General features: G+C 32.6%; 3 protein-coding genes and 1 long non-coding RNA gene across 4 annotated transcripts; all 4 read right to left on the bottom strand.

Annotated features, from left to right (window-relative positions):
* Nucleotides 1-1,091: 1,091 nt before the first annotated feature.
* Nucleotides 1,092-2,678, bottom strand: LOC132743710 (uncharacterized). Its single transcript, XR_009627607.1, has 3 exons — nucleotides 2,433-2,678; nucleotides 2,150-2,238; nucleotides 1,092-1,786 (listed from the first exon to the last, which is right to left on the bottom strand). It is a non-coding gene; the product is annotated as an uncharacterized LOC132743710 (long non-coding RNA).
* A 1,641-nt stretch (nucleotides 2,679-4,319) lies between these two features.
* Nucleotides 4,320-9,997, bottom strand: LOC132743709 (neogenin-like; the record flags this gene model as incomplete). Its single annotated transcript, XM_060732263.1, is given in 4 exon segments — nucleotides 4,320-4,427; nucleotides 5,855-5,884; nucleotides 6,800-7,099; nucleotides 9,762-9,997. Coding segments are annotated over 4 exon segments (499 nt in total), but the record flags the coding sequence as incomplete, so codon positions are not given.
* A 10,926-nt stretch (nucleotides 9,998-20,923) lies between these two features.
* On the bottom strand, nucleotides 20,924-23,121 carry LOC132743707 (uncharacterized). Its single transcript, XM_060732261.1, has one exon. The coding sequence runs from the start codon at nucleotides 22,894-22,896 to the stop codon at nucleotides 21,184-21,186; it is 1,713 nt and encodes a 570-aa protein (XP_060588244.1). The 5' UTR covers nucleotides 22,897-23,121; the 3' UTR covers nucleotides 20,924-21,183.
* Nucleotides 23,122-27,961: 4,840 nt separating this feature from the next.
* On the bottom strand, nucleotides 27,962-39,573 carry LOC132743706 (serine/threonine-protein kinase DCLK1-like). Its single transcript, XM_060732260.1, has 12 exons — nucleotides 39,448-39,573; nucleotides 37,101-37,165; nucleotides 36,377-36,410; nucleotides 36,043-36,142; nucleotides 35,448-35,505; nucleotides 34,816-34,935; nucleotides 34,179-34,325; nucleotides 33,643-33,776; nucleotides 32,849-32,926; nucleotides 32,412-32,508; nucleotides 32,082-32,162; nucleotides 27,962-29,606 (listed from the first exon to the last, which is right to left on the bottom strand). Exons 3-12 carry the CDS (start codon nucleotides 36,396-36,398, stop codon nucleotides 29,379-29,381), a joined length of 1,065 nt encoding a protein of 354 aa, XP_060588243.1. The 5' UTR covers nucleotides 36,399-36,410; nucleotides 37,101-37,165; nucleotides 39,448-39,573; the 3' UTR covers nucleotides 27,962-29,378.
* Nucleotides 39,574-51,029: the final 11,456 nt, after the last annotated feature.

Raw genomic sequence — 51,029 nt, 5'->3', positions numbered from 1 at the left:
AAAAAGAATTTGTTAAACTCATGCAGTACTTAAAGTTGGTTAAGTGCAGTGCAATTGTGATCTCACTTACTTACTTCCGCTTACAATATCGCACCTTTTTTTTTAAATAAAATAAACATAAGTGTATGCAAAATTACAGATTTCTAAATCAAGGTCACTTTAAACCCAAAAATATGAACGTAATTAACTAAATGAAATAAAATAAATTACTGGAAGAAAAAAAAAAAAAATACCCGTACTTAGGTGGGTTTTTTTTACCCTAAGTGACCTAGATTATTACTAAAATTATTTTAACTCACTACAGTTGCACATAGTCCTAATTATAAGACCTATACGTAACTCTATTTCATATTTATCATTCATTTAATTCTGATATTTTACATTTTTTCATTTTCCATGTTACGTTAGGTCTTAACAGATCTTTGCAAAATCGTGTAGCAAAAAAAATTGACATTAGACATCGATTTAGATCTAATTGAATTTAAACAATTAAAAACAGCGTGTATTCACATTAATTTTGACCTATTTATGAACAAAACTAAAAAATAAATACCTTTTAACAAAATAATTGAACTGTCACATCCGAAAAGTCATGATTAAATCCTCTCATTTAAATTAAATTCCTTGTACAGCCAATATACAAATGGCCGCCATACAGTGCGCGAAATCTGATTGGCTAATTCAAATGCAAGCGTTTTTAAATGAGTCCAGAAGTTTCTAACGGAATATTTTTTCAACGAAATAATTGCCCATGCACCGTCAGTGTGTTCGAATATATTTTTCCGTTCAAAAAAATTGGAATCAATCTGTAAAACGCTTTACTTAACCAGTATGGCCGATGAGCGAAAATAGACTGATACGTATATTTTATTTTTAATTGATAAGTACATTGTTTGAAAGTTTTTGTTAATGATAGACCATGCATTTTGAAAAAAAACAGAAGATAAGCTTTTGAATAAAGCTTGAAAGGCAAGTCAACAGACATTTTTTTAAATTTTCAAAATGCTACGCGTTTTTGAGCAATAACTATTAGACGTCAGGCTTGACCAACATAAAACTATAACAAGCCTGTAACGTCTAATCTATTGGACTACAGTTGCACAGAGAGGACCACTGCTTATCTAACCACAGTCAATGTCTTTACACACTGTCACTTTACAAATAATCCTCTGTTGATGATCTTCTAACCAGATGTGTTCCAAGTCTCGAAAAGTGTCCTCTGTCAAAGGTTGATTAATCTTTCCTACACTAAAGACATGTCAAATTTGCATAGCACAAATATTTATCAATATTTATGAAAATTATTAATTAATCTTCTATAAAAAAATGTTTGCTGTGAAGTGTTGGATTACTTAAAACATTTTGTTTATAAAATATAGTCTTTACAGTACTTAAAATAATAATTTTTTGTTAGTTGTAGACTAAATTCAATTCACCGTTGCATTACAAAATAATACAACTCCTTTCAGTGTCCAAAATGAATCACTTAATACAAATATCACTTCTGTAACAGTTTATAAAAGTCAATGTTGTCAATCTTCGATCTGGATCTTGTCGCTAGTTAACTACATCACTGGGGGCTCCATTGTAATTTTGGGTATCTCTTCAGGGGTATCAATATATACAAAATCTTCTCTTCAGGTTCGATCATATGTAGTTTATTGACAAACCAAATCTTTACATTATTTACAACAGTTCATCTGACATATTCACAAAGTATACCGGTACATCTTGTAAACCAACCATCAGTCTACGTAATCATATAAGCATGTGAACAAGGTAGGCACTGAAATAGTAAATAGTAACAATCCTTACCAAATGATTGGAGATTCTTATAAGTCATATAAAGAGTTATCTCTCTTTTATATCATTCATAATAAATATACATTTTACCTGGAGTAGGTAAAATACCCAAACTAACTTGTGGTTCAAATCCACAGCTATTTATACATCTCCAATTATATCAAAAACATAGTTCATAGCTAAGTTCATAGTTCTTAATCATAGCAGTCCATTACCTCAATGATACAGTGGTCCCTGTGCTTACATTTATTTATAACAATGCAAAAGTTATTAGAATTCAATAATTCATCAAAGTACCTAATATATATAAAGCATTACTTTCATAGATAATAAAATATCAACTTACAGATCTGTAGGATCTTTAGCCCTTTTACACAAATAAGATATACGCCATCATCCACACAAATCCACACAAATGAATCTCACCGAGTGCTGCTGTGAAGAACAATGCATTAATTATTATATACATGCAAATTAGTTGAGATAAGTAAAAGATAGCATAATTAGGATTAAAAGTTGAAAGTAGTAGCCATCTTGGATTTATCTTCGAAATGAAACATGTACATTACTTAGCCAAAATAACAAAGAATAATTCTTTAATAAATTACTTCAGCCATTGCAATAGTTACCTTATACAAAGATGAACTGTTTCCAACCAAAAAGAAACATGTTAAAGTGTAAAAAAACATCACAACTTCTGAACAGAGAGACCTTCCTCTCTCAATGGCTACCAACCAACGCACTGAACGAAATGAAAACGAGATTCACGAGACACGTACAAATTCCCGCCAAAGTCAAGGGGAAAGCACTCTTACATAAACAATATGGACTAAAACACAGGAAAGCTGGGGAACATCTCAAAACACAGATTACCCTAAAAATACACCTTGTTACAATTATAAAGATGAAAAAAGCTAATGCAAAAAGAACTGTGAAAAACAGTGCTTCAGTATAAGTGATCATATGATCATTGATGTTAGCACTTTTAAGTGTTGAGAATTGAGTACTGCACAAGACTGTGCTAGGGGCGTGAGGGATGCTGCACTTATTCAGTATCCCTCATGTACAGACTCAATCAAACCGAATTTGCAATTCTCTTGTAATTTATTTTGTGATTATTGCTTCCGAGGGATCATTTTGTTTCCAGATGTTTATACTTCTCAACAGCAGGTGTCAAGTGCTGTGTGGCAGCTGTAAAAAGTCCCGTAATTTACTTCAGAGTTGTTATATCTTACTTGTCCATCGGGATCATTGATGCCAGCAGTATTAAGTGTTGAGAATTGAGTATCGCTCAAGCCGATGCTAGGGGCGTGAGGGATGTGACATAATTAATCAGATACATGTATACTGAACCATTAATCACTGTGAAATGTGATAGAAATAATCACTTATATTGAAGCATTCATCACTGTAAAATGTGACATAATTAATCACTTACATCATATGAATCACTTAAGATTAGGAAAAAATCGCTAATATTTAAAATTAATCACGCTGAATTATGACGTGTAACTGCCAATAAATGACTGATAAATGTGACATAATCAATCACTTATATTGAAGCATTAATCACAAACAAATGTGACACAATTAATCGCTTATACTGAAATATTAATCACTGAAAATTGTGACATAATTAATCACTTATACTGAAGCATGAATCACTGAGAAATGTGACACAATTAATCTATTTTACTGAAGCATTAATCACTGATAAATGTGACATAATGAATCACTTATATTGAAACATTTATCACTGAGAAATGTGACAAAATTAATCACTTATACTGAAGCATTAATCGCTAAGAAATGTGACACAATTTTTTACTTATACTGAAGCATTAATCACTGAGAAATGTGACTCAATTACTTATATTGAAGGATCAATCACTGAGAACTGTGACAAAGACTATGTCGATCAAAACAGCAAGTAGTAAATCTGCTAAAATCGTTAGCAAAAGCTTTCCATGCTTATTCATCATGCATAGATATCCGGGTCATAAATCTAGGTCAAAGTTCAAAAAACCTATCTAGAAGCAGAAAAAAAATCCAAAGAAAAAAGAAAAGTCATAATTTAAGACTTCAATTAGCGAATAGTGTTACTACTTATGTCTTGAACTGCACAATTAATATGTAATAACTTACAAATATTCCAGACATATTTCAAATTATATTAGGTAAATCTCAAATTATATTTGTTACCTTGAGTTTAGCCTTTTGTTTAATAAGGCTATGTTTATTCATAGACTTCAATGATTTATCTTTTTCTCTCTTTGATTCATTAATAAAGCATTATCTAAACAAGTAACTGTCTCACAAACAGTATGCAACAAATTAAAAGCTAAACAGTTGTATCTACCATGATTTTATTCTCTAGAGTTACACTTGTTATGCACTTCACTTTAAATAAAAATGTTAACCCTGTCACCAAAAGCAAAATCATATATTTACAATTCCTGCGCTACTATAGTCTTAATGGAAAGCAGAAATATTGCCATAGTTACAGTTACACCTACCTAATATTTGTCCGTTGGACTTTAGAGGGGGCTGCCATGTCAGCGTCACAGACAGGGGGTCATTCTCGACGGGTATTGGTGTTAGATCTCTGGGAGCTGAGTCTGGGGCTGTAAAAATAAAATATACATATAAGTTTTCAATTTGTTTTTAAATTCCACAGTGATTTCCTAGTATTTATGAATGTTTATGAGTGAAATATAGTCTAACGTGCCAAGCGACCACGTGCATTAAGCCGTTTTTTGTCTTAAGCAACCACTTTAAAATCCCCTGTATCATTTTCTTCCTATACCTTTAACGTATAAAGCAAGTTTTACTCATTACACGACTTAATCAAACTATATTTTGGTCATATCACAGGGTTTTCATTTATATCCGAAGCAACAGATGTGCTTACTAAAACAACCATTTGGCTCGAGTTCGATTGGGATATTTTAATCTACAGGCTGAAATTAAAACCGATGTTAACAGCATTTTTAACTGATGATATGGATACATATAGATGATATCGTATACCAAATATCAAAGCTTTAAGCCTTGAACCTTCAGACATGTACATATAGTGAAAATTAATAACCCCTGGTGCGGGGCCAATCTTGACCCAAGGGCTATAATTTGAACAATGCCTTAAGCAAAATATCTATGCTCTAGGCCTTGTGGGTCTTTACAAAAAGATTTTTTAAATTTATTCTTATAATTCCTTTTGGTTGCCATGGTAACCAGGCTTCTGCATGGAATGAAATTCCTTAAACATCTTTGTAAGCCCTTTACCCAAGGATCAACCCTGCCAAGTTTGGTTTACATAGGACTAGTGGTTTTTCACAAGAAGGTTTTCACTATATAATCTACATATATAACACACAAACATACACACATACATGCGCACATACGCACACGCACACAAACACTTTATGCCACCGCATCGCAGATGCTGCGGTGGCATAAAAAGCACGACTTATTATGTTGAATTAAAGAGGTGAATGAATACACCAATGTTACCTGGCGCAGGTTTCACTTCTAACATTCAAAGGTCAACTTCATATGTCAGCTTTAGATAAACATTTGTTCTTCACAATAAAATGATATGTTTCTAGGTTTTTGTTGTTGTTCTTGTTTTTTTTTTATGTTACTCTCATTGAAATACATTTTAAAAAAAATGAAATTTATATTGATTTAAATGTTGTATTTTATAAAATAAATGAAAATCGTTTTAAAAAAATATATCAAGTCAAAAAGATGAATTCTTGTACTACGTTAAAATCCTTCGTTTTTTGAAAATATGAGGAAAAAATATACAATCCCTATTTAGAAGATAACATGACAACATTAATTTATATGAATATCACATTTTACTGCGGTGATAAAACAAATTGTTTACCTGAGAAAAGTAATGTGAACTGACTAGCTTTTTTCTTTAACAGAAGCACTAAGAATGTATATAATACATTTTTCATTATCATTTTGGTCGGCAAGCACTGTTGTGTTTGTCACTTACCGCTGAACCGTCTGATTTTGGATAAAAATGTAGCTTACTTACCGCGTGTTTTTGTGCCTGCATTATTACCTGCTAAAAATAAGTATCAAAAGTTCTCTTATTGCTTTCATAGATTCACATTGATATTTACAATTAAATACACCAATGATATTTACTTCTATAATAATGTCGTGTATCATAATATGAAAGGAAATAAAGATATCAAGCTTAAAGGGAAAAAGGCGTAATCTAATGTTGCTCAACCAATTTGCATTTGTTATGAATACTTATGGTTTGTATTTTATTTTACATGTATTTGCTGCAATAACAAACTAAACAAAAGTAAATTCATGTAATACGTTGAATGTTTTGTTTTTTGAGACTATGTGCATAAATATAATCAACGTAAATAGAAGAAAGCATTATACAATTTGCATTTTTTTGTTTTTACTGGAATTGTTATTAACTCACTTTAATACGACATTTCCAATCATTATCTCAAGCCTAGCTTTGAGTTTTTGAAAAAGGTAATATGGAGTAAAATATAGACTTAAGACGTATTTAGATACATAAAATTGTTTTCTAGTTTTCGTTTTTACAGAACCATTTAAGGGGCTCCACTGAGTTTCTTTTTGACAAGACGGGACTGGAAATTATTTTTTTTATTGATGTATGTCTACATCAGTAACTGTTGTGCATAACTTCAGATAATTCGCTTACTCGGTTTTGTTTTCAGAATTATAATTTCACTTGTGAAAAATGACCGAAAATAGAAAATGTTCAACGCTTTACACTCAAATCGGGCTAAACAAAATACGATTGTTAATATATATCTGCGTCTATTTCTATATATTTTGCATGTCTACCTGTTTAAGTGCCCTAGTTGGTCTATGTAAGAATTAAAGATTTTATGGTACTTGTTTTTCTTTGCTTTTGAAACTCAGTGGAGTTCATATGTCTATAGTTCTCATTAATATTTTGGTGGGCAAGCATTGTAATTCCACTTACCATTAGAGACATGAACTGTCATACTCGCAATATCTAAATCAGAACTCCGACAGATATAGACTCCTTGATCCCCAACTGTACTACGATGTATTGTTAATTCACTAACATATGAACGTTCTTTGGGGAACCAGCTTTCTACTATCTCCACTCGTGTTTTCCATTGCAGACTTGAAATAGTGATTCTTTCGCCTTTGAAAAACCAGTCAACAGTTTCTGGTGCTCTTTCTATACCATTTGCTTTACACACTAAATGTATGTCATCAGTCTGGTTTACATACTGAGAACCCGTTATTGTTACATCTCAAAAATAAAAGAGGAAGAATAAGATCATTATTCAAAATGGTAAGCTAAATATATCCATAACAACAATACATTTATAAAACTGACTTTCGTGATTTTTCATGTTTCAGTTCAATTTTTTTTTTGTCTATCAGAATTTCAGCTTATTAGAATTGAAATCCTAATATATATATTATATTATAATTGCATTATACGAGTTCATTTCAAATAAAAATGCATTGATGTGCCACAAATTATGAAATAACTTTTTAAATAATTCGATATTAAAAAACAAACTTATGGTGGCTGAACTGTGCCATTCGTGTTTTCGCCACGCGACCCCGCTAAGCGAAAAGTCGAGAATGAACAAGTTAAAATGGCGGGGGCGCGGGGCAAAGTTAAATAAAGAAAACGTCGCCCTGCGCGGTTGCGGAGCGAGGTTTAAGAAATAAAACGGCGGGGCGCGGAGCGAAAATACGCTAATAGCGCCCGCTCATCGTGTTTAAATCTCGCTCCGCGCCCCATGGGGTGAAGTTTCATTTATCAAACTTCATTCCGCGCCCTTGCTAATAATTGTGTTTTCGCTTTGCGCCCCGCCATTTTAACTCGTAAATTCTCGACTTTTCGCTTGTTGGGGTCGCAGATGAAAATTTATCTATTATCACGGCGACTTTTCAACTTATATAGTGGTGTTTGGGGGAGACATATGGTGGCATATTTCTGCCACCAGATAACCTGATAACTAACTAGTTAATTAAGACGTTAACTAGTTACGTAACTAGTTAACCTCTTAATTACCTAGTTAGTTATCAGGTTAACTAGTTACGTAACTAGTTTTTTTTTTCAATAAATAAAAGATCATAACGGGAAATAAATGCATGTTAGTGCCGACAACTGCCATCATTTTATCATTTTACCAGCTTAATAATCAGGTTATCTGGTGGCAGAAATATGCAACCAAAGAGACAGGCACCTGATAAGAATCAGTGTCAGGGGCCAAGTGATTTAAATCGGCGACCTTAACTGCTTGGACCTTGTCCCGATCGTTTATGATATTAGTGTATTAAGTTAAACACATGTAAGCAGCACATAAATCGCACTATGTTCCACCGAAAACTTTAAAACGTTGCTGCTATGAAGTTAAGTCGGTGAATATATGATTATTATTTGTTATCTTATTGAAGTGTTTGTACGGTGGCATAGAGGTGACATGGGAATGTTTTTATTCATCTTGTACATACGTAATCACGAGATGCTTTGTCGTGCGTGCGAGTTAGTATGTCATGCGCTAGAGTTACTTTGTCGTGCATACAAGATAACTTAGTCGGGTTAGCGTTAGCAACAATATAATACCTAATCATTTAATACTTGTAAGCACGACTTTTAACTCGTGCACATGACATAACTATATTTTATGAACGACATGCTCATTATAAGTATCTCATGTGCATGAATAAGTATCTTGTGCGAACAATTAGCTTTCGTGCGCATTAATTAGACATATAAAACCTTGAAAATGTCACCTCAGTGCCACAGTTATTTTAACAAGCACATTGCTAGATTTTCAGGGAATTCTTTCAAACAAATTCTAAACCTTGCAATACATCTGTAAATTGCAAGAATGTGTAACATACATAAATAAAATACATGCTGAGAAGATTACCTATGCAGACTTAGGCACAAACTGTTGTTATTCACCGTCGACTGAATTTAAATGATGATTTTTCAAAATTTTTATTTATTTGAGCCGCGTCACGATAAAACCAACGTTATGCGTTTGCGACCAGCATGGATCCAGACCAGCCTGCGCATCCGCGCAGTCTGATCAGGATCCACGCTGTTCGCTATCAGTTTCTCTATTTGTTATAGATTTTGTAAGCGAACAGCATGGATCCTGATCAGACTGCGCGGACGCGCAGGCTGGTCTGGATCCATGCTGGTCGCAAACGCATTATGTGGTTTTGCCGTTTTGTCGATCCACCTAGCCGGCTTTTCGGGATAACAAACCAGTGACGTCATATTTCTCCGCAAGTGTCGACTACCAATTCCTTGTGATTTCTAAATCAGCGGTGACAGCACGTACGGATTCTCTTTATCAAATAAATCATTGCGTTTTTATTATAAAAAATGCTATTAAACTCTTAAATTCATGGTCAATATCTGACAATAACATGCGTAAGACTTGTGTCAGATTAGCTACTGTAATGGTATCTCAACCAAACAGTTTGTTTGAAATCAAAATTAGCTACTTCTTATCATATTTTTTACTATTAATATCTGCACGGAATAAAGTTATATATGCATTTTACTATTGAATAACATTTGAGCCGCGTCATGACAAAACCAACATAATGGTTTGCGACCAGCATGGATCCAGACCAGCCTGCGCATCCGTATCAGTTTCTTTACTTGTTATAGGGTCTGTAAGCGAACAGCATGGATCCTGATCAGACTGCGCGGATGCGCAGGCTGGTCTGGATCCATGCTGGTCGCAAATGCACTATGTTGGTTTTGTCGTGACGCGGCTCATTTCATTTAAGAAACGGGGACATGCTATATTTAATTCATAATGAAACATGTACACTTCCATTTTATATAATATAAGGAAATATATTACATAATACGTATATACTCTGGACAGACAATGAGCAGTCAAATTTGTTAATTTTTACAAAATACTCACAACACGATCCTAAATCAATGAAACTGACCATGAATAAAATTACGTAGACTTTTACATCCATTTTATTTTTCTATGAATTGTATTTCTCTTCACTATAGCAGACAAAATCACATATGCGAGATTTTCAAGTTATCTGGTCTTATCAACTATTTTTCTCCACATTTATAAACGTTCATGAAAATGGCAGCAAAAATTCACGTGCTTGTGCTACAGTTAATGATTGTAATTTCATAGAAATTTACAATTAATGACACATATGTCATAGGAATCGTGTGAACCTCAGCAAATAATAATGAGCCGCGTCACGACAAAACAAACATAGTGCGTTTGTGACCAGCATGGATCCAGACCAGCCTGCGCATCCACGCAGTCTGATCAGGATCCATGCTGTTCGCTTACAAACCCTATTACAAGTAGATAAACTAATAGCGAACAGCATGGATCCTGATCAGGCTGTGAGGATGCGCAGGCTGGTCTGGATCCATGCTGGTCGCAAACGCACTATGTTGGTTTTGTCGTGACGCGGCTCATATCATTCGCGGCAATATTATCTGCTCCCTCATCTGCTGATACTGTAATCTTATATTAAATGGCTTTAAAAGATTCATGAAATGTTTATTATTCATGAAATGTTTATTTCATATGGCATGTTATTTACTAAAAATGTATTTGTCTCTATCACAAATGCAACCAACGGAAACACACACACAAGCACGCACGCACACACACATGCACGCAAGCACGCACTCGCGCGCACACACACACAAACACACACACACACAAATGTTCTTGTTGCCAATTTTTGTTTGTTTAGCTAATAGATTTTGCATTCAAAATACAAGGGTAACTTTAAAAACAACTCATATATTATTTGTTTTGTTTGTTTTTTTTTGTTGTTGTTTTTTTTTTCTTTTTCTTTTTGTTTTTTTTTTCCCGTAAATTATTCATTTTTCAATGAGGACACAGTTGTGATTTACCTTATCTCGCTATAGTCCAATTTTATCTTAGAAACAATCAGCAGAAACAACTAACTATAATGGTTATTTTACCTCAATTAATGAAATGGCCGGGGTATAATTAACTTTTAGATGATTTTCCAGTATGTTGTTAATGCATAACATATGTTGTTTAAAGATCAGAATAAAGCAAAGGGAGAACCGTGAGAACAAAATAAATTGATATACTACGAAAGACCGGTGGTGACATTTCACGTTCACGAATTCATATTTCAAGATTTTAATATTGCACTACTTTTAGAGTGAAATATTGAATTTTGAAATCGTGAATTTGTAAATCATAATTTCACGATTTCTCTAAAAAAAGAACCTGAATAAATGAAATAGTGAAATCATGAATTTACGAATTTACGATTTTATTTCTTTTTAAAGTGAAATAAAAAAATATTATTCATAAATTCACGATTTCTTTATTTCACGATTTCATTATTTCATTCATTCAGGTTTTTTAAGAGAAATCGTGAAATTATGAAATCGCGAATTCATGAAAAATAATGAAATATTAAAATCTTAAAATCATGAATTCGTGAACTTGAAATGTCACCACCAGTCTTTCGTACTTTCGTATGTACTGACAATGTTTTTTTCTGCAACTAAAATGACATACTGAAGGTCGGTTTTTACATGTTATAGATAATTTATTTAACATTTTGCCCCATGAGCATATTGCGAAAAATGGCCGTTTTCATTGAAAAGCCTCCTGTAACAAGTTCAAACTGCTATGAAACTATGAAAAATGCTTCAATACTGATGAAACTTTGCACAAATGTTTACTAAACCATAGCCCCTGTAACAGCATGCTCAATCGTAAATTTCCTGTTACCATGGCAACGGGGGGACGTCTCAAAATTGCCAAAACTCACTATTTTGCATTGTATTTTTTTCCATCAATCCTGATTTCAAAGTGCTGCAACTTCTCAATCAATTGAGTTAGAGTAAAAGGCTTTTAAGCGTCGGTTACTATTTACCCTAAGATTTACCTGAGGCTATTTTTAGCCGGTCACATGTCCAAAAAATTTTTGGCGATGAGGGGGACTATTGTCCCCTTCAAACCCTGCAAACAAAAGGGGGCATATGCCCCTTCTGGCAACCCACTGATGTAACATTTCAGTTGGGGCGGCGCCGAAAAAGTGGTCACTTTTTTAATAACGAAAACCAGTGGGGCCTTAATAGGGCATTGTTTTCACTGTTCGAGGCCTCAAAAAGGGGGGGGGCGAAAAGCCGTCAAAACACGTCTATATGAGGGAAAAGATTAAATTTGATTTGTGTAGGAAGCTTAAAACTTTCGTATTCGTTTCGAACACAATAGTACAAGGCAATGAATGTAAAGTTCTTGCGCAAAGAAACAACGACTTACCCATGACGGGGTTGGAACCCATGAGGCTAGCGGCCAATAGATTACTAATCCGGCGCGTTAACCACTCGGCCATGCCATGTTGGCAATTCTTGTTATCCTAAACGCTGCAATCTTTTTGTAAAGGTTTCATACATATACAAATTAAACAGACCTCTTCCTCAAATTATTAAGTTTTTTTGTGAAATACAGATTAGAACTCGGATCATGATTTTATTTTGAAATCAAATTCGCTCATTTTTTATAAGTTGAATTGTATGTGAAGCCTTGAAAAATCTTCAAGAAAATGTCTTATCTTTTCCAGTGGTCGACGATGGTCTTTAAATCCAATACCTTTTTAGTATAAATTTTCATTTAACATATTCTTATCACCAGTGGTCAATTGATTTTTAAAGGCTTCTAAACATCGCCGCTTATCTTGGTTGTCGACCTTTCTAAGAAACGAACAGTTGTCAATGTAAACAAATACCTGTCATTCAAAAGAAATATCTGATGTTCTTAGAGAGCATGATAATAAATCCTATTTATGACAAAGTGTAATTTTAAATTTTATTGCAGTTTAAGTTATTTATTTTTGTGAATAATATTAACGCAAGTATTTTTTGTGAACTTGCATGATGACCAAACTCTTGCCATAATGACCCTTGTAACACTGCACTTTGGGGTCCAACGCACTTTGGGCTCCGACTCCAAAGTGCGTTAAACTTCGCATCGCACTTTGGGCTCCAACGCACTTTGGAGTCAAAATCGAGAAATTGACCCAAAAGTGCGTTAATATGCTACATATCAACGAACTTGGGGTTCCAGAGGTTCTGCTAAAATACTAAGTACTGACTTATTTTCGTTCTGCGACATTGAAATAGTTAAGGTGGAGTTCAAGATGAAGGTCGATAATTTGTTTGTTGCTTAAGTGATAAAAGTTTCATTAATTATATCTAAAAATTGTGTTCATAAAACAAAGTACTCTAGTACATAAATTGTAAAATTAAAAGATGCTGCGAAAAATATCCCGTTCTGTCAGTCATTTACTTGATAAATTTTGATGCCATAATTATTGAGCCCCTTTTAAATATGATGGGGATGAAATAAAATGCAGTTAATGTTTTTTTTCCAAAGAACTATTAATTGGCGACGCCGGTGAGCGGCGTCGTCTATTATGGAACGCTTTTTATTTTTGCCTATGGAAGGAGCTGTTATTATTAGCAGTTAATTTCATGTTGTGTAAATTAGTTTTATTTTGATTCGTAAAAATCAAGTAAACAAATGTGTTGTTATATTTGTATTTAATAACTTTATGTAAAAAGCATGTGCATTGTGATATTATTTTCACGAAATTGCGGGTTAAGTTTAACAGCTTGTCCCTTAGTTTTAATGACAATACTAAAACCCGGATTTCGAATATCGTTGTGGTCTAGATTGAGGCCGTATCATTTATACATTTTCAAAATTTTCCTACAAGAAGAAAGTTCACCTGCAATTGAGTATAAGGATAGGTAATGAAACTGTTGTAAACGATTATCCTATTGATTTTATCCCTATTACATTTATCTGTTGCGCAGAATGGTTGTTTTTACAAAGTGTACCAGTATCCGGATGTTGAAAGCTATCCGATTTTCTGCAATTTACTGCTGACACATGGCCATCTATTTTTTTTATGAATACTTTACCATTAATTTGCATGGCTTGATAAAATTGAACCTGCAACATTTCATAATTTTTGCTGTTTATCGTGTTCTTTTGGGTTTCAGGTTTTCTTTATTTTAAGGGGAAGTAACTTATGTTTACTAAATTATTTGTTCTTTTCTGTCTATCTTAGGTATTACTTATAATACTATTTTTGTTGTATATAATTCACCAGTTGTAAGGTCATCAAAAGCATGTTAATGTTAATGTTAGGATTTCATATTTATTTAATATAAACTGGGAATTATTAATGTTATGTGCATGTACATGTATATCTTAGACAGTAGTATATTGATATGTGAGACTTATAATTTTTCTGCATTTAAAGAGATACAGTTATGTCATTATTATTAAAGGATGAGACTTTCATTTAAAGTTATAAATGATAAAACATGTATTGATTGAAAATGTCCTTAAACTTGGATCAAGCAATATAATTAATAAAGTCTCAAAAATCATATTCTGAATAGTTATTCTATTTTTTTCTAACATGTGCATAGTTTGAAAAGGACAGCTTCTGTCTTATCTATTTGTAATGAAGAGACACCGGTCTCAACCTCCAGGTCTCCTGAGTCAACGCGACAACAGACTGTACATAGAGTAGATTGTTACTTGCCCTTGAATAAATTTGTGCACTAAATTTATAGTGGGTGATTTGTGCCACATGAAAACCAACATAGTACAAAAAGTAACTGGGCGCCAGATGAAAACATGAAAATACAATCTACCACAAAGTGGTTTGTTTGTTGCATTTTCATGTTTTTGCCCGGTGCCCTTGATGCAAAATACAAATCAGCCTTCATAAAATTTTCTTATGTTGGTCACAGGTTAATGAGTTCTGGTCAAGCTCAAAGTTTTTCTCATCCTATGACTGCATATAAGCATGAGTTCAATTTCCTATGCTCTGTAACATAAGAAATTCACGAACACAAATCGATATAGTGGGGAAATATGTTGTGGTTTAGAACTGTTTCATTATTAAGAGAAAATGTGTAGCAGGACGGATAGCTCAGTTGGTCTTCTGAAAGTCATGGTTTGAGTCATGGTCAGGCAGTTTCAGTCAGGGTTTAGAAGTGGTTTTTCAATTGACACATGTTTGATTCATTTAACAGATTGCATTATTTGAAATGTACAAAGGCAGTATTGCATGATACTTTTAGATCTACAAAGGGCATTTGATACAGTTGAACACACTATCCTGCACATGAAGAAGTTGTTTTTCTTCTTCTTCATGAAACTTCAAGCATCTGCCATATATAATGACATTCTTACATGGTTTAAGTCTTATCTCTGATAGTAGCTGGTTGATGTGGCTGGTACTTATTCTACTACTGCTCTGAGTACCTATGCTGTCCCCCTGATGTTCATTTTAGGTCCTCTTTTATGTCTAATATATGTCAATTACATGTCTTCAACCCTAAGCAATAAGCTTTTATTATAATGCACAGGCACGAGTATCAGACCTTGGATGAAAAAATATGGCTAGATTGATAAAAAAAACCTGTGTTCATCTTAAAAGTGTCAACAACCAAAATAAAATGTAAATAATGACCCCTTTTAAAAATATACTTCAAGTTGAAAGTATATTTTTAAAGGGATCATTATTTACATTTTTGTTTTGGTTTTTATAAAACACAGTTTTTTTTATCAATCTGGTCATCTGGTCATATTTTTTCTTCCCAGGTCCGATACTCGTGCCAGTGATTATATGCTGATGACTCAGGAATCCTTGTGTCTCATAAATTAAATCTGAAGAAATTCTTTCTTATAAACATGAGTCTTATAAGATTGCTTAATTGACTATAAATTGCCTTTGCATCTTGGCAAGACAGAGTCTATTCTTTTTTGGTTTAAGTTTCAACTTAACCTGGCCCTAGCCTCCAGGTCACATGTAATGGTACTGCTATAAAGTACACATCTTTTGTTAAGTATTTAGGTGCAAATCTGGATCAAATTCTTTTGGCGTCGCCCTTTGATGCTTTGCATCAATGCTTTTCTTGTACTCTATTGCAATGTTCTGGCGAAATATCAAGTTTTTCAACCGGTGTCGCGTAATAATCACACGGGCGTAATATTACCACGGTTTATACATTTTTTTTTAAAACTTGCCTGTGACTTTGTTTACAAACAAAGCGCTTTGAAAATTGGTATAAATCTTCAGCATAATATTCAGGTAATATTGTGATAATACGCGACACCGGACTATCAATAGTGATTTTTACAAATACATTACAATTAAGATTATCAACAAACTTAAGTTTTTTTTGGAAAGCTCCGTCAGAGGCTTTCTTAATGGAAAATCTTATAGACTTCTTTAGAAAAGCAAACATGAATTTTATAATGTTAAAATAATGGTATCAGAGAAATGTAAGATGCTAATTACATGAATAAAGTAGCGATAAATGTGAAATACTTTGTCATAAAAGTAGTCAAAATGATGTAGTATTTGACTTCAATATAAAACACTAATTCACTATAACTTAACTCATCATTGCCAAAATGCAACAGATGAAAAAGATGGTTCAGGTAATTGGCCAATGTGCATTTTATGGATATTAAAGAACATCAAAATAAAAAAGTTTTTAAGAAAAACAAATAAAAGCATAATGGGCCCTTAAAACGTTATTTTTAAACCTCGGGGGATCGATACCCCACAATCCCCTCTGGACCCCCAGTGAGAATTTTACAATGTGTGACTATCTAAATAGTTTATGATATTTTTGTGTTCCCACTATAGAGGGGGGGGGGGGCATTTAGATTTACCCTTGTCCGTGCGTCCTTCCGTCCGTCCGTCCGTCTATTCTCTTTGTGCCGTACGAGCATGTGAAGCTGTGCACCTGGGTATTTCCGTGTGGATATTTATGGATTTTTCGAGTTATTGCCCTTGAATTAGTAAAAACTTTACAATTTCAACTTGTGTTGCACTTAACTAAAAAAGTATTTGTCCTAGGGTCATGAAACTTACAAGAATGTTGCTCAGCATGTGTCGTTGTGCACCTTGGTATTTTCGTGTGGATATATTTAGTATTTTTAGAGTTATTGTCGTTGAATTAGTAAAAATTTCCAATTTTCATCAAATAAAGAATTTTGTATCAATCATTCATCTCAAAATATATTTCTCTCAAATTTTCCATTTATTTTAAAAGAATGTACACCTTTCATTAACTCCATTGTTTTTTAGCTAATTGCATCATTTTCCCGTTTCTTATTTACACATTTTATAGAAATATGATAGTCCTAGCATAGACAAAGGTATAAATTCTGGGAAATCTTAGTAAGACATTTCAGTAAAAAAATGTGCCTGATAATATGTTGAAAAAGCTATTTATTTAGCTAAATGCTTGACTAGATGCGGCTTTAAGAAGTAGTCCGTACAGGCAGTACTAAACACGAAATGTGTCCATAGGACACGGGTGCCCCCACACTCCACTCAATCTTATGTCTCTAGGTCAAATTCTTTTTTGGCTACATGTGCCCAAGTTGAAAACTAAAAATCTTTTATTAAGTAAAGGGCAAATACTACAAATACTGAATAAATCCACAAGAAAACCCAAGGTGCATAAGTACAATTGAAAATTGCAAATTTTTAGTAAGTCAAGGACAATAACTCTAAAAATACTAAATAAATCCACACGAAAATATCCAGGTGCACACCTACACATGCTGAGCAACATTCTTGTAAGGTTTCATGACTCTAGGTCAAATACTTCTTAGTAACATGCGACACAAGTTGAAAATTGGAATTTTTTACTAATTCAACGACAATAACTCTAAAAATACTAAATATATCCACACGAAAATACCCAGGTGCACAACGACACATGCTGAGCAACATTCTTGCAAGGTTTCATGACTCTAGGTCAAATACTTCTTAGTAACATGCGACACAAGTTGAAAATTGGAAATTTTTACTAATTCAACGACAATAACTCTAAAAATACTAAAAATATCCACACGAAAATACCCAGGTGCACAACGACACATGCTGAGCAACATTCTTGTAAGGTTTCATGACTCTAGGACAAATACTTTTTAGTTAAGTGCAACACAAGTTGAAAATTGTAAAGTTTTACTAATTCAAGGGCAATAACTCGAAAAATCCATAAATATTCACACGGAAATACCCAGGTGCACAGCTTCACATGCTCGTACGGCACAAAGAGAATGGACGGACGGATGGACGGAAGGACGCACGGACAAGGGTAAATCTAAATGCCCCCACCTCTATAGTGGGAACACAAAAATATCATAAACTATTTAGATAGTCACACATTGTAAAATTCTCACTGGGGTCCAGAGGGGATTGTGGGGTATCGATCCCCCGAGGTTTAAAAATAACGTTTTAAGGGCCCATTTTGCTTTTATTTGTTTTTCTTAAAAGCTTCTTTTTATTTTGATGTTCTTTAATATCCATAAAATGCACATTGGCCAATTACCTGAACCATCTTTTTCATCTGTTGCATTTTGGCAATGATGAGTAAAGTTATAGTGAATTAGTGTTTTATATTGAAGTCAAATACTACATCATTTTGACTACTTTTATGACAAAGTATTTCACATTTATCGCTACTTTTTTCATGTTAAATTAGCATCTCTACTTTCCTTGAAAACCTTATTTTTAACATTTTTAAAATTCTGTTGCTTTTCTTTAAAAAAGTCTATAAATTTTCCCTTAAGGGAAAACCCCTGACGGAAACTTTCCCCAAAAAAAAATTAAATTTGTTTATAATCTTTAAATTTTAATGTATTTGTAAAAATTTACTAAATTTATAGCCGGTTGCGTATTATCACAAAATTACCTGAATATTATGCGGAAAAATTTATACCTAAGTAAATGAATTTAGAAAAATCCTACCCCAAAATGTGGTCATAAAGGCGGGTTATCAAGGAACCCTTTAAAGTGAACTTTCGTCCATCCCCTGAAAAGGGGGCCTGGTCCCCAAGTTTAATTAAAAACCCTGTGCCCCAAAAGAAACAATGGGGCCCGGGAACTAACTTAAAAAAAATGGAATCTTGAAAGGGGATCAGAGGTTATGAAGCCTGCATATCACAGATAAGACGTCAAAAGACAAATTTAAAATGCAGGCAACATATCCTAAGGGTGATTCAACATTATTCAAGTAGGAATATTGGAACCACTCAAACTTCAATTACTTATTCCTTATCATAAATTACATCTTATTAGGCAAAGTTCATATCTCTTGAAGCAATATTTTCAGATTTATCTCTTTTTGAACTTAGGATTTTCTTTAAGAAATATTTTAACTTCTTTACTTTTTAAGGTTTCTACTTCAAACTTTGAATATATATTTCTTATCATTACACACATGTTGTGTGACATAGTTAATAAGTCTAGCATGACTATTTCCAGAATTATTCCCCCTTGAACTTGGAATTTATTTTAACAAATGTTATTTTTTTACTTTAACTTAATACATAAAATATACGTTATTGATTTTCCCCATATTTTTGTCTTTCTTACTGCAGTCTAGCTTGGCTGTCTCCTGTGACAGCTCTTGTTTATAACCTTAGCATATTTGCATAGGCAGTGGCACCGTTGTTTGAATGACCTATTTATATTTGCATTGAGAGGCACTGTTGGAATGACATTTTATATTTGCATGTAGAATGGTTACGCTGGTTACCTGTGTATATTTGCATGGATAGAGGCACTGTTAGAATAACAAATGTTTATTTGCAAGGAGAGTGGCACCGTTATAATGACCTTAGCATCTTTGATATGCAGAGGCATCGTTGAAATTACCAATTTATATTTGCATGGAGAACGGCAACGTTGAAATGGCCTATGTTTATTTGCAGGGATAGTTACACCGTTGGAAATGACCTATGTATATTTGAATGGATAGTAGCACCTTTAGAATGACCTTAGCACCTTTGTTTAAGCAGTGGCAGCACCTTTTTATAACGTTAGCATATTTACATAGGCAGTGGCACCGTTGTTTGAATTACCTATTTATATTTGCATTAAGAGGCTCCGTTGGAATGACACTTTTATATTTGGATGTAGAATGGTTACGCTGAAATGACCTGTATATATTTGCAAGGAGAGAGGCACTGTTGGAATGACCTATGTTTATTTGCATGGATGGTGGCTGCGTTGGGATGTCCAAAGCATGTTTGCATGGGCATTGGCACCGTTTGAAATATATGAACATCTTTGGATTACACATTTGTAACAATGGAAAGGCCTAAGAATGTTTTGATGTACAGTTGCATCGTTTGAAAGATCATAGGATATTTGCATGGAGAGTGGCACCGTTGTAAAAATATTTGCATTTTTGCATTTAAAGTGGTTCCGTTGAAATCACCGAAGCATCTTTGTATGTCCAGTGGCACCGTTGGAAAGACATTAGTAGTGTTGTACCGTTGGAAAGATATAAGCATGTTTGGATAGACAGTAGCACCGTGCAAAAACATGAGCATCTTTGGGCTATTAGAAAGACAAAATTAAACACACGAAGGCTTCCTGATCATAAATAATTTTAAAAAAGAGCGGGCTTCAATAGCCAACACTAAAGCAATGCAGCTATGTCTTTCAAAATAATGTTTCAGAAATTATCGCATTCAGTGACCATATTTATTAAGTCAGAATAATGACATAGAGATTATTACGACAGTCAAGCTTCTTTTTCTAGCTAGAAGAATCGTTATGCTTCATGTATATTGTTTCCATTGTTATTATTATATTTATTATTATTATTATCATTATTATAATTATACTATAAATTTTGTGAAGAATGCAATAACAAAAATATTTTTAGATCAATAAGAACTTAGATTTACAGAGCTTCTATATTTTCTTTAATTAAAGGCCCATTATGCCCAAAAATGCTTTGATATTCATTTCTCTAAAGCTTTTTATTTTGGTGAATTTCTAGAAATTCCAAAAGCTTATTCATTTGGCCTATTACATGAACAAATATTTTTTTCCTTTTTTTAGTTTTTTTTTACAATTAGTAAAAGATGCAGTGATGAAGTCAAAATACTACTTCGGTGCTACTTTAATGACAAATAACTTCATATTAAGTGCGACTTCCTTCAGGTAACAAAGCAAACCTCTAAAACATAAAAAATAAAGAATCCAAATATCTTTGAATAAATATAATATATTGATAAAATGTTTGAACAAATATAAATCATTGCTCACATGTTTGAAGCATATATAATGTACATGTATAGTAAAATGGTCATCACAAATTTCTTTATCGATGAAATGTCTTTGAAACTGAAAAAAGAATCTTTGAATTATAAGATTCATATAAAATACAGATACATATACATGTACAATGTGAGAGTTTCTGACAATACATGATTAACCTTCATCTAAGTTCTGCCTACGATATAGATATCAATTGAAATCAAACAATTTGATATCATTATTTGACCTGTCATAAATAAACATCTTCGTCTGATCATCAGATATCGCCAGGCAAAATGGACATTTGACCCCTTCCACAACAATAGGAAGCACCTCTCTTGTATTTGGTTTTACCATGTTGAGTCTATCACTGATGCCTTGACAACAAACAATAACCGCTCCGTCATGTGTCATAACAAGTTGTCTTGGTGATTTTATATCATTGCTTGTTACTTTATTCTTTACTATCCCATCAACAGTAAACTCAACAAGAAGATGTCCAAGGGCATCAGACACAATGAAGCTTTTGTTGTCGTCGTAACATGAAGCTATATAATAAGGATATAAACAATGTCTCCTGATATCAAACTCTTTCATAATGTTCCCTTTCATGTCAAGTAGCTGAACGTATGCTGGACGGTCGAACGATACAACAAGAACTCCGTTACGGTAGTCGATTCCTCTACAGTTATGTCTGACCTTAATACTGTGACTTTTAGAAATACCATTTGATGTATTTATGAAAAGAAGTTCACCATTTGTTATAGTTACTGCGAATAATCTCGAATTGATTGCAGTAATGTCCCATGGTCGATCATCTGTTTTTAATATACAGCTTATCTTATTCTCTTCTACGTTTAAAAGTTTTAGACAATCATTATTGAAATCAACAAGTAAGAGTTCAACACATGAAATTAATGCCATTCCTGATATAAAGCTATTCCCTCTGTCGACTGCTGACATGATATGAAGACTCTTTAACAGCTTTGTTTCAACATATTTCAGACTCTTTTTGCTGTGTGTACGTAACTTCCGCTTTTTCTCATTAATAACACCAATGAGACATTTGTCTGTTACAAGTTTTTCTAACTCTTGAGACTTTACAAAGTTAAATATTTCGATCTCATATTTAGACGCTAGCTTCTCGGTTGAAATTTGACAGGCTTTAATCTTTTCATGAGCAAGTTTTGCAACTACAAACAATTGATTTATCTGTTCTGAATTGTTACTTATTTTGTCTTGATATCCTCTCATTTCAGTTTCCATAGACTCAAATTCTTTTTCCATTTGCCCAAGTTCAGACACTTTTTTCGATGCCAGTTGATCTATTTGCTTTAGCAGATCTGCCTCAGCATTATTCAAATATTTGTCAATCTCTTGTCGAAAAATGTGTATTTCTTTCACAATTTTTTCTCTCATTTCATCAGCAGTCTTTATTTCATTTACAATATCACCTTGGTAAGATGAAATTCTACGCAGAAAGGTGTCCGTCTTACTCTTGATTTGCACGAGTTCCTCGCAGGTATCATAGTTGTCGGATACATCACTTACGAGTTTAACAGAACAGGTTTTGTGGCTAAGAACCATACAATCTCCGCATCCTACAGAATTGTGGTCTTCACAATAAAACTTTATTATTTCAGTATGATGAACTGAACATAACTCCGAACATGGATCTTTTTGCTTTTCCCTTGATATTGGCATTTTATTCTTTGACTTGATCACGTGATTCTTACTGATAGCCAATTTACGATGAACCTTAAGACATGGAGAACAGATGAGCTCGTTACAAGTTTCACAGAATGCCTCCGCTTCTATTGTTTCACCGTCACACTCACAAGGCTGGCAAAGAACTGTAAGTTGCCTCCCTTGGTTAGATGTTGACTGTTTATCGTCCCATTCCTTACGACCTGATACCTCCATTTTGAATTTATGAAAATTAAAACCACAATGAAATCAATGGAAATCCTCTCACAGTTTTAAGTGATTGATATAAAATAATTATCGTCATGCTGCCAACGAAAACTATAACAATAGTAAGTTATATCCTTTAAAACGCGATAAATGTAATCAGTTTATCTACAAATAAACAGGAGCAACATTCGCTGCAGCGGCAGCGAGAATTTGTGGGTGTGGCTTATCAATGATGTTATAAACCTTGAGCTTAAAATAGCATGCAGTGTTAACCTGCAGAGAGAATGTAAACAAAAAGACAGGAGAGGTTTAATATAATCAAATAGGCAGACAGCAGTTCAAGCGTCAACAGCTGTACCAGAAGTCGGCGCAGAAACACAATTGACGCACGGTAAGTATTCATCTATTTTCAACATATCCCAACTATGTTCGAATAAATCAATGTTATAGATTCATAGTCAACATCCCAAAGGAGCATGCGAACAAATTTCTGGCCCTGTGCAAGCTTTACTTCACGTGAATTTTGACTGCAAATAACCACACTATCCGATGAGATATAGATAGCATTTTTATTTTAAATAACAAAAACTTATATCATGTCATGATAATAAATCCTTTTATCATACGATTCGAAAACGTCAACATTCCGTCATTATAAATATTCCAAGCCATACCTTCAAAAATACTTTTCTGTTTAAGTTATAGCTAGGGTATTTAAGTTTGTGTGTCATCAAAATTTTAGTAACGTCATCAGCCGTTCGCCTCTTTTTAATGGTAACATCGACAGCCATTCATGAGCAAGAATGAATAACGCTAAAAGCCGTTCATGGAAACAATTTTCAGCGCTTTTGTGCTACAGAAACCAAGAAAGAGTATAACATTTTTGTTCATTTAAAATATTAATTTATTCATGATACTTTTAAATAGACCTCATGCTTACGAAATACATTATTAGTTAGTAAGTTAGTTAGTAAGTTAGTTAGTTAGTAAGTAAGTTAGTTAGTTAGTTAATTGGTTGGTTAGTTAGTTAGTTAGTAAGTTAGTTAGTTAGTTAGTTAGTTAGTTAGTTAGTTAGTTAGTTAGTTAGTTAGTTAGTTAGTTAGTTAGTTAGTTAGTTAGTTAGTTAGTTAGTTAGTTAGTTAGTTAGTTAGTTAGTTAGTTAGTTAGTTCCTAAGTTCTCTTGACGGGCTATCATTTGTTGTATCTTAGCTGAGAGAGCTTTATCTCCATTTACCGCACTGTATTTCAATATAAAAAGGTAGCAAGATCTATAAATATGTTTCTGAAATGTTTAATAAGGCAAATTTAACGCTTAATTCGAATATTCAGTCTTATATAAATAAAGGCAGCCATCAAGTGCGTTGCTGGGTCGTGTGGGGGTTGCGTTCATTGATGATCTTGTTTGTCATATTTCATTATAAATAATGGCATATAGTGGACATGTCCCATGCAGTGAATGGCTGTGTAACCGAAAAAATAAAGTGCACGCTAATAAAGACACACACATACACGCATAGACAAAAACACATGCATACACACTCGTACGCAAACACGCACACACACACAGATCTTGGCAATTGTAACCTAATTGAAACCATGTTGTTGCCTACTTAATTGCTAAGATAGTGTTGGATAAATTCAGCTGAAATTGAAGACCACTGGTTCTATGTTTTAAGAAGCCAATGTCGTATAGTCGTGTAATGAGGCAAGAAAAGCTAACGGGTAGAACTCAAAGATGTCAAAATGTGCTATCTTATATCTCTCAATTATTGAGTACTGGTCATTGCTTTAGAATAGCTTCCAAGTTTTCTTAATAAATCGAATTGCTATATTTATTTGCTATCAATAGCCATAATGCACTACATACACAAAAATATTTATCGTTATCCTGCCTACATGTTTATGTGATCGGTTGAACATTTAGATTAACTTGTTTTAATGGACATTATAAATTATTCGTGTAAAATATCAAGCAGCTTATTTTGCATTCATTTATAACAGTAAAACGGTTTGTTTATTAGGCATTTGTGATTTTATAATACTGCACGTTTGTTACGTCATTTTTCATTTGATAATCGTGACGTTTATATAGTTTATATACACGGCTGCTGTCGATTCATGAGGAAATCTTATTTTTTTTCTCTAAAAATGATGCTTGCTGTATTATAAATTCGTTATAAAGATTGTTGACAGGTTATATGGCCGTATATAAACGGCTGTTTGCAATATAACCCTCGCCTAACGGCTCGGGTTATATTTACAAATAGCCGTTTATATAGGGCCATATAACCTGTCAACGATCTTTATAACTTATAATATAATGTTATTTGCACAAAATATAATCTTGTTTTAACTTTTAAAGATGATATAATGTTTTTTAAGACATTTTTTCAAGGGAATAGCTTATAGGTATTTATGTTATATATATTGACTTTTTAACGTGACATTTAGAATTATTGCAATTATTATATTATGCACTTGTCCTCATTTGACAGGTTCTCAATTGAAAGTGTGTAAACAGTCCTCAATTGAAAGTCGTTGTCCTCGCCTGTGACGCCCTCAATTGATGGTTAATTGACTTTTTCTTTCTTTCTTCTTTTGAAATATTGAAAACATAAAAAGTGTTTAATACAAGAGGCAGTTCATGTATTATGTTTAAAACGGCGAAGTTTTATTTTTGTTGGTAGCAGCCATCTTAAATGGTGTATTTATTCGGGGTCCAAAGGTACTATTGTTTCAGTTGGAGACGCGTGCGTCGGTATATACTTTAACATCATATTTGCTTTACGCATGTGGGGAATTAATTTTCCTGTCAACGAAAGAGATTTTCTGTATATAGACTGATGTTACTGACCTACCATATTTGGATACATTTTATCACTCTTTTGAATATTCGATTCCCGTGTAGTTTACCAGAATTTATATGGCGTACATAACTAATTTTTTGAAAACTTACAATATTTCAATGTATAGGTCGTCGTCACATTGAAATGACATTATTGTTATTTTAATCCGGATAAGTTTTAAATAATTCTTAATTCTTAAACCATGTTATTTAAAAAAAAAGTATTGCTTTTACCAAAACATATTTAAAAAAAAAACAACCGGACCTACGCGGTCCCGATCTTACAACACAAATTATAAACCCGCTGTTTACCAAATTACGCAAACTAATAAATTTAATGTGTACATCTTACGAAACTTACATAACATTGATCGAAGTTTAATATATTTTGGCATTGACAATACGTTTTAAAGTATTCGTTTTTATGTATTACGTAAATGAATATTTTGCAATGAACGTTAACATTCAATGTAACTTTACACGCACTGGTGTGAAAACATGACTTTCCAACTGAGACCATCGGGTGCGTTGGTAAATTTCGATGAAAATCCGATAATCACGCACTCATCCGACACACTCGGACAAAGTGACCGTCGCCTGAGACCACACTTTTGAATCGATTTTATAGCCATTTCAGCTCAAAATACGACGTATAAGAGTGATTAATATTTTTTTTCAAATGAGACCGTCCTCAATTGTTAAAACTGTCCTCATTTGTTGCTGTTATTATTGGACTATGCTTTCAGTAGAAAGCGCTTACAACCCCCCCCCCCCCCCCACACACACACACACATACACATATACGCACGCAAGCACTCACGCGCGCGCTCGCACACACACACACACACACACACACACACACAAATGTTCTTGTTGCCAACTAATATATTTTGCATTCAAAATACAAAGGAAACTTTAAAAACAACTCACATAGTATTTGTTTTGTTGGGGTTTTTTGTCGTATTTTGGGGGGGCGGGGGGATGGTGTTGTTTTTTGTTTGTTTGTTTTTTTTTCGTAAATTATTCATTTTTCAATGAGAACACAGTTGTTGTTTAACATATCTTGCTATAGTCTAATTTCATCTGAGAAACAATCAGCAAGTATAGCAGAAACAACTAACTATAATGGTAATTTCACCTTAATTATTAAGTTGTTGATTTTCCAGTATGGTGTTAATGCATAACATATGTTGATGAAGCAAAAGGCAATACACTATTATATGCTGTGTGTGAACCATGAGAACAAAATAAATTGATATACTGACATAATTTGATTTTTTTTTCTGCAACTAAAATGATATACTGGAGGTCGGTTTATACATTAAGTTTGATTGTGTAGGAAGCTTAAGCTTATAGACACACTTTTGAATCCGCTTCGAACTCGCTAGTTCAAAGCAATGAATGTAAAGTTTCTTGCACAAAGAAATAACGACTTACCAAGGACAAGGTTGGAACCCATGAGGCTAGCGGCCAATAGATTACTAATCCGGCACGGTAACCACTCGGCCATGCCATGTTGGCAATTCTTGTTATCCTAAGCGCTGCAATCCTTTTGTAAATGTTTCATACCTATACAAATTAAACAGACCTTTTCCTCAAATTAGTTATTTTTGTGAAATACAGATTAGAACTCGGATCATGATTTTATTTTGAAATCAAATTCGCTCATTTTTAATAAGTTGAATTGTATGTGAAGCCTTGAAAAATCTTCAACAAAATGTCTTATCTTTTCCAGTGGTCGACGATGGTATTAAATTTCAATACCTTTTTAGTATAAATTTACATTCAACTTATTATTATCACCATTGGTAAAATTATTTTTAAAGGCTTCTAAAACATCGCTGCTGGGGTTGTCGCCCTTTCTAAGAAACGAACAGTTGTCAATATAAACAAATACATGTCATTCAATAGAAATCTCTGATGTTCTTAGAGAGCATGATAATATATCCTATATATAAGAAAGTGTTATTGTATAATTTTTTGAATAATATTAACGCAAATATTTTTTGTGAACTTGCATGATGACCAAGATCTTGCCATAATGACCTTGAAATACCCTAATTTTATTTGTCTAACTATACTCGGATATAGGTATTTAAACTTGTATCAACAAAATAACAATACCAGTAGGAGGCAGCTTGAAGGCAGGAACGGAAAAAATAAAAATGGCTATTCGTGTTCATATTAATATGCGAGATATATTTATAGAAATATAGATAAAAAACAATGTTGTTAAGGCAAGAAAATATTTTATTCATTATTGCAGGACATAGAGACATTAGAAGCACCAATTACAAATACAGATGTAAACAGCAATAATAGCCATGCATAATAGTTTTGTTGTTGAGATACTTGTCACAAATGCAACGTTCAAAAGATACTATAATAACGTAAACTAGTTGATATAAAGTGATAATTAATATTACAACAATAAAAAAGCTATATAAGGTACATGTATATTCAGAACATTATTGTAATTAGCATGAATATTTATAGTTTGACATTGAACAACATTTATAATACTAACATTTTCACGAAATAACATAAATATTGATTTATAATTATATACATATAAACGTATAGCTCTCTAACATCGCTCAGGTAAAAATGTATACCTAATATATCGCCCTCAAATGAAATTTAGTATCCTTTGTTAAAAGTCCTTGAATTTTGAAACTACTAAGAATGCATTACAGTCGAATTGTTGAATCTCTTTTAATACAAAAACAAAATCTATCTTTGGAAACTCTGATGATTGTCAGCTGCTGATAACGACAATAACAACAACATCTAAGCATCCGAATATCGTGTTGTTGCAAAGTGCAACTTGTTAACCAAAATTTCTTTGCGCCATCTGTTACTTAAAGCAAGTGCAAACATAATTGAGCCGTGTCATGACAAAACCAACATAATGGGTTTGCGACCAGCATGGATCCAGACCAGCTGCGCATCCGCGCAGTCTGATAAGGATCCATGCTGTTCGCTTACTAACCCTATTACAAGTAGAGAACAGATAGCGAACAGCATGGATCCTGATCAGACTGCGCGGATGCGCAGGCTGGTCTGGATCCATGTTGGTCGCAAACGCACTATGTTGGTTTTGTCGTGACGCGGCTCAATTACTGGGACAATTGCCAATATACATGTAAAGCATTATGTATTTCGCAGACGACAATATTTGGTATCGTCTGCTATCTTAAATCGATAATGTATATTCAGAAAAACGGCGTGACTGCAACCGAAAGGAATGTTCTTTGGAAACATAAAGAAATATTATATAAATGTGTGAACAAACTTCCATGATAAGAAACTTTATGTGAACCTTTGCCATATTGTATCTGTTTAGTTATGCAACTATTTATTTTCGTAATTTTAAGATATTTTTGTGAAATTTAATTACAGCTACCAAGTTAACCAATTTCCGAACAATTTCAAAACTAACTAAAAACAAATTAACAACACAAAATAAATGTATGTGCACTTTTTTACTGCTGGAAATAAAACATGACATGAAACGGTTTATTCTTGAATTTTATAATGATAATATTATAATATTTCATATTGAAAATACCCTAATTATAAGTTCTTATAAGATAAGATCTTATGCAAACTTATTTTTTCAGTTGCATTTATATTTTACGAAAACCTAGAATATTTCGTCATCATTATCTTCCTCTTCGTCTACATTTTTATCCGGTAACGTTAGTTGCGCATGCTTAGGTCCCTCGAAGTATCTAGACTCTTTATCTAGGGCTGTTGCCGCTACAAGTCTTATACCGGCCGAGCTGATTGAAGGTAAAGGCTTTCTGTTAAACCTTGACTTTATCTCTTTTGCAATTGCTGTATGAATATCTCTGTCCGACGCTGTATCAGCCTGCAAAAAAGATTAATGTAAATGCAGACATGCAGAACTTCGTTTAAATATATATATATCTAGGTATAATTGATGAGGTTTAGATGCTACATTGATCTCATCTACATTTCTGTATTTAAGATACGCATTGTAAATCATACAGTCGCCTCATTCAAATGTTGTTTGATGATTCTGACCTACCATCGGATAAAGGTTTCGGCCAAAACGGAATGTCGGAATGATTAATATTGTGGTTGAAGCTTTATATATTCATTTTTTATCTGCTTTTAGCTAGAGATAGGGTTTTTATGAAATATATGCCCTGTCAAACTTACTTAATCAATGTAATCGCTTTTAACGTCTCATGTTTAGAATTTTAAACGAAATATTAATCAAACAAGAGCAGTCACCCAAGTGACGAATGCCCCCGAAAGGGTTTCTTAAGCATGCAGGTATTATGAAGAAAAGAGAATGTAAGTAACTATTTGCTTAATATTGTTCTTTGTATTAGTGTAACTGTAATCTCTAATTGTGATAGCGTGAACCTACAAAATATAAGTGTGACCTTGACCTTTGAAGGAGGGACGTGGTTCCTGGACGCGACATAATGTTGTGAAGAGATAGACATTTGTGGCAAGTTATTTCAAAATCCCTCAATGCATGACAATGTTACAGTCTGGACATGATTGTTGTGTAAGTGGAGACACACGGACGGACAGACGGACATAAGCCTTAGCCGTGACACATTATCTTGATGTGGTAATCATTTGTGCCAAGTTATTTTAAAATCCTTCCATGCATGACAAAGTTACAGTCCGGTTCATGAATGTGTATCTTCAAACTCTTCTCGAGAGAATGAGTACCTTCAAACTATAAGTGTGACCTTGACCTTGAAGGTATGGGTCTTAGTCGCGACATATCGTCTTGATTTGGTACGCATTCATTCCTAGTTATTTCAAAATCCTTCGATGCAGTTCAAAGTTACAATCCGGACACAAATGTGTGTACCTATAAACTCTTATTGTGATAAAATGAAACTTCAAAAATGTAAGTGTGACCTTGACCTTTGAGGTAGGGACGTGATTATTGGACGCGACACATCGCCTGTATGTGGTTTACATGTTAAGTTATTCTAAAATCCTTTAATGCATGACAAAATCACAGCCCGGACACGATTGTGTGTACCTATTTATTCTAATTGTGATAATATTAACCTTCAAAATGTTAGTGTGACCTTGACCTTTGAGGTAGGGACGTAATTCTTAGACGCTACACATCGTATTGATTTGGTTGACATTTACGCCTAGTTATTTTAAAATCAGTCGATGCATGACAAAGTTACAGTCCGGACTCGAGTGTGTGTACCATTTTTCTCTTATTGCGATAATGTGAAACTTGAAAATGATAGTGTGACATTGACCTTTGATGTAGGGACGTGGTTCTTGGACGCGACACATCGTCTCGATGTGGTAGACATTTGTTCCAAGTTATTTCAAAATCCCTCAATGTATGACAAAGTTACAGTCTGGACACGAATGAAGTGGGGACGCACAGACGGACGGACAGACAGACAGACGGACCGACAGACAGACGGTGCGACTTTAATATGCCTCCCTTCGGCGCCATTAAAAGCATAAAACTTGCAATCAGATGTATATGAATAGATAGCATATGGTGACAACACTACATTGATCAGCTAATGCAAGCAACACCAAAATGTGAAATCATTAAACAAGTTGTATAATTATACCAACAGAACAGTGGCACAATGAAATCATAAATGTATTTTCAAACAAAATAGCAATATATTTGTTTTATAGAATTAAAAATAAGATGCCATAGATAAAAATCATCAACAAAAGATCCAGTAAGCATTTTAAAAAGAAAACTCGCACATTCATATAGATTCCGCTTTGTCTTTATTATTTGTAAACAAGTGTGTATGGTGTTGTTTTGTTTTTGTATCCTTCGCGACGAAAGTATCAAAATGTATTCAAATTAAACAGTTAATTATATGAAATGTTCTAATGATTAAGACTTTTCCGACATGCATTGGTTGTTTACTCTTTTTGTGGTAAATTAAGATAATTAATTAGTACTTATACAGCCATAACGCTATTGCAAAGCGCAAAATAGCTGCTACATTTCAGATAAAGAAAAGCAGCCAAACCATTATTATCCTCAAGCTTAGCACAAAAATGACATTTCAAAATGCAAAATAAAATCTTTTTTAAATGAATTAAAAATGTACTACTTTTATCATTAGTATTGTAATAGTCCATTGTGACATAATTTGTTGATTGGTATTATTAAAACATATTGAATAATGAAAAAAAAATATATGTAACAATTTATCGGCTGAAAGATGTGTTTCTCACACAAAAAAAACTTAAATAACAGTACTTGATATATTCTGAATAATATATAAATTGTTCATAAACTGTTATAAAGTGATATTATATGTATGTTTATTAAATAAATTATTATATAACCCACCGTAACCCAGTCATGTTTTGTAACCTGGTCAGCGGAGTAGCGTTCCTCTGGTGTAATTGTTAACATCTTGTTGATTAAATCCTGAAAATATAAAATTTGACAATATGCAGGCATTCTAAATTTTAAACATTTTCGCTTAAGTTTCTGTAAATCTGTCCTTTGTGCTGAACAATTGCTTATGTCCAAGATCATGGATAATGTGGTTATTGATAAAAAACAGTGAAGCATTTCGTAAGGTTTCGTTAAAACATGCGCAAAGGATACAGAACAGCAAGCAAACAAGTCATTTGTATATTCCAAAGTGATATTAAAATATATGTAAAAACATACCTTTGCTTCGCTTGAGATGTTGTCCCAGTATGGGGAAGGGTACTCAAACTTGCCCGACAGTATCGCATCAAATAATTCTTCCTGGTCATTCTTTGCACTATCATAGAAAAATTATGTATTTAATAAGAAACTTTTGACTCATAGTGACAATGGAAGAAAAAATAATACAGATATTAGTGAAGAATCATTTTTTTCTTATACCTAATCAAAACGACACAAACTTATTATAGTTGAAAATTATCAAATCATTTTGGTCACACTTTCTGTAATATCAAATTTGACTTTGAGATCATAATGATAAAATAACGAGCCACTTTATCAATGATATAATTTTCATCTTGAGAATTTGGACATTTTTATGATATGATATCGAAAAATACAGTGTCTTTCTTCACAAAATATTTGCATGTTTAACAATGTAATTATTATTATTTTACCTAGAAAATGGCGGGAATCCGCACACAAGGATATACATGATAACTCCTGCAGCCCACACGTCAACTTTTGCACCGTATCTTTAATAAAACAGAATAGCCTATTAAAAAGCACAATATTTTTTTCTTTCCTTAAATATGTCTGACAGGTAAAGGATATCCAGATGAATGCTTAAACATTGGCAAGAAATTTTCAAGCTACACTTGAATAATGATCATTATACCATCAGTTCCATTCGTTGACAAAATCGTGTATTGCCTTCATGACTTAAACGATTCCTTAAAGAAGGATTCGCGTTGTTTACTTTTGAATTACTGTAGTGGATTGTTAGAATACAGAACAGAGCATAATTTTATGTTGACTTGAACATAATCAAACAAACTGATACAAAATATGAATCAATGGAATATATTTACATTACAGGCTTGTAATTTATAAGTAATAAATTTTGAATGCATGTATGTATATGAGGGTCCAACCGCCCTTTCAGGCACTGAGAGTACGGACCCCGGACATGTCACCATTATAAACAAAAAGGTGAACTAAAAATTTTGAATACAGTAATTAACTGAATGATACTAAATATGTATGCAAGTCGATTTTTGTGATGTAACAATTTTGATGCACGGGAGGCCAATGAGACCATAATATGCATATTTGTGATTTGAATACAATGTCGCGTGAACATTTATATGCCTCTTTTTAAAAGTTGATTTGAAATATATTATTCGCTTTTATAGAAATCAACTAAGTAATTAATTAAAACATAGATTTGTTGTGAATGTATGCTACCTACCCTGTCTCTGATAGAATCTCCGGTGCAACATATGTTGGGGTACCACATACTGTGTATAACGTCTCGTTACAATATGTTGCTAAACCAAAGTCTCCAAGCTTTAAAGACTTTGTACCATCACCGTGGTCACATACCTGCAACAAAGATAAATGTATATTTCGAACTTGAATAAATATAAATCTTTATACACCTTACAATAATAGCATAGTTTTTTAATAACCTTGGCCAAGAAAAAACTTTGATGGATCATGGCTTTAAAGTTTACTTTACGTTAGTGTTACAAAATAATAATAGAAATGTCTTTGTTTGTTTTCAATATGTTGCAAGTTTAAGTGTTGTTGTAAGTTTAAGTGTAACTCTGAAACTGATACACCTGTGAATTCTCAAAGGTAATGTTTTCTCTTACTGAAAACATAAATGTTATTTGCTCAACCGATTTATGTAGCATTAATATCAACTCTTATGCATTGTGCCGTGAAATCTAAATATTCAACGACTTTAAAACAAAACATGATACTAAAAGATTTAAAACATACCAGAAGATTTTCCGGTTTAACGTCCCTGTGTACAATATTATTGGTGTGAAGATAATCGAGTGCACACGCTAGATTAAACACCATTGCGCATGCGTCCTTTTCTGTGTATTTTGTTGCCATAGAAATTGCATCGAATAAATCTCCACCCTGAAATATTTTAAAATTTATTTATCTAGAATATCCTACAATAGGAAAAAAAGGAAATTGTGAAGACATATGCGTTATTTTAAGAGAGTGCCACTCAGGTCCAAATGCCTTAAAACTTAATATTTCTGACTTATATAGATCAATTTGGGCAACTGAAAGTTATGCATAATAAAGAAATATACTCACAATTACATTGAAAATTGTATTATTGTGTGATTCATAGCACAATTTTGGTTAATAGAAGTAATTCCTTTTAAGTATTTTGGGAAGTTTGTTTAGGTTTTTCACAATTAAAATAATCATTAATTCTGGGATTAAAACGAAGTGTACAAAAAATCTCCAATCGATTCATTTTATAGTTTCAAAAAGTTCATCCTAGTATATGTTACAAGTTAGTAAGTCACATGTTATAAACTTTAAATGCAGTAAAAAGATTGATTATATCGGTTTATTGTCGAAATTATTTTACGGCATAAATTCATACAAGTACCTTGACTAACTCAATGACAAGAAACAGTTCTGTGTGCGAATCAAACTCCTCAATCAGTTCAACAATGTTTGGATGTTTCACCTTCTTTAATATATCTACTTCATTTTGTATCATATGCTCCTAAAAATACACAAAACAGTGAAATATTTCAAAATATGACCAACCGGTTGCTCGATATTCTCACAGCAATGATTGATATAAAAAGATGCCTCAGCTGATGAGAACAATGTAACAAAACAAATGTCTAAGTATTGTACGAGTATATACTAGTGAAGGAAGTCCACGTTACTTCAGGCACGAACGGGCACCTGAGTAGCACCACTGATGTTCTGTAAGCTAGCACATGAAAGAGTCCAAAGTCTCTGGCAGGATCGCGGTAAGAAGCAAGTGGTTTGAATTTAACGTCATTAACCCCTCGACCACAGACACTCCGTTTGTCTATGTAAACGTAAACAGGTGTTTATTTATACATTCAAAGTAATTTAATATAATTGTGATACTGGTGGAACTTAAGACAAAAATTGCATGGCAACCATTTTCATATATTTATAAGGACATAACTGGTCATTTACTTCAAGTATTATATTCTTACATCAATATTGCGAGGTAATACATGGCTAGAAATGACTTACCTTTCCTCTACACTTCTCTTTTTCGATTATTTTCAAGGCATATCTTTTGTTTGTACGTCTGCAAAACACGTACGTTAGTTATGAACATATTGAAATATACAAAATGGTTTCTCAAAAGCTAGAAAACCCACGCTAGAGAGAACCCTGCAGTAAAGCGGAGATAACATTTTCTATTCTTTGTAAACAAATATATAAACTTTCTAAAAATGTACACCTACAATGCATTGAAATTAAATATAAGAAATAGACGTCGCGGATCACAAAGATTAAATATGCACTTAATTAAATCAAAAGGTGAACTATCTCGAACTTGCTAGTGTTAAAGATCTTTTAAACACCAACAAATCGTGTAAACGACAGAAGTAAACGTATAATGGAAATACTGAATTTCAAAAGAAATTCAAAAGAATAGAAAAAGGTATTGTTTCTTATAAAACAATAATAGAAAGCAATACATGTATATCTTTATGCTAGGAGTGAGAAAAAATAAATACAAAACAGGACTCAAGAATAATTGATTCAATAGAAACAGATATTTGTATTACGTTAAGAACATATATGAATATATTTAGATATGTAAGAACATGTAACAAACCTATGTATACACTCTTTAACAATTGAGAAATTTCCTTCTCCAATCTTTTTGCCTATTTCATAGGTCTGTGCAAGTGTTGGAGGACCGCCTTGAAACTCCTCTGTAACAATAAATACAATGTACGAAGTATATCAAAGCATTTTAAACATATCTACCACACATTAAAATATTTTGTCGATACTCATTTGTTCTAGGTGTTAAATCAGAAAACCATTTCTTATTTCTACATGAGGTTTCTAATTCTCATAAACAAGGAAACCTTTTTCTTGCATAGCATTTATCTAGAATAGAGATTCACGCAAGATATATTACTTTCATTTTTGGCTCAACATACCTCCATTTGGTCCACTATACATGCGGTACTTTGGCTGCAATGTAATGAAATGTTCCATTGTTTATTACTATATCGTTATAATACAAACATAACATAAAAACATTCATTCGAAACTTGTTAAAGGCAGTATCTACTTTAAAATAGTGAAACATTGCAGCTACTCAAACACATTTATACTTGTATAAATAGTTATGCTCAATGAATCATTAATAAATGCAAGCTACAATCAACAGACATGCAACTGTTTAATCATTATTCAACACATTAAAACAGAAAATATACAACAATAAAAAGATCGACAGACGTATTCGTAATACAAAGTTCATTTTGTACTATAATTCCACTAGAACCAAAGCAGACCGCTTTTCTATAAAAATCTGCATAAGGAACCCAATTAAATGTTCATCCCCCTAACAAGATGACATTTGGTGGGCCTAAATGAAATGCAATTTTGAGACGGAATCAGAGATTGTAATAAACAGATGCCAAAAGGCACATTTCAAAAGCAGACGATTTATTTTAAGCAAAATTGTGATAAATAAGAGGGGGAAATACCACATGTTGTGCTGAACAATTTTCACATGAAAAAAAATTCATTTTAATGACACGATGGCCTTGGAGGCAGTGATCAAATATGGAAACAATGATATGATTTTTTGTTATTAATTTAAGGGAACCAAATGATATTTTATGGTTTATTTGCGATGAAAATGGAAGTTCTTACTGCTGAAACTGCACGTAATTTCTTTGGTGTTTTAGGTGAACTTCTCGGACTGAGGTATCCAGTCTCTGTAAATAGAAAATACCAATAAGAGAACTATAATTTGACTTTTGGTTTCTAAAAAGAATTGACATAAAAAGCAACAACAAAAAAAGTTAATGAAAAAGCAATACATAAATTACAGTAAACTCTTTCAATATTATTTTACCATTGTTAAATCAATTTGTAATAATATGCCAATTAAGTAATTGGTATGCCATCAGGAGTAACACATAAGATAGTTTCGAATAAGCAACAGGCAAAGTTGATTAAGAAGAGTTGTTCTTAAAGTGAATTTGTCAATAATTGAAATAATTAAACACTGATGTTGTTGGCAAGACATGGCGCAATATTACACTTTCTGTATGTAGCAGACAATAAATTGTTCTATATTAACAAAATATCATTATTCAACATACACATATATAAATGTTCATAATAAATGCTATAGAACTCTGTCAACATTTTATTCCCAATAGAAATTTTATATGAATATCCTCATGATACATTTCAATTGTTTTGACAATATTTGAAAAACTTCTAGAAAATGCAGACCAATCCACTTTAATGAAATAAATCAAATACATTATATATTGGTGGTATTATGTAGTTATATACATATATATATATATATATATATATATATATATATATATATATATATATATATATATATATATATATATATATATATATATATATATATATATATACAGTTGACTCTCAATAAGTCAAAATCGCTTTACTCAAAATTCCGGGTAAGTCGAAGTATTTCTAAAGTCCCGTCAAATTTCCTTCTTTATCTTTGTATTTTAACTCCGCTTAGGTCAAATTTTGACTTACCGAGACTCCTGTTTAGTCGAAAAGAAAAATTGGTCCCGTCAATTAAAGTCCAACATATTTTCATCACAATTAGTCGAATTATGAAAACAGCCGACTGATAAAAGGTCGGCAACATCAAGGTGAGATGTTCTCCTTGTGATTCACGATTCACACGTTCCATAGAAATTTTAATTGCCGGTCATCATGTATTATTAACACGTCGTAAAAGTGGCTTTAATCGGTTTCAAGACTGAATTGGTTTTCACAGTTAGATAACAAAATTAAGACTCGTGCCAGTCTGACAGGTGTTAGTAAAAAAACAGCCTAGGTATTGATGTGTGTTATCAACGTAAATGACATTTGTATAATTAATGTTCCGTCATATTGCATACATTAATATGTACTTCCGGTTCACGATAGTTGCTACTTTCGTTTTTCGTCCGATGATCAATTCACTTCAAATATTAGATAAATTGTTGTTGAAATAAAAGTGTTATTGTGCTTTTATTGTAATGATATGTCATGAATGTTTATTATAAACATGTGCTTTACTGATGAATACTGACAAACTTGCATTTATGTCATTGCTTCGAATGTTTGTGTTTATGTTTCACTAATATGAAATTAGGCAAAGCCTATGAACGGGGAAGTCGTTAAAAAAATCCTTTCATTCTTTCCGTTTTAAAAGTGTCATTCGATATTACATACACCGCTTCAGTTTTCACTCGGAACACTCGACGATTATTAATAATCCGAAAAGTTGAGATTTGTTCCGTTATCGGAATACCCCGCCTATTATCATTGACATACATTGTAAATGGCGGAGCCCGACTAGAACTGACACCGAAAATTTCATTGATAGGTATAGAATTCTATATATTTTTTAATTGTTTTTTATTTGATTTTCTTTTAAATATTCACGTGTAGTCTATAGCCGGGCAAGCCAAAGCCCGGACCCGCTTCGCGGGCCCGGTCTTTGACTTCCCCGTATTAATATACATGTATTAAATTATATATTTTTGTTCATAATTTGTAGTTGAAAGTGATTTACCGTCATTTCAACGGTTAAATATTGTAGCACTGCCGCTATCAACAATAATAAACCTACTTCTTTGTACATTCAATCAGGCACATGTATATATATGTACGAATATCAACATAATGGCGGCAGATCCACCTTACTCGAGTTCCGTTTCTCTCGAAGTAAAATGCCCAGTCCCTTGGATTTCGAGTTACCGAGAGTCAACTATATATATATATATATATATATATATATATATATATTATATATATATATATATATATTATATATATATATATATATATATATATATTATATAAACATTATATACATAAAGTTATTATACAAGGTACATCTGATTTAACTTTGTTAATATTCAAATAAGAACAACTGACATACAAACATATATTTTTATCATTGAATAACAAGAAAAATATCATTAAAATACGTGATTAATACGACACATACCCTCATTAAGATTCTTGTATGATGACGATCGTCTGCCAGTCTTGGCTGACCGTAGAGTAACACGTTCTGTGGTTCTTGGCTTGTATGGGGACACATATTTCACCTCTGTAATTTAAATAGAGATTATCTAATATCAATATTAAAACATACATTGATCGATTTAGAAATAATATATACATTGAATGTAAAGAATTCAATTTATTTCACACCTTAAAAAATAAAGCCAAAGCACTTTCAGTAATTGAACCACGTGATGAAATCATTTTTGAATCCAATCTTATCATTTTAGCCTTGTTTTAATCTCAATAATTACTCAATAATTTGAAATAACTCATATATATAGGTATATGAACTCGTCATTGCAATTTGATTGAGTGAAGTATTATACGACAAAATGAATTATTGTGTCTTATATTATATGGGAGAATTAATCGTATCAGTAAAGTTACCTAATTTACTTGCACACAATCTTTTCTATTGGACTTCAACTACAGCAACTTGCAAATTTCAATTGAAAATTGTCAAGAAGTTAACGATTCATAAACAACTCAGATTTCAGACATGAAATTTATGTTTTATGTGATAATGACATTTTTTCTGTTAACCATCCCTTCTTTGTGAAATTAGCTTTTTTCCTTTAATGCTCAAATAACATAATAAATCATGTCTTTACAAAATTTGATATCTGGCAATTAGATATAATAAACAATTGAACGTCAATACACAGCCTGAGAATTACCAGGTCTGCGTGATTACCTTTTATTGATTAATATAGTGCCGAGAAAATTAAATATCATTGTCTGAAATATCTATTGTTCACATTTTGTGCAATTGTCATGCTTTCTGTTTCTTTCATGGGAAATCACCTCTGTACATATTTTTATGATTGCTGTATGTTTTAAAATTGTTATGTTATTGAACATGGTTGTTATGAATAGATCATTTTAACACTATCTTTAGCAGAGTTTACATATATGTTTATGATGAAAAAATATTCATGATTGTTTATACTAATTCTAAAATATTTGAAAAATATAAATATACAATTGATATAATTTTAAATTAATTTTCAGACACAATATTATACTTGTGTATTAATGAAAGAAAACACACAAAAAACAATAAGTAGTAAGGAACAGGAGGACGGGGAGGAGGAGGAATTATGAATTTTAAAATTGGAAGGTCCCTTGACAGGAGTTGAACAATGCAATCGGCACAATATATGACAGTTTTTGGGTTTTTTTTTAAAGAACTGATGAGTAAAACGGATTAATCAGATATCAAATACAGCTCCCACATGACATACTTTAACGCTATAGAATGTTCCGCACAAAATATTCCGGCAACAAATGGATCAGGAAGAAAAAATATGGAACCACTGTGACATGACTCGATGTGTTTATTAATATAAATGATAGACAGTATGACAGAAATAAGTTACAGAAATTCAAATGATCAGTAACAAACATTTATGAAATCGTATTCAATAAATACGAGTATATCTAGTCTTTTAAAATAGCTAGATTACAATATTTGTTTGTGTAACAATGGTGCATTATATAAAAGAATAACACGCAGCCTCGTATAAATGAAATATAATCCTCTAAAACATGACTCATCGCTACGGTGACATTTTTCCGGAATTAAAGGAAATGAATTTTTTTAAGACAAAATGTTGCTTAATTATAAGAGAAAATATCTCAAATACAGTGCTTCTATTGTCCGAACGAAGAAAAATCAATTTACGAATCATGATCAACTTTCAAAATGAAGAGCAAAGAATATTAGTGTTCTTCGTTCTTTCATTTGATGAATATTGGATAAATATTGGTATGTGTCTATGAAATATTAAAATTATAAATCTTAAAAAAGATTGTCACTTCTGATTGACCAAGAATTGTGTAAGTGATCAACACTCGGCTAACTTTTTGACCATGAAATAATGGAATATCCTTTCTCACGGTGCATATCCATATCGGTACCCTCTTTGCGAAATCTGCTGAAACTGTACCCTCTCTGAACATGCACAGGTCATTCTCTGCTAAAAACAAACCAGCGATGGATACCAATCCAGTAAAATTTCATTGTAATAAGGAAAGGAGGTATGTCACGTAGAAAAGATGTATACCACGGAACACTAGGATGTTTTATTTAAGTGCTGATTTGTCATGTGCCCGATTTTCATGTACTGAAACTTCACAATAAGCTACAAAAAATCGACATTTCTTGCTTCGCCCATCACCTCGACATATTTTTCGGGCTGAAATGAACCTGTGGCTTGATAATTTATGCATCATACATATTTAATATGTTCATATACATATCATCTTCGGACAAATGGCAGTATATTGTCAAAAATAAAATGTAAAATTCATAAAAACACCCTACTTTCGGTTTTGCAGCGGCACGGGCTACCTCTCTTCATTTGAATTTTTATATCACAGGTTCCCTCTCATTATTGAACACATAGGTACCCTCAAAGCACGACATATGCTTTTATTTGCGTTAATCGTTAAGTGTGTATGAAATACTTTTTACTTTTATTTAAATATTACATACTTAACGATTAACGCAATAAAAAGCATATGTCGTGCTTTGAGGGTACCTATGTGTTAAAAAATGAGAGGGTACCTGTGATATAAAAATTCAAATGAAGAGAGGTAGCCCGTGCCGCTGCAAACCGAAAGTACGGTGTTTTTATGAATTTACATTTATTTTTGACAATATACTGCCATTTGTCCGAAGATGATATGTATATGAACATATTAAATATGTATGATGCATATATAATCAAGCCACAGGTTCATTTCAGCCGAAAAAATATGTCGAGGTGATGGGCAAAGCAAGACATGTCGATTTTTTGTAGCTTACTGTGAAGTTTCAGTACATTGAAAATCGGGCACATGATAAATCAGCAAATAAATAAAACATCCTAGTGTTCCGTGGTATACATCTTTTCTACGTGTCATATCTCCTTTCCTTATTACAATGAAATTTTACTGGATTGGTATCCATCGCTGGTTTGTTTTTAGCAGAGAATGACCTGTGCATGTTCAGAGAGGGTACCGTTTCAGCAGATTTCGCAAAGAGGGTACCGATATGGATATGCACCGTGTTTCTGATGCAAGTTAAATATTGCAACTCGAGTGGATAAGAAGTTATATAACGCGAACACCCAAGGTATAAAATAATTGTAAAACGGAGTTGTCAGAACAAGTAGGTGCAAGATAAAACGAACATATGAAATAACACTGGCAAAGATATCCGTGATAAAATATCATTAAAATATGATTTAATTAATCTGTTCACAGCCTAGTTATAATGGACAGATGCAGAAATGTCATTTCTTCCTCGCATTTAAACGAATACATCATGATGAAATGGCTGAAAAGTTGCGATTGCCCTTTTAGAAATATTTTCTTTCATATCGAAACTAAAATTTATTGCATTACACCTGCAGATATTTGTTTAGTTTCTATTCAATTATTAGATTTTAGCATATATAAAGAATAGAATATTTCAATATTTGATATAGAGGTTTTGAATGTTAAATAGTTTCCTTTACATTGTTCACATACAACATTGATATAAAGAAGAATTTCATGATGAGCAGGAAAATCAATGACTATATAACGACTCCACCTTTTCGTTTACATAACATCTGCAAGTTCATTAACTTTATTGTGACTTTATAAATAAAAGCCCATTCTAACTTGAATATCGGTATTTTTTTCTCTATTTCAATCGCAGATATTTACAAACGAACTCATGGGATAAAAGGAAAATATATTTTTATGATATATCGCATTTCGTATTAACATAACGTTAGGAATTGTTATGTATGCGTTTTACATGTAATGCATTTGCTTTTTTCAAATAAAACTTATAATTGTCAAATGTTAACAGATTGTATTTACAACGTCCAATAGAAAGTTTACAGCTCACAAACAAGTAAAAAGAGTTTCTTTGTCTTTGATTGAACATAGTTGGTATTTTATGTTAATATGTTATATTACCCTCTAGATTGAGGCAATTTATTGGAAAGCCAATTTAATTCCAATTAAAATTCTATTTGCTTTTAAGCTTAGCAATGTTTGCGTCAAAAATAAAAGTGCATACTGACATAGTATTTATGCAAATAGACACGTCTCTACAAATGGATTCTAATCATGTTTTGGAGATTTATAAAGCTGTCTTATCGGCCTAGCCTTCATGTTATTATCAGAAAATCGTTGTAACAGAAAGAACGTGACTCATATTGCTAATTCTGAAAACCATCTGTCATTTAAATGTAATTGTCATTTACCAGTCTGTTTATTTTCACAAAACCAAACCGTATAAAATATTGAATGTTTTATATCACTTGAACAGCTCTCTAGAGAACACTTTACTCACTAAACATTACATCATATATGACATAATTGATGGATATAACCATGTCTGGCCATATCTGCATAGTCCCATTACAATTCATAGAACGTGTGTTTCGCATTGCAGAATTGTATAGTACTTATGTCATTGTCAGATTATTTACAACAGAATTCTGGAAGGGGTTAGGACTTTAAAGGGTACAAAATAGTGTACATATGGAGAGTAAAAAGCGTGTAATAGTTGTTAAGGTATCTAGAGAAATATAACAATGTTTTCAATGTGCCAGAAATTACAAAAAAAGCTCAAAGAACGCCAGTGTTCCTTTACCTTTAACTATTTTAAACGCCAGTGTTGTCTGAAAATCTATCTGGCTATTTATGACTGACTTCCAAAGAAGCACTCAACAAAGTAAAGATTAAATGCTTTCAGAAAATGAATACGTTACATCAAATACATTGGCTACAAACGGGCAGTGTGTTTGATTTATAAGTCTACAGGTCTATCGGACCATTAAGAGCGAAGTACGAAGTGCGAAGTACATCAATTTCATGTTTAAGTCTGAGTGAAAAATGTCTTTTTTCTGATGAATTACAATAAACAACAAATTGCATTATATTTATTTTGAGATTACTAACTATATATTTCGGATATGACAGTCAACTCGCTTTTCTAACATTAAAAAAAATTTAGTACTAGCACTTAAGGGTACACACTGTGGGTCTCAATTTCTTTTTTCACTAGCACGAGATCTGTCATACGCGGATATCCTTAAATGGTAATGGGATCAAACACAGACGGGAAATGAGTAAAACGCAAGACATTTTGTTTTACTGTATATGTGTAATCTTCCATATCAATCGAAAATCCGAAAATATAAGACTTGACTGAATGATTCACCATTCTAACATATCAAAATCATCTCCAGACGTGAATTCCGCGTCGATAAGAAAATTACTCTGAGTGAATTATTTCAATTTACTCTGCCATACAAAAATAATCTAGATGCATACATTTTTATAAAAGCAGGTTGGAACAATTCGGTAATAAAGCTCTTTTTTATGGTAATATTTAATTCATAAGCGGACTCATATGACTGATTAAATGATAATTTTGAACTTAACCTCTGTAGACCATCCTTTGAAAATTTTAAAAACATATCACCTCTCTAAATAGGAAACCTCTGATTACCAATTTTAATAATATTAATTAAGAAAGATGCATTTTCTTTTCATTTTTATCTAATTATCTATTTTATGACAGAAAGAGTTGATTTGAATTTATTGTTAACTGAATTAACAAGACGTTGTTGTTATAAAATATCTGATTTAAAAATCAAAGAATGCTATGCCACCGAGAACATTTGGAAAACAAGATTACCGGTGTTTTAGAAACTGCATTTACCTTTCCAGTTTGTTTTGATCGAGTGCTCTACAATGGAAGTGTCGAGGGCTATCATTTATAAGATATAAGATGTAATATTAGCTTTCTTCCTTTTCCTTTTATGTTCAAATAATATAATAAATCATGTCTTTACGAAATTTGATATCTGGCAATTAGATATAAGTAACGTCATTGCCTGCGAATCACCAGATCTGCGTGATTATCTGATATTGATTAAACGGAAATAAAATATCATCGTCTGAAATATTTTTTTCAAATTTTGAAATAACCAGAATTTTGTTTCTTTGATTGGAATCCACCTTAGCAAAAACACGACTGTCTTTATGAGCACGGTTGTTGTATGTTTAAAGTATGTAATTAAATCGCGCAATTTGTATTTTTTTACATCTTCAACCTGGTTAGATCTGAATTCCACTTGTAAGGTTAGCTAAGTTAAATATAAGTATAGGATTCATCAATATAATAAAGCAAAGATACTATTCAATATAGTAAATATTATACCATTTCCGTGATATTTCAAATATAATTTAACACAATATAATTCCATTACATCCTTTTCCATCCCTGTCTCCCCACCAGAAGAATATAAGAATACGCGTAATATATAAGGGGATTCTGAGTGAAATTAGAAGCGCCATTGAAGATAGCAAAATATTCAAGCAATTGGCAAAATATGACAAATCCGGTTTTTATAGTTACAGTTCCGGTTATTATAGAAGTCAATCCAAGAGAAGTGAAGACAAAGCGGACATGCAATACAGCTCCTGCAACACAAACTACAAAATATGTCAAACAATACATTCTTGCAGAAAAGGGTTCAGGAAAAATATATTTGTATCTGCTATATTCAACAGTGACAAAACTTTTAACTGAAACAAGGTGTGGTTATAAACATTAAAGGCGTGGTTATGAACGTAAAATGTGTGGTTAAAACATAAAAGGTGTGGTTATAGAATTAAAAGATGTGGATATAAATATAAAAGGAGGACACGACGGTCGAAATATATTCCAGAAATGTTTATATTTAATCAGATTGAAAGATGAAATTGTTTTACACTAAGACCATACTTAAAATATATACAAGTATCTTGTCTTTATTGCATTTATCTAAAATACCAGAATATTTACTACACATTTTGTACTCATCTCAAACATGTAGAAATTAAAAATATAAGAGCGTGAAATGAAAACACTAACTATTTTCATGAATCTTAGAATAATCCTCTGAAGCATGAATCATAACAATTGTGGCGTTCTGTCGGAAATGAAGAAAATGACAATTCTGTGTTGTAAGACAAAATAATGTATTATTGTAAAAAAAACTGTCTCAAGTACGGTTTTGCTATTGTCCTCCAGAAATTCATTAACGAAGCTGATTATTTAATTCCAAACAAACGGAAATCAACTTAAGAAAGAAACATACCAGTGTTCTTTGTACTGAGTTGCAAAAGAACTGTGTACTTGGTAACAGGGAAATGTTGTATATATTGTTTAAGTAAAATATTGGCATTTTCGTAATTGTTGTCAAAATTCGAAGAAATGTTACAGTACCGACTACACGATGGTTTACATTTAATTGAAATTTGAATATTATTATGATACAAGTGTTCAGTGATTAATAAGCTAGATTAACCCATTGCTTCATGAGCATTTTGTGAAAAATGGCTGTTTTCATTGAAAAGTCTCCCGTTACAAGTTCAAATTGCTATAATACTATAAAAACTGCTTCAACACTAATCAAACTTGGCACAAATGTTGACTGGACCATTGCCCTTGCAACAACATGCTCAGGCTTAAATTTTCTGTTACCATGGCAACGAGGGGACATCTCAAAATTGCCAAAAATCACTATTTTGCGTTGATTTTTTCCATCAAAATTGATTTCAAAGTGCTGCAACTTCTCAATGGATTGAGATAGAGTCAAATGCTTTTCAGCGTTGGTTACACGTTACCTTATGATCAATCTGGGGTCATTTACAGCCTCTCACAAGTCCAAAATTTTCTTGGCGATGAGGGGGACTCCGCCCCCCTTCAAACCCCCCCAAACAGAAGGGGGCACATCCCCCTTTCTGGCAACCCCCTGATGTATCTTTTGGTTGGGGGGCCGCGCCGAAAAAAGGGTCACTTTTTTTAACAACATTTCTCAAACAAAAACAAGTGTTTGGGGCCTAAATAAGGCATTTTTTCATCATTTGAGACAACAAAAGGGGGGGGGGGTGAAAAAGGCGTTAAAAGGCGTGTATATGAAGTAATGGGTTAACAGAAAATGATGAAAATACTTGAAATTACCCTAAATCGCGTTTTTTCATGTTTAAACATGGCCTGTCATATAAATTTGAAGAAAAATTGTTGTTTTGTAGATTTTTTTATTTTTTTCATTAACCCATTGCTTCATGAGCATTTTGTGAAAAATGGCTGTTTTCATTGAAAAGTCTCCCGTTACAAGTTCAAATTGCTATAATACTATAAAAACTGCTTCAACACTAATCAAACTTGGCACAAATGTTGACTGGACCATTTTCCTTGCAACAACATGCTCAGGCTTAAATTTTCTGTTACCATGGCAACGAGGGGACATCTCAAAATTGCCAAAAATCACTATTTTGCGTTGATTTTTTCCATCAAAATTGATTTCAAAGTGCTGCAACTTCTCAATGGATTGAGATAGAGTCAAATGCTTTTCAGCGTTGGTTACACGTTACCTTATGATCAATCTGGGGTCATTTACAGCCTCTCACAAGTCCAAAATTTTCTTGGCGATGAGGGGGACTCCGCCCCCCTTCAAACCCCCCCAAACAGAAGGGGGCACATCCCCCTTCTGGCAACCCCCTGATGTATCTTTTGGTTGGGGGGCCGCGCCGAAAAAAGGGTCACTTTTTTTAACAACATTTCTCAAACAAAAACAAGTGTTTGGGGCCTAAATAAGGCATTTTTTCATCATTTGAGACAACAAAAGGGGGGGGGTGAAAAAGGCGTTAAAAGGCGTGTATATGAAGTAATGGGTTAAGCTATATCTATTACTCATATGCCTATGGTATAAAATAAATTTTGAAGTAATATTTCCGGAACACATGCAAGATAAAGCAGTAGTATAGTATACGATAGGAAGTGCAGTGTCGGGAATAAAATAACAGTAAAATATGTTTAAAGTAATTAGTTCACAGACGAGAAATAAGAGGGAAAACATAGAAATGTAATTTGTACCTCGCATTTAAACGAGTATCTAATGTGGTGTATGCCATAAACAGCATCACACAAATATGTCTCGCTGATACATTTCTAAATGAAAGGATAAGAGCAGCTGCGCAATTTAAAATGTGTATGTCTCAGCATTATTCTACAAAAAATGAACCTGTTCACCCATTCGGAACAACTCGTCTTATTCGGAACTTCTCGGCTATTATCCTATCCGAAGACTGGCGAAAAGGGCCGTAAACTTGCTATTTACCTCGCCTATTACCCATTATTATCGTCATAATAAAAGGGCGGGAGGTTGTGATTCGCACTAATGGCATTTTTGCAGATATTTACAAGCAAACTCGTGTATAAGGTTCTGTCACAAAATCTTATTCAACACTGGTTTTGCCTGTGTTTAGAAGTCAGTATCAATTTATTTAAGGTAAAAAATCAAATATAGATTGCATATTGCTGTTATATAATCGTTCAGTAGATCAAAATATCAATAAGCATGTTGCAATTCTTCTTCTGGCATTTACAGAACACTTGCGTATTCAGCTTGTAATTTGTAGAATTATTTATAAGATAAATTACCGCCTTTCCCAAGCTCAAGCAATTTAACACCAAAAAAAAGATTGTAAATATCAATCTGTTTCAAAAAAATTTAAGGTAGTAATAAAAAGTAAGATTTCTTTAATTAAGGAACAGCAGAACGTAAGAAATTATTATGGTTTTCCATGAATTTTTATGGTTTAACATGAATCTTCGAATTCCCCTGAATCTGTCTGATAGATAGATAAAAGATCACTTACAATTTAAAGTTTGGAGCCAAAATGTTTCCTTCCATTATTTGTTTATAAACTATCGCGTTGAGCATTCGGATTTATACAATGCCTTGAAAACCAACTTAATTACAAATTCATTTCTTTTTTTATCTCAGAACGCTTGACATCCCGTATCAAGAGCATACATCTGTGTAATTATGCAAATAGACCTGTCTCTACAAAGTGTTTCTTTTCACGTTTTTTGGAGTTTTAAACAGTTTCTTATCGACCTAGACTCTATATAATTTCTCAGAAACCGTGGCAGCAGAAGAAATGTGACTCATATTGCTTTGTTCTGAAAACTATCTGTTATTAAAATGAAAACCAGTCTGTTTGTTTTTACGAAATACCGTATAAATGTCAACTCTGTTATATAACCTGAACCGTATAAAAAATATCAACTGTGTTATATAACTTGAACCGTATAAAATGTTTACTGTGTTTTATAACTTGAGCAACTGTCACGACTAAACATAACATCATGTAAGACTTAACTTAAGGATGAATGACCGCATTAAAAGCAATATTTTAAACGTTCTATGAAGGTTTATTTATCAAATTAAGAACACGTATTTTGAATGTGATATAAAATATTTAGAATTATGTCTTTATTATGGATATTTAAAATGTGATCTCAAATTTGCCACACAAAAAAGATAAAATACCAATTTCCAAAATTTCAATTTTATTGCATGAAACATGATACAATGTCTAAATAAAATATCGGCTAAAGGATTTGTTTAATGTATTTAAAGGGCAAAACAATTTTATATCACCAATACAAACTGTCTTAATGAAGAAGAATAACCGTTATTCAAGAAATTGGGTATACAATTATCAACCATGATAGTAAATTTGCTTTCACCAAGTTTGAAAAGAAATATATGAACAACTGACTTTTTCAGCGTTAACCTTTATTTATGATGATTATGTTAGGCTTTAAAAATTATATGTATTACACTTTTTAAAAAAAAGCAAAACCCAGCTTTAAAGGAATTCAGTTTTAAATGAGAAAGTTTGGGCCCGGATCTTTACCGGCGTTGTCTGTTTCAATCAATATTGTACATGTACATTCTTTCAAAATATATTTCAGGCAACAGAAGGGCAAAATATTTCTCCCATTAAATATTTATCTATAAAAATGCAATTTATATGACTAATAACATAACATATGACAAAAGATAAATTACAGCTAGCTTGACATTATCATATGCTTTGTTTTATTAAGATAACCTTTAATATTCAGTTTGAAATTAAACTATTTACATTAGATGTTAACATGTCATTTTATGCAATAATATAAGTGATTGATTCCCCGGAGATAACAATGGCTTATGGGTGTTTCTGTCGATATGCATTTATTACATAAAATTGTTGATTATACACACATGGAGATTATTATAATTGTCTGTTTGAATTTTGTACAAAAGTGAATATGGTTAGAAAATTAACTACAAATTAATATTATATGTTATCCAGGTGTGGATTGCGATACAAAGGCATGACAAAAATTCTTAAAATCAAGAAAACTTTTTTTTCTTAAAGGTGAATGGTGGGACAGGACACATTAGATTTTATTGACGTAATATTTATTTAGGAATTTGTTATTATTGGTTATTATCATTTTTCGAATATGGTAATCTATTCTTTCTATTCGGATTTTTATCAAATAAATGCCAGCACTGTATGTTGATGAGTTTTGAGCTTTGCTACTTTCACGATGATCTCGGATCATCCATTTAGTATTAAAAACAAAAGAAAATTTAAAAAATTAAATTTATTTTTTTTTAAGGAATGCTTGAATTTATA

The sequence above is a fragment of the Ruditapes philippinarum genome, unplaced genomic scaffold (genome assembly GCF_026571515.1).
Source record: "Ruditapes philippinarum isolate M1 unplaced genomic scaffold, ASM2657151v2 ctg6312_1_1_1_1, whole genome shotgun sequence".
NCBI lineage: Eukaryota > Metazoa > Mollusca > Bivalvia > Venerida > Veneridae > Ruditapes > Ruditapes philippinarum.
The sequence above is the reverse complement of the archived record's forward strand: the minus strand, read 5'-3'. Positions and strand labels throughout refer to the sequence as shown.

Bases quoted from the DNA above. Each gene is read 5' to 3' on its own strand.
- LOC132743707 (XM_060732261.1), bottom strand. From the start codon at position 22,896: ATGGAGGTATCAGGTCGTAAGGAATGGGACGATAAACAGTCAACATCT.
- LOC132743706 (XM_060732260.1), bottom strand. From the start codon at position 36,398: ATGTATAGTGGACCAAATGGAG. The intron at 36,143-36,376 runs GTATGTTGAGCC...TTATTGTTACAG, and splicing joins GTATAGTGGACCAAATGGAG to AGGAGTTTCAAGGCGGTCCT. The intron at 32,509-32,848 runs GTAAAATAATAA...TTTCTATGATAG, and splicing joins GGATTCCCGCCATTTTCTAG to TGCAAAGAATGACCAGGAAG.